Source organism: Helianthus annuus, chromosome 10, assembly GCF_002127325.2.
Source record: "Helianthus annuus cultivar XRQ/B chromosome 10, HanXRQr2.0-SUNRISE, whole genome shotgun sequence".
NCBI lineage: Eukaryota > Viridiplantae > Streptophyta > Magnoliopsida > Asterales > Asteraceae > Helianthus > Helianthus annuus.
In genome coordinates this window covers 12,677,676-12,749,764 of record NC_035442.2, presented here as the reverse complement: position 1 = coordinate 12,749,764, position 72,089 = coordinate 12,677,676, and the positions used below count along the sequence as shown (strand labels likewise).

Sequence of the window (72,089 nt, the reverse complement as noted above, 5' to 3'; positions counted from 1 at the left end):
TATCAAACTTAAAGTTATTTTTTCTGTTTTTTTTTTAAACTTTTTTGTTCAAGATACAATACACTTTTTCATTATAAATCTACTATACTTTTTAATAACATTTGGTGGAAAATGGGCTGTATTGGGTAGGTAGTCAAACATGGTTTTTAGGGTCAAAACAGCTGTGTTGGGTTGACTCGGGACACTTTTATGGAAAACTTGATGTTTCTGACGTTAATAAACCATTTTTGTAGATGACCAATGTATATCTCTACTTGAGGAATTCTCCAAAGATCCAGAGCCGATTGTTTCACAGAGCTGTGAAGTTGCTCTAAGCATGCTGGATTTTGAACGATCCGGCAAATCATTCGAGGTACTTGGAAGATTAAGTTTCGCTCATTGTATACGAAAACTGTATCGTGTTAAGAGCGATTGGTTTAATCTATGTTGTTTTCTGCAGTACCTCTTTATGCAGGCACCTCAATTGCAGGAGGCAGCATGATGGTTTCACTTTGTTGTGTGTTTTGTTACCATTGAGTTTTGAAGGATGTAGTCAACAGTTCACTTACAAGATGGTGGGTCAGGTGATGAATTCCTAGATTATGACAATAACAGTAAGTTAATAACTTATTGAATACAACATTTGTCTCTTGCTTTTGTATAAACTCACTTCTATTAAAAATGATAAGTTCTATATGAAAGTATAATTTATACAAAGAAAATTAATAAATTTTATAACTTATAAAATATTAAACTTTATATGCAAATGACTTCGAATTGGCTTATCCATAAAACGCAACGACGAATAAAGAAACGTTAAAGTGAAAACCACTTTTACAAATTCATTGCATTTTGCAGATTTACGTAAACAAAGAAACATAAAGGTCGAAAACCACTATTGAGTTTTACAAAATTGTGTTTTATAATAAGTCGTCTCTTCTTTTCCATGTCAACATGTAACGACTTCGTTCACATTCCGTTCACTATCATAAGAAAACAACTCACAATTGTTACCTTCATTATATCCTTCAATGATTGACGACATTAATCTGGTTGTTCGGAGGTGGTACCGGTGCCGGCGCTTGTAGGACATCGACGGAGATGACGTATTCGCTAGTTTTCTTCGTCATGGCAGCCGGAACGGTGTCGTTTAGTTGATCTAATCTAATTGGAATTATGTGGAATTCTGGCGTACACCGCACTGGAAATGTTCACTGGTGTTGCTGGAAGTGGTAGTGTTGGTATCATCTGGGTTTTTTCTAGATCTAAGGTTATGAGTTAAATGAGACTAATTAGTGTTTGACTAAAATGTCCCTTCTTTCCTGTATATTTTTATCTTTGCCATGTGTCAATTTATTATTGCTTTCGACCATTCTCACCCAAAACAAACGTCCTATTTGATAATTTATAAATGATAATGATACGGTCGGCTTGGTTTACAGAGCCGGTTCTAATTTCCAAACTAGACTAAACAGTTAAACCTACAAAATATTAAAACCAAACCATTGTATATAAATCGATCAAACCAGTTGATTCTCTTCACTTTGGACTGTTTAATCAGTTTCAAGATTTATGAACATCCGAGGTTAAGGCCAACCTGGGGCACTCCACGGGTAAGCCTTTGTGGGTTCGAACCCGGGCCAGCACACCGTCGCCACCCCTGTGGGTTAGGCGTGCGAGTATGCGAAGCTAGCACTGGTACCCGCTCTAGATTGTTGATTTTGATGATTGGTGTTGACCTCCAACGGTCTTATGACCGTTTACTTAAAAAAATTGTTTTATTTATTTTTTAAACCTTATAAATAATCACATCTTTCTCAAACCATTTTCACTCTAAACCATCTGATCCTCACTAAACCCTTACTCATTTTCATTCTCATCATCTTTTTCTCAATGGCTAATCATTCATACGAAAAAATGAGTATTTACTTACCGCCAAATGATTACGAAGATGACTTTTCAACCGATAGTAGCTTACTTTATTTCGTAGAGAAGCTTGAGGAACTCGAAGCGGAAGACACGGCAATGTCGTCGGTCGTTCCAAAAAAAATCGTCAAGCGTGATCGTGTACAAGGTAACGAAAATTTTATGAACGATAATTTTGTTGATGAACCAAAGTATGACAATGAAACATTCTGTTACCGTTTTCGTATATTTCTACAATTATTCCTAAGAATTGTTGGTGATATTGAAGCCCAATATCCTTGGTTTCAAGAGGGATATGATAGACAATACAAAAAGAGTTTTACGGCAATACAAAAAGTTACATCCGCAATTAAACAACTCGTGACCGATAATACTCCCAACGAGAACGACGAGTATTTACAAATGGCCGAAAGGACTTCGCGAGAGTGCCTATAATTTTTTTGCAACACCGTTAACCAATTGTACGACGATGAGTACATGCGTAGGCCGACAAGCACCGACGTAGCGAATTTATACAAAAACCATGATGAAAAACACCACATTCCAGGGATGCTAGGTAACATTGATTGTACGCATCTTGTGTGGAGGATGTGTCCCACAACATTACGAGGCTAGTATATGAGAGATGATTACCAGTACCCAACGGTCATGGTCGAAGTGCTCGCGTCACAAGGTTTACGGTTTTGGCATGCGCATTGTAGATCTCCCAATTCACTAAAAGATATCGATGTTCTCTAACAGTCTCCAATATACCTCGCTGAACAGTTTGGAACTGCGCCTAAGTGTCCATTTCAAGTGAATGGATATCCAGACAAACGTGGATACTATTTAACCGACGGGATCTACCCTACTTGGTCAACATTTGTGAAAACGTTTCCATATTTTGTCGATCCGAATGAAAACAAGTTCAAGAAATTGCAAGAAGGGGCAAGAAAAGATGTAGAGCGGGCTTTTGGTGTCCTAAAAGGAAAATGGGGGCATACTTAGGAGACCCATGTAGAGCGGGCTTTTGGTGTCCTAAAAGATTATTAGCGTGACATATACGTGCATGATACTTCACAATATGATCTTAAAGGACCAGGGGCATGCGTTCTCACCTGTCCACATTAGGGATCCAGTCGTCGAACCCGTTTTTTACGACGCAATGCTTGTGGAATTGATTGATAGTGATACACATTATCGACTTAAAAATGATCTTCTCGTCCATCTTGCAGCTCAAGATCTACCGTACCTCAAGGAGGAAGACGATGAGCAGTATGGTTTTTTTTAGTTTTTTTTTATTTTATTTTTATTAGTTTGCTTTGAATTATGTATTTTTATTTTTATTCAATGAAGTTTACTTTTTATCTAACATTTGACTATTTTTAATTAAAAAAAAATGTTTTTTGGCATGGGTAGACGTCGCCACTACTTACTAGCTAATGGTTACTTTGCACTAAATTTGACGTGACGTGTGATTGTTGGTCGAGGCTATGATACATTGATACTTACCCTTGAGTGTCTCTTCCTCCCTAATAGACAGTTAGGAGAGGAGCTCCCTTCACCCCAGTCCAGAAAGATCATAGGATTCATATGGTACCATTGGCATAGACGCTCTAACCATAATTGCACCTATATGTACTTATGTAACGGGTGGCAATGAACCATTATGGTTTCTTTCAGGGCTGGAGCGAAGGAGAGCTCCAATCATAACCATTCAGTGTAACCCTCATTTCTCCTAACTTAACCCTAAATATGGAATACAAAACTTAAGGTTTTCTGTTGATGTTCATGGATGTAGAAGCCAAATGCCCGAATGCTTTATATAGGCAACAGGAATCGTGCCTATAAGGATCTCAACCATTTCAAAAGATATAAAATATTAATTTCAAGATTTATTTATTCAAAGCTTATCTCTGAAAAGTGATGATACTAAAACATTGCTTTCATTTACATACTTATTGAGATTTTGATTTAAAGTATCATTTTCATTAATTATTAAATAAATATATAAAGAGAAAGTTATTGCACGCATGTAATTAACTTATTAGCCCATTAATTTGGATAAAAGGGAAATTAAATTCACTATTTTTAAAATAAAGACATGATCGTCTATTTCTGCATGGACACATATATACTATCATCAAACTTTTTGAATATAAAAATTCTAATAAAGTATTATTAGAGAGGAGGGGGCGCTCATCGATGATACTTCCTACCAACCAATCCAACAACGTCACCTCAACTACCACATACCACAACCCAGAGACCACTCTACCGGCGTCGGTGCTCCCGCCTAGAAGAAGACAATTTTGCAGGTCTCTCTCTTCTACACACATTTACCTCTCCTCTCCACACACACTACCCTAATTGGTGACTAATACCCATGGTCACAAGCCGCACACCCTACCCGAATGAAAGGTGTTCGTGTACCCGTCACGGTTAAGTACCCAAAGGGGTACCTGAATGGTGCCCCCTCCTCCCTTAGTCGGCTAGTTGCATCAATATATTTCTGGGTGGAGTATTGTCATTAGCACATGAAATTTCTAGGGTTTTTTATGGTCCGGTTTAATTGGTTTTGATAAAGAATTTGGGCTAAACCGATAATTTGGGTTTCAGAGAACAACAAACCAAACCGGCCATGTTGAGTCGGTTGGTCGGATTGACCGATCTTACCGGATTGACGGTTTGCATGTTCATTTTTGATGGAATAACCAATAAAGATGGTTCACGGTTGAAATTCATATACATAACTACGTACCCTAAAAATGAAAAAGAATATATGTGAATAATAAGAGTTATACAATCTATTTGGTTTACGTAGTTGGTTCCAGGTTCTAACACCAGGCAATGCCATTAAACCAACAAAGTATTTGTTCAACACTAGCCAGTACCATTAAACCGGCAAAGTATTTGAATATCAATCCAGCTGACTTGTCTTGTTTTAGATGGTTCAATTTCAACGATTTATAAAACACTCTAAGGTTCTTCACGCTATATATATTTATTATACATGCTATATGTTTATTATTATTATTGTTGATATGTCATATAGTAAGTGAGAATTTGGTCATCAAAATGGATTTGTATTAATGGCTTGCAATTGGTAAAATAACCTATAACAACATGATTTATTGGTTATAACTTCATTTTATTTGCCTTTATTGGAAATATATTGATGATCTTTAGTAAAAGAATGGGATCCTAGTGAGAACTCTCAGAACACCATAACCATTTGGTTTTGTGAATCAAAAATATATATATTCACTTTACTTTAAACTAAAATAATTAATTAATAGGTCAACTTTTGACCACTCTAATCGAGTTTAAATCGAGTGACGTGAATTAAACCAGGTTAGTTTCCCCAACTTATTTTAGTTTAAAAATCCTTTTTGGATCGTATTTTATAATTATACTTACTAGGTTAGTTCCCCGTGTGTTACACGGGTTGAACAATTTAAACTTTATAATAAATATTTCTTGTAAACGCAAATCCAAGACGAAGACATTTATATACCAAATTGACATAAATGAGTTAATATAAAGATGATTTATGTTGGTACTATAAAATTCATCAAAAAAAAAACATGTAATCAAACTGTCGTTTAAATAATACAAAAATAAATATATTAGATAATACTCATTATTATATTTACGTATTACATTACACTTATGTAATGAGAAATAAAAGGTTACAATTATAACTCGCACATTACCGAAAGTAATTTGAATCCAAAAAATATTCACATAATTTATAAGTATCTATATATTTATTTGTACACAACATTAAATCTTTTATTCATAACTTTACCATCTCTATCTAGAATTAGTAGTTTTACCCCGTCTCTACTTTTAATTATTAATAACTTTACCATCTCTATATATTTCGATTTTTTTCTTTTCTAGATAACCTCAACGATTGTCATGTGTCTCAAATTGATTTACTTATATGTATAGATAGATTATAGTACATTTTTAATTCTCAAAAAAAAAAAAATCGAAATATATAACTTAGTAAATCAACTAAATAAAACCCAATATGAATTGAAACTTTAACTTAGTAAACAATGTATAATTTTTCCGTAACATGTTATCATGATTAACAATATATCATCGTAATTGATTTTGAAAATTAAAATTTGAATAAAAATATTAAGTAGGGATTAAATTATTTTTTCGAAGATTTAAGGATTAATTGTTTTTTAATTTAGGATTAACTAATGAAACTAAAAGGATTATGTTTAAGGCGGGAAAATAGAATTCTAGATAGCCTTAATGATTGCCATGTGTCTCAAATTGGTTTACTTTATTATATGTATAGATTTATAGATGTGAGAACATAAGTAATTCATATCCATACCAAAAGCTGGTCTATCCAAAATATGAAGTCGCCTATTCGATAATTCGTTATGTTTTAAAAGATGTTTCTAACGTGCTTAAAATAACCCCATATTTTTATATTATTTAATATATGTTTTCTTTCATAAAAAATACGAAACTATATTATAATCTAATTTTTATATTACATATTTTCATAAATCAACTGATTACAAATTAAATAAAAGTAATATATATTCTTTCTAACTCTGCTGCAAGTTATAGCAATAATAATTATACAATAATTACAATGATAATAACAAAACAATTAATAATAACTTCAATTCCATATATGTTTAATACTTAATATTGTATACTTGCATGTACATCATTTCACTTGGAGAAATATGTCCTAAAGCAAGTTGTAGCTGTGCTAAATGTAAACGGGACTAGGAACTGCATCCATGATTGTTTCTGTAACGTTTTCAACTTAAACTTAATTTACATACATGTGTCGAGATACGTAACAATCAAAAGAACAACTTAATATATAAGACTTCGGCTTTTCGGGGCAGGAATGATATAAAGCTATCGCGCTAACAACACGTGGATGATTCGTTAAGTTGAAAAACTAAACCATGTGATCGAATTTTTGATTGTGCATGATATGTAGATATTGAAAGAAAACATACAACTTTGTTGGGTTTAGATTTAACTATTTAAGATTAGGTTCCATTTGCAAGATGCTTCATATTGAGATGTGGAAATTATGAACAATTGACAAAGAGGCAACACGAAATCACAAAGTTGCAAAATGATATGATTTTAGATGCCTTTGATGGATTAGATGCTTTTATTCTTCATGCAATTGGGGTTGACTCTATCCTTAGTAGTTATCTAGAGCCAATTTCTAGGTAACTTAAGGATCTTTCGTACTTGTATTGATTGATTAAGGTCCTACCAACATCTCGTGTCTGATTTTCGCGTGTATAAATAAGGGTTAGCCCTTCGTTGGGTTAGAACATATGAGTAGCGTATGATACATGAAAAGCAATTGTTTGCTTTAGCATGTTTTTGCGACTATGAAATTTACAAGAGAAGAATATTAAGCAAGTGGCGATTGAGGGGTGCGTACATGAAGATACTATCAAGAAAACTTTTTTGTCTTCTCTCCCTCAGAGACTCCCAACATTTTGAATTGTCAGATGTTCGATGTCTCTGGAGAGAGAAGACCAAAAATTGTCTTGGTCTTTAAGATTAACAATTAAGATGAATCTCAAACTCTTGTAAAAATCTTTTGGTTATTTAGCTTTTCTTTATAGTTTGTTTAATCAAGAAACAGGAGCTGATTTCATATTTTCTTAATCACAAAAATTATAATAGTTTTATTAAACATATAGGGTTAAGTTCACGTACAAAGTGCCTTATCGTACAAAAGACATGAAAAAGCCAAAAAAAACTCGGTGGCATTTTCGTAATTATTTGCTCGTATGGTAATTATCAAAATTACTCTAAAAATGATCTTGTAGAGTAATTTTAATCTTGTAGGGTAACTATCAAAATTACTCTACAAGTATATCCTGTAGAGTAATTTTGATCTTGTATAGTAATTATCAAAGTTATTCTACAAGTGTATCAAAATTACTCTGCATCAAAATTACTCTACAAATGTATCAAAATTACTATAAGTGTATCAAAATTACTATACAAGTGTATCAAATAATATGCAATTCAAAATTACTCTACAAAATCATTTGTAGAGTAATTATGATACTCTACAAAATTACCTTACAAGATCAAAATTACCATACAAGATCATTTGTATAGTAATTATGATACTTTACAAAATTAATCTACAAGATCAAAATTACCCTAAAAGAACATTTTACAAAATTACTCTTTAAGATCAAAATTACCTTACAAGATCATTTGTAGAGTAATTTTGATAATTACTCTACGAGTAAATAATTACGAAAATGCTATCGCGTTTTCTTTTTACATTTTCACCCTATTCGTAGGTTTTATATGATAAAGGTATTTGTATTTGATCTTTTATCTAAACATATATTGCCTTAAATATCAATTTCTTATTTCTTTGGTAATGAAGGTTTTCTAATATTTATTTGATAATACAATGATTTTATAAAATAAATGACTATTAAAGTAAATAAAAATATTTGTATGCATTTGATAAACGATATCCATATTCTTTGATATAAAGTTTCAAACAAATTATACAAATTACCAATGTTGATGTTTCTTTTATTCTCTTCAGTTTCATTTAAAAGGTATGACTAAAAGAAGGAGAAATATATTATGTGCTCTTCTTGATATCTAATTATGTTAAGTCCCATACCTATTAGTTCATCTTTCCTTAATTTTTTCACCCAAATCTGTTGATAGTTTTTATGTGTGTATGCATGTTTATATCTTTATATATATCTTTATTAGAGTAATGAATAATACACTGCATCTGCATGCTACTATATTATTGAAGCATGCTTATGCGTTGACACCGAGCTTCTAAAAGGTCCTTAGAACAACTTTTCGATATGTGTTCTCCTTAACAAGAGATTCGCGCGCAATGACCTAATAGATGTCCTAAAGCAAGCTAAAGTGAAGTAGACATCATTGCTAAAGTAGGTTGTTTGAAATGAAACTTGAAAGAAGGAAATGAGTGAAAAATCTTCCACATATGTGGGTGAATAAACCTTAAAAGAGTTATAAGTAAGGAACTAAGATGTTTGGGAGGGGGATTCGTCCCTTGGTTTTTACTCTCATTCCAACGCACACACAAGGGGTGCAAATTTCGGTCTAAATGGGTTAGACGATTCAAACTCGAGCATGTTTGTGTCATTGCGCGACAGCTAAATTGCTTTTTAAAATTCTTTTAGTTGCAACTAAAAACATCTATGAGGAGTTTTGCTTCACTTGGTGTATGAGTATAGAGGATACCTCTAAGCTCTCTTGTTTGATAACTAAACATCTACAATAATCGTGTTCTATTTCAAGTCCCAATCGAATAATCAAACACAAGAACAAGAACAAATGGAATAACTCTCCAAGAACTTTTATTATAACCAAGAAAATATAACTCAAAAAACTTGATTACAATAACTCATAAACTATAACTCGGTTTATCTCTTCTCTTGTCTCTTCTCTCTTATCTTAATAATGTCTAACCCTAGCTTGGTTTATATAGACTAACCCTAACTTGGTCACCAAGACATTACCAAATATAATTATAACATAATTAGGAAACTTAACAAACTATGACCAACTCGTCAACATTGATCCCTCAAGTTCACCGACTTGTGACTTAAACTCCTTTGTCACCCTTTTACATCACCGACTTGTGATGAGTCAGAAATTACCGCCAACACTATTTTGTAAAGAAAAACATATAATCTTAATGGTATCTTTTACTAGTTGATTTCATTTTTGACAACATAACCACTGCTTTGGTTGTTGTATCTTGAGAGACAAATGTGAATAGTCCTGGAATCGGTTTTAAGGGAACCGTGATATTTTAAAATTATTTGGTATGTATTTGTATATTTTTTTTTGTAATTTATTTTCTACAAACAATATTGTATTGTTTATTGTTTCCCACAAAATTAAGATTTTATTTATTTTCTTATAAATGAAATTTGTTGCCTAGATGTAGTTGATTGTAAAGGTTAAAATATAAACTTCAATTGGATTTTAGTTGTAAAAAATTAAATTACATTGTGATAATTTAGTGTTACAAGTAATGGAAAATTGGAAATGACTTCCAAAAAGTGTGAAATTTGAGGTTCTTTTTTTGTGCAAATTACAGCATATAAATCCTTAATCCATAGATACTTGAGATGTTGAGTGCTTGGATTAATCTACCATCTCTAATGTATCATGTATCATCTCTTTATGCATGCACTTGAGGCAGCATGATGGTTTCACTTCATTCTGCTTTTCTGCCCTTGATGTTTGATGCACTTGTGGGCTTGACTTGATCATTGTTGATGTCTTCATTCTTTAAAAGCAAATATAAAGTCGATATCCGACTGCATATGCTGACCGCGTTGCATCATGAACATATACTTTTATAAAAGTCGGGCTCTCGAGGCTATAATAACATATTAGGCTGTAAGGCCCTACCGATTACTTACAAATCTTTTATAGCAAATGTTTAAATGGGAAGAAATGAGAGATATTACAAATAGTTTTGCAAGTAATATCGAACATACCAAATATGAATGATTCGATATGAATACTAACCACATTGTTTCAACTTTCATCTGTTTAATCACTCACTAAAGATTCTGATCAACACGAATCTTTATTTTGTTTGGCTAAAACCTCTCGGTTATCCGTTGGTTGTATTGTAATTGTAGGTTGATCACTGCCGCGAATCATCCCTTGCTTTTGTATATACGCCCACTTATCTTGAAATAGATACAATAATCCAATGCACACAATTTCTGCGGTGAAAAAAATAACCCAAGGCGTTATACTCCTTGATGATCTCTTCTGGTATGCGTGTAACCCTGTGTACACGTTGATGATCCCAAGTAGTGAAACCGTAGTTCCTAGCATCCAATGTGTAAAAAACCATGTACTTCGATTCTTGCCATCTCTGTAACAAGTAGAGGTGTCAGTTTTGGCCCATTTACTTGCATGTAGGTCGTTATATGTTATTGTTTATCTTTAACAGGTCAAACGGGTTAACTTAAGGATTTACCTTAAAAGGATGGATTCAAACTCATCAAATGAGTCGAAAACCACTCAAAGCTTATTCAAATGCATAATACCACATTAATCATTTTAAGACAAATGTAATATGATAGTAATGAACTTTTGCCGGTGTTCTTTTTTGGTAATTATAGCCTTTTTGATACGTTATAGCAACCCTACCCAGAACCATTGGCATAGCTTTCAAGGGGCCGGGAGGGGCGCCCGACCCCCCGAACTTTTCGCTCAGTAGTGTTTTATGTATGTACGTTTCTTGTAGAATTTTTGGGTATATACGTTTTCGACCCCCCGGTTTTATAAAAATAAGTTTTACTTATATAGAATTTTTAGGTTCGGTGACTTCCGACCCCCCGGTGCAAATTTTCAAGTTTCGCCACTGCCCAGAACGTTTGCACCCGTATTAAAAAGTATGCATTTTGACCCGTTACCCAACCCAACCCATTTGACCCGTTACCCAGTCCAACCTGTTGGCCCGCTTACCCAATCCAGCCAGTTTGACCCGTTACCTTATCCAGCCCATTTGACCCGTTAGCCAACCCATTCGATCCCTTAGCCAACCCATTTGACCCGTTACCCAACCAAGCCAACCCATTTAACCTGTTACCCAACCCAGCCCGTTGACCTGTTACCCAACCCAGCCCGTTGGCCCACTTACTCAATCCAGCCCGTTGGCCCGCATACCCAATCCAGCCCGTTTGAACCGTTACCCTATCCAGCCCGTTAGCCAACCCATTTGACCCGTTACCCAATCCAACCCATTTGACCCGTTACCCAATCCAACCCATTTAACCTGTTACCCAACCCTACCCATTGACCCGTATCCCAACCCAGCCCATTGACCCGTTACCCAATCCAGCCCATTTGGCCCATTACCTAACCCAGCCCATATGACTGCCTTTTAAGCCAAATCTAGCTTCAAGAAACTTTTATCTGTGTAAATGAGTATCACCTGGACGGACGTAGAAGCCCGCTAATTGCTTGCAACAGTACAAGCCCATAAAGAACTACCCCTAATCTCCTATGCATGTTGTTGAAAGTGTTGCTAAAATTCTTTACAGAAAGTACTGCTCCTGCTGCTACAAGAATCACTGACAGGATCTGCAATAAATAAATCAAAATCTTTTATCATGAAATAGTGAAATAAATACCCTTAAAATACAAAAAAAAAAAAAAAAATAGAGCCAAAGCATATTAAAAAAACCAATACTCTTAAAGTATATAGACAATCATTACAGGCAACTATAATTGCTCAATAAACAAACTTTATTCATTATTAAAGTAAAAAAAAAAAAGTTGGATTATAATGTAATTAATCACGTTAATGACTCGACGTAAATGATTAAAAATGCGCAAATGAACCTGACTACCTGAGTAACAGCATGTATAAAGAACATGATCCTTAGCCTTCTTCCTTGCACTTCTCGGTTCGACAATCTGATGGTTAAAATCCCAATGGGAATCAAGAAGCCCATAGAAGCCCATAGGAGAAACGCGTGGATAACGATCTGCGACGATAATCGACGATCGTTTAACATTTTGCTGTCCTTTTCTTTATGTTCTTGAGAGGAAGTAACTACATATGGAAGTAGAAGAACAAGAAGAATGATGATAAAGTTTGTAGCTTTAATGAAATATTCCATTGTTGTTTTGTGGCTAAAAAGTATGTGGTATGTGTGTGTTGTGTATCCCTTATTAGAAGCATATAAGTAGGCTGGTGGGAAAATCTTGAATGTTGATCAGTGGATTAATCAAGATTTATACTTGTGATTGAACAAAGTAAAGTTGAAAGAGATGTGATTTGAGATTAAATATAAAGTAGATGAATAATGAATTTGCATGGAGAATGATGGTTTTTTGAAGGGTTTTAGAGTTGGTGTAACAAATAGAAATAATGGTCCTAAAGTAAGATTAGATTATTACACAATGGGTCACTTTTTTAGTTGAAAGAAAATGGTGCAATTTAAAAAGTAAGAAAGAAAAACTCATATATTTTTTAAGGAATAAAATTGTCACATTGTCAAATTTTGCAAATTTCAAAAAGGTCAGGCTGTACTATACATACCACTATTGATTTTATGTTATATGGTTGTTTAAAAGGCGAAACCCGATAGTTAAACTTTTGTTTGACTGTCTGTTTACATGTTTACATACCTGTACGGTAGTTGAATTGCCTGTTTACATATCTATACGTTCGTTTAAGTGGAATTGTCAAAAGTAAATGCCAGTTTAAAAGTTAAAACGGCTAACGTGACAAGTACCAGGTGTATGCATATATGAAACACCCTTAAAAATGACAGTCTCATTTTTAAATTAACTAAATAAACGCGTAAACTAATAAATTTAAAGATTCATGTTTTTTTACAATCAAAATGGAATATGTACGACTAACAACTAAATAAACACATAAATTAATAAATATAAAGATTCACGTTTTTTACAATCAAAATGGAATATGTACAACTAACAACTAATTAAACACATAAATTAATAAATTTAAAGATTCACGTGTTTTTACAATCAAAATGAAATATGTATTAGGAAAAAACCTATCAAAGTTAAAATCAGCTTGAGACGTGAGAATTTGGGCCCAAGAGTCGGACAAACGGTCTATTAACTTGTTTCTGTACATATATATTATTGTCACGTAACTCAAGACAGATCATAACTTATAACTTAAAAGATATGTCTGTTTTAAGTTGGACCCTTTTTTAACACGCTTGTTTATCTTAATTTGCTAAGTATATGGATATGTTATGAGAACTCTTAAGTGTAACAAAATAGACAAATGGTCCCAAAAGAAGATTAGATTATATCACATGAGGGGTCACCTTTTTGGCTGAAAGAAAGTGGTGGAATTACAGAGCAAAGTGGTCAGGATAAAATCAATATGTTTGAAAACAAAAAGATAATGTCAAAGTGGATCTGCGAAATCCATCTTTTTTCAGCTCACCCCACTAGTTGGTGCTCCAAACTTTGTCACATGAGCTGGTTGTACAGTACAACCCATCAAATGCAGTGTTTGATTTTAACTACCAGCTGATGATTCCTATGTACCTAGAAGATAAACCTGTCCAATATGTCGTAAAGCTTGTATGGATAAATACGGAGAGCAAGCAGTGCATTGTAAAGAGCTCCCTGGGTTCAAATATCGGCATGACTGGGTGCGGAATGTTTTATGGGACATCCTGAGAAGAGCTGGGATTCCGGCTAAGAAAGAGGCTCCTGTGAATTTCCTTACAGACCCTATGGAAGGGATATCTACTTTGCAACCAACGGATCTGTTCATCTTTGGTTGGGCTAGGGGGAAACATGTTTGTGTAGACCTCACGGGGGTTTCCCCACTAGTTGGTTTAAGGGAAAACGGGTTTGTAGCTGGATAAACAGTAAGAAAGGCAGAATCGAAGAAAGTTGATAAGCACGCTAAAGCCTGTGCAGAGAACCAACATGTTTTTGTCCGTTTTGCCTTTGACACATTTGCCTCCCTAGCGTCAGAAGCTATCCAACTCCTGACCAGGGTCCAACGGATCATCCACAACAATTGTTCAAGCCCAGAGGGCAGGGTTTTGTCTTTGGTAGATTAAGGTTTGCAATTCAGAAAGAGTGGCGGTGCAGCTTATTGTCCGTCTAACTTTTGTTTTGATGTAACTTGACAAGTATGAATGAAAATTAAATTTAAAGGTAAATTTTAACTAGAATAACAGAAAATAATATACAAATGGGAAAGATGGGTGATATATAATCTTGTGCAACTTTGGGGTTCTGAAATCTACTGGTGATTGCATAAAAGTCATATGTGGACCTTGCTCACCAATAGAGCCACTTATTTATGTTCAAACAAATTATTACTTTGAGACTTTATGTTAATTCTATGATTCCTTTACATGTGTTTTTAATAATAAAAGTTACAAGTCGTTAAGCTGTTTATATCGAAGAAAACTAGATACTTAACTTAAACAAAAGGGTAAATTCATGTTGTACGTGGGTCGATCCGGAAGGGTTGAATGGGATGAGTAATATGTCAAAATAGATAATTTTTTTTAGAACTTGTTATTCGAGTTGTTGGTTTATGTTAGGTACATTATTGTCATGATATACTTTCTATCCAAAAAAAAAAGTTTATTTAAATAATCAAATTGTAACATATGGTCATAATAACTTATTCAACAACCTATGATTACAACAATAGATTATTTTATGTAATTTTGTGCATCTTGCTAATCTTAGGGTCTATTTGGTATGGGGTTGAAGGGGTATGGTACCAATTTCAAAAAAAAATTGTGTGTTTTAAATTTTTTTAGGTATTTTTGGTTGTGTTCACATTGGTTCTCGCAATAAAGGATGGTTCCTAACGGATCATTCTTTATATATATATATATATATATATATATATATATATATATGGTAGGGTTCATGTGAGAACCACCTTTATTGCGAGAACCGCGAGAACCAATGTGAACAAGGGGCATTACTGTAAATACATAATAAAATTTAAATCAAGTGCCTCCTCATCCTCCTGGACTTCAAACATCAGTATAAACCATCCTTTATATTCAGTTCACGTCCAGATCCAGATCTACACAATTCATCATCTCAGTTCACGTCACACTCCAAATCCACCAAAATTCGTCATCTCGATCTTATAATTCATCATGTATTCATCATATATTCAAATTAGGGCTATAAGAAAAGAATCCTCCATCGTATTTCCGAAATTAGGGCAATAATAACAGAATCATTGAAGATTGCGGCACAAACAGGGAGAAACTGAAGAACAAACGTCCAATGGATTCATCGTAACATGATGCTACACAGTTCTGTGAACTTGTAAGTTATACAATGTGTTTTTACACTTTCATATGTTAACATGATGCTTAATTTTCGATTCAGATATTTTATATGTTAATATGACGATTAAATCATAGTTTCATATTTGCATTAGCGAAAATCGTTTGATGTATATGATGTTTAAGGGATTCGGGGTAATTGCTGTGATACACCGACTTGTAATGTGGTAGGTATGTGTGTTCTTTTGTATGTAGGTTTTGTTACTGAATAATTTTCAATATATTTGGTGGTAATACAGAATTTGAGTTGGCAATGGTTAGGTTATTCTATTGAAGCAAACATTACCTGTTGATATTGACAGTCATGTTAATTCACATGTGCACATAGTTATGCACATGTGCATAGTTCATATGGTGATGATAAAGTTGATGTATAGATTGTTAACAAGGTCATTTATGTTGATGCACATGTGCATATTTAATATAGTGATGATAAAGTTGATGCATATGTTGTTAATAAGGTTGTTTATGTTTATGCACATGTGCATATTGTATACGGTGATGATAAAGTTAACGTTAATGCACATATTTATTGATAATTTATGTTTATTGATCTTATTTTTTATTATTTTATTTTTTTTTTTGTTTTGTATATTATTGTAGATCAACAATAGGAAAAAATCGAAGAAATTAACTTTTGTTTTGAAGTCAATGGACGAAGGGTCAAAAAAATGTAGGATGCAATGGAAGATGATTATGCGACATGCAATGGAAGATGATTACGCGACAGTTAAACAAAGAGGTAAAAATCGAAAAAATAACTTTTGTTTTGTCTATTATTTTTTATCGAAGCAAACCTGTTAATAAGCTCAATCATGTTAATGCACATGTGCATAGTTATGCACAAATGCATATTTTGCCAGATTATTTCAATTAGGTCAGTCATATGGATGCAAACGTGCAGTTAGGCACATCTGCATAATTTGCCAGAATATGTTAATAAGGTCATTCATGTTGTTGTACATGTGCATAGTTATGCACATGTGCATAGTTTACCAGAATTTGGCCAGAATATGTTAACAATGTAGTTTATGTTGATGCATATATGCATAGTGTATATAGTAATGATAAAGTTAATGTTAATGCACATATTCATTGAGATTGTATGTTTGTTAACCCTATGTTTTTTTTGTTTTGTTTATTATCGTAGATCACGATAACGGAAAAAAATCAAAGAAGGTAACTTACGTTTTGAAATCAAGGGACAAAGGGTCAAAAAATGCCCGGATGCAATGGAAGATGATTACGTAATGGTTAAACAAAGAGGTAAAAAGGTTGATTAATATTCAATGATGCAGTTGGGAGTTTATGCACATGTGCATCCCTTTATTACTTTCATGTTAAATGACATCATTTATGTAAACACATTAAATATATCACATGTAGGTGCACAAGAAGAAAAAAAAAGCATAAGGAGGAGGACAAGTGAGCGAAATCACGATGAAAAAATTGAACAAGTAAACGAAATCCCTTTATTACTTCACAGTTTGCGAGGTGTTCGCTATGCGACATACGGAAATGTATAAAGGGAGTGGTGAGAAGTTTGATTGCATATTCTGCAAAGATAAAGAAATTCAAGACTTGCAACTTAAGAACATGAGGGTGAAGATAGCAACAAAATTGCCATTATCAGAGGCGAATGATCATGTTTGTTAATATATGATGTATTATGTTGTTTGGTAGAGGGAATGTTGGCATTGCACATGTGCATAGTTTGAAATAGCATACATATTGGTATTGTATAATGCAATACAGATGGTTATATTTGTTAATTTAGGATGTAATATGTTGTTTGGTATAGTGTATGTTGGTGGTGCATATGTGCAATAATGATTGTTGATCGGATTATGTGATTCTTATGATGAGGGTGTTATAATGTAAGTGTCAACATAATGCACACGAGCATTATCATTTTATATACAACGACATTTTTTTTAACATAACAAGATGCCATATATTCAAACCATAACTCTAGCCAGGAACTAGAGAAGTGCGCTTACTACAAACATACAAACTCTTAATTTTCTATTACATTCACACCACTGGTGTACCACTCTTCAGCCACTAAATTCTACATCAAATACTCCATTTTGGCTATGACTTTCATCCACAACGTAGTACACTCATTCAGTTGTTCCAATATCATATCATTTGAAAACTGCAAGGCTTTGAATAACTTCTCATTTCTGCTCGACCATATGATCCATAATGTAGCCATCACTATGCAGTTAACTGCCTTTTTCTTCTTCTTAGAAATATCCATCTTCCAGGCAAAAGAAAGAATATATGCCACTGTTGAGCAAGAATGTAAATCTTTTACTCCCAGCCATGATCCGACCATCCACCATAGCGTTTTCGACATCAAACACATAATGAGGATGTGTTCAACACTTTCTTGCTCGTATCCGCAACCCGGGTACAATGTGTTGCTGATATGAATTCCCCTTTTTTCCAGCTCCATCTTTGTTAGTAACCTACCTTCGACACCTTTCCATGCTAGCATATTGGCTTTAGGTGTAGCCCAGCCGTTCCAGGTCATTACAAAGCCACTCGACGGGTCCTCGCTTGTGACACACAAGTCCTCTCTAACAGTTTTAACATTGAAAGTCGACTTATTTTTCCGAGTTCCAACCCCACCCATCTTGACCCGTCTTGATTCTGGTGTATCTTAGCAGCGCCAAAAGATGCATAAAATCCACCCATGTCTCCCCGGTTATCGGCTTGTTCTTCCATTACCAATCCCACAGAGTCACCTCCCCTATTTTTTGTAGTTGTCCGCCACCCAAGACCCTTTGTTTGCTGCCATTCTATACATAATTGGATAGTCATACATAAGGCAATTGTTCAGAATCCATACATCAACGACATAGTCTAATTATCAACATTTCATTATGGTGTATCTCATCAGCGCCAAAAGATGCATAAACTCCACCCATGTCTCCCTGGTTGTCGGCTTGTTCTTCCATTGCCAATCCCACACAGTCACCTCCCCTGCTTTTTATAGTTGTCCGTCACCCAAGACCCTTTGTTTGCTGCCATTATGTACATCATTGGATAGTCATACATAAGGAAATTGTTCAGAATCCATACATCAACGACATAATCTAATTTTCAACATAATGCACATGTGCATATAATTTAATACAATATCATTTACATTCAACATAATGCACATGTGCATATAATTTAATACAACATCATTTAGAGTAAATATAATGCACATGTGCATATCATTTAATTATAATATCATTTACAAAGTATATACATCATTTACAGTCAACATAATACCTTTAGTCATAAATCAGATGAACTGCAACTCTTGATGTTCTGTATTTGTAGGTGTATTGCGACTGTCAATTGTTTTATCAGCAGATGGACCAACAATGTCACCAACAATGTCACCAACAGATGTATGAGGAGGATTATCAGAGAATGTATGAGGAGGAACATCAGATGTAAATGGTGATGTAGAGGATGTCGTAAACACCGTTTCCGGCTGCCGCCGCCGTGAAATCCGATGATTTACGTGATCGCCGTCGTCGATGTATACAAAATATGCTCCGATGAATGAAACCCTAAGAATTAAAAGATGTAAAAATATTCTCTGATGAAGGAAACCCTAAGAATGAAAAAAGGTAGATTGTGAACAGATGAATGAAAGCGTAAGATTGAAAAAATGTAGATTGTGAACAGATGAATGAAACCCTAAGAATGAAAAGATGTAGATTGTGAATAGGTGCGCGTGTTTTATAGTAAACGTCACATAATTACAATTTTGCCATGTGTTCACACTGGTTCTCGCGGTTCTCGCAATAAAGGGTGGTTCCTGACGGATCTTTATCCTATATATATATATATATATATATATATATATATATATATATATATATAGGGAGGGGCTCATGCGAGAACCGCCCTTATTGTGAGAACTTTGAGAACCAATGTAAACACAACCTAAAATAGCTAAAAAAAACCTAACCCCCCCCCAAAAAAAAAAAAACTAACCCCCCCAAGCTAAATGCTAAAAAAAAACCTAACCCCCCCCCCCCAAACTAAAATGCTAAAAACTAAACCCCCAAAAAACCTAAAAAAATCTTTAAAAAATCTAAAAAAAATCTAAAAATTTTTTTTTTGAATTTTTTAATATTTTTCATGTTAAAATCGCTACTTATAGAAGCCAAAAAAAATTTTTTTTTTTTTTTGGCTTCGAAAAGTAGCGATTTTTTTATAAAAAATATTAAAAAATTCAAAAAAAAAATTTGTGTGATTTTTAGCTATTTTTAGGCATTTTTGGTGTGTTCACATTGGTTCTCGCATGATCTTCTCCCTATATATATATATATATATACAGGGTCGGGCTTAGCATTCTAGGCGAATGCTTAAGGCCACATAAAATAGGGGCCTCCAATTTTTTTTATTTTTTTCCTATAGTAGATGTCCAAATGAACAAACATATAATGACCCAAAACTTAGAAGGATTATTGGCCAAATCCCTTTTTTCTTGAATTCATAAGTTATCAGATCCCTTTTTTCTTAAACACAGTTATGCATCCTCTACCGATGGGGGAGAAAGTGTGGATAGCTGATTGCTACCGATGTTGCGATTTGCGATTGATCAGTAACCATAAAAAACAATTTTTTGATTTGATATTTGAGATTTTACAACTTGATATTGCAATTTGCTATTGTCATTTGATATTTTTTTAGGTTCAAGTCTAACAAGGGCTCTGACTTTGTACTTCGCTTTAAGGAGGGAAAAGAAAATAAAGTAAAAGTGAGAAAGGAAAGGAAGAGAAAGGAAAAAAAATATGTATTTTCCCCATTTCCTTCCAAATCGGAAGAATAGAAAAACTAAAGAATTTAGCCTAGTTTTCCTTTCATTTCCTTTCTTTTTCCTTCCTTAAATGAAACTCGGGAACACGACATTTTTATTTTCCTTTCTTTTCCTTCCTTAAATGAAACTCTGGAACACAAAATGTTTTTACTTTCTTTTTGTTTATTTTCTTTTCCTTCTATTAGTAAACTCTGGAACACAATGTTAAGGCCTCTAAAAATGTTGGACCGCCTTTGTGTATATATATATATAGAGAGAGAGAGAGAGAGTTAGGTTAACGTACAAGAGCCCTTATCCTACATTACGTACGCGATCATCTCAGCCGTCAGATCTTCATCCCACATTGAATTCGCATGTTGGTTTTTTGTAACAATTTCGCATGTTGGTTTTTTAACATGCGATTTCATCAAATTACCACATGCGAAATTGTTACAAAAAACCAACATGCAATTTCATCAAAATTATCACATGCGAAATTGTTTGTTGGGATTGAACCCTAACAGAGGAACAGATAATGTAAAGCCAAAACCGGATCCCATCAGTGGACACTTAATAAGCAGCAGTTTATTCTAATCTCTCCCCTTGACAGTGGTTATCTAACAGTTGATGGATCTCAAGTGCTGCTTAACTACAACAACTAATAAACCAAACTCTGATGATTTACTATCAACTGCTGAAGACAAACTCTGTTGCTCTATCTACTGCTGTATCCTAAGTGCTGCTGAAGAATCAAGCACTGCCCTCTCAAAGACTGATCACCTTTGAAGAAAGCATTGAAGACTCAACATCTGTGCTAAGGCTACAACAGTGGAACGTGAAGCAGTAGTTTCCTTTTTGTTTTGTCTTTTAGTAATTATCAGATGTTACATAACAGTAGTTTGTATAGAACAGTATTTGTAGTTTGTTAGGTCGTTAGATGTCACTATCATGGTGACGTCAGCTGAAGCATATCAGTAGTCTGGTTTGCCTATAAGTATGACAGTACTCTGTACTGTTACACTTGATCGTTTTGAGTGAGTTTTTCTCCTCAATTCATCCTTTCATCTTGTGCAACCAACTCTGGTGTATCAGGCTGAGGGGGAGTTTAGATTGTAAGCTTGCTGTAATCATTTGCTTTCTATTGTAAATCTTTTGACTCAATGAAAAGCAATTATTTATCAATCTACATTTTCCTTTGCTTGTGTTTACAAAGTTTGCTACTCATTTCCGCTGCACTTATTCGTTTTATGCAAACAAACACAATCACAGACAGCCTTAGATCCTAACAATTGGTATCAGAGCTTGGACAGTCAAATTCGATCTTACAATCAATTTGACGTAACAGTTCAGCTCATAAATTCATTGATACTGAGAGTTGGTTGTATTCAGTTGAAAAACAGAGTAACGAGTAAATCATGATCAAAATGGTTATTCAGAAACTCTATATATCAACCAAGATGTCATATAACATACAAATCTCAAACAACAAGTGTTATCATGCATATGTAGCTCATAGTTGTCAGATCTGAAAAATATCTGGAAAATTATGGGTTCGTTCGCTATTTCTAAAATTGATTTCAATTGTTGTTTTGATATTTGTGATGTTTAGTCAAAATCTCTCATGTGTTCAAAGGCAAATTGAGTACCTTCAAAAGGACCAAATCAACTTTGTCTAAAACACATTGAGAAAATAAGGTATAAAATCAGTCCAAATCATAAGTAATGTGAGATTTGTAATAAAACATGATCAAACATGGTCAGATCTCTCAAAACATTGCTTCAAAGTGAGTAATGGACAAAGCATGTTCAAAATATAATCTCCTAGTGAGTATTTCTGAGCATATGAATAAACAGGGTAAAAAGGGAAAAGGAAAATAAGCAAATCTCAAAGTGTAGCTATCTCAAAACTTTTGAAATCAAAAGAAAAGAGTATAAGCATAAAACACTCTTGAGATTGAAATCAGATCATCAGTGGTCATTATACAACTATGTGCATTCATAAATACAGGGATTGTTCTAGTAAAAATGGCATCTCCAGTGATTGTACTTAAAATAAATTTCAATCAATTGACAAGAAAATGACCCAAACAATGGTCAAAATAACTTGAGAATAATATGATCATGAATTCACTGAAAACTGTCAGATCCTTTTGATTATTTTCAAAACTTCCTTTAATTTTTGTTAAGGTATTGTTTCTCTGAAATAAAGACCAGATATATTTTTAAAAAAAATATATATATTTTGTTCTCTTACTCATTTTTTATAGTAAAAGTTCATCTCTGGTCTGGATATAATTACCTTGTTTTTTTTTGTGTAATTACTATCCCTAAAACTGGTCAAAAGGAAATGATATACATACCAAGGTCATGTTAAGCTCAAGTTAGGTTTTCACTGATCATAAATTGATTGAAAATTGACTTAGACTACTGAGATACTCATGTTCTAATTCCAGTAATTAGACACAAAATGAGCAGCTCTAGTAGAAATGCCTTCATCATCTGGGATGCTGAACCATTGTCTAAACAATAGACATTTGGCAAAACCTTGAACAAAATTCCCTGTAGATAACTGCTGGTAATTTAGTCTTGATAATTTACATCTAAAATGCATTTTGTCAAGAATAGCATTTCTGGTACTAAACAGATGATAGATTCCTACATCTGAACAAACAGATGCTAAAATTATCAGTCGGTGGTCAAAACACTGCTGCGCAACCAGTTGTTATACATATTGTCCTTATCCACTGTTGTATCTAAAATACTGTTGTGCCTTAACATCTGCTCACTAAAGTCTGTCCACTGCTAAAGTGTCAACCTCTGTTCTTCAAAACACTGATGTTTAAAATCATTGTTCCATCCACTGCTACATCCACTGTTTCATTCATTACCGTTGTAACTACTGATACTTGATTCATCAGTAGTTATCAAAACAACTGTCCTCCATTATTTACCATTCCATCAGATGTTTGACACGTGGTCAGTTTTTAGCCTTCAGATCAAAATAACCATTGCCACATCAGCAATCACCTTTTCCTGAATAAAACCCTGATTAAATCCAAACAGAGGATTACACTGTCGAATTGAATTCCAAACATTCTCTTCACAAAACAGTTTCCCTCTCATAACTCCAAAAATCTTTTTCGATCTTCTTTATCCAAAATGACGAAACCAAAATCGAAAACAAAATCAAAACCATCATCTCCTTCCACAACAGCAGAAGCCACTCAAATGGCCGCTGAAACACCGGAGATTCGTTACAAATCTCCACACAACTATGTAGGTATACTCACAAAACCTACCGATAATCACACATTCGACTCCATTCTTGACCTCCTATCTGCTTCAAAGTACAAAACTTTGATAACAGCAGATGCTCCCATTTACTTTGATACCCATAGAGAGTTCTGGAAAAACGCCACCCTTGAAAAACAAGGAGATATCATCGCCGCCATCAACTCCTCAACACAGGGTAAGAAGGTAAACATCTCACCAAAATCCATCTCTGAAATCTTTAAACTCGATGATTTAAATGGAAAAACATCATTTTCAAAAGACGAGTTGAAAAAGGATTTCACAAACAGGGGCTATGCAGAAGAGCCTAAAAAGGATACCCTACAAAAGGGCTACTTCCCTTCTGCACCCAGATTTTTATTCCACACACTGCTCATGTGTGTTTCAAATAAAACAACGTCCTTCAATGAGATACCAACGAAAATCCAATGTCTGGGGTATGCAATTTTGAATGATAAAAACTATAACTACACCCAGGTAATATTTGATGACTTGGTAAAGAACGTTGATAATAAAGCATTTCTGCTCTTTCCAAGATTTCTAAGTTACTATTTTGAACAAAAATTCATAGAGAAAGATGCAGATCTGCCCAAACAAGGTGTCTCATTCAAAATAAACTGTTTAACAATAGAAACCTTTTCAAGAATGATGGCACCAATAAAATTAAAAACAAAAGAGGCAGAGCAGGTTTTAGAAACTGCTACTGACCCTCAAGTAACCACTGCTGAGCCCACTGCTCCAGGTGATCAGAGTAGCACACCCACTGCTCTGAAACCCACACCTGCCACCACCAAAAAGACCAAAAGAAAACCATCCAGAAAACCCACCAAACCCAAAACAAAGGCAACTCTGGAAGATGAGATCCCAGAGAAACTGCCAGTGACAGCACAAAAGTCACTTGAAACCACTGCTGCTACTTCCTCACAGCAGTTCGAAGAAAGATCTCAACCCCAGCCTAAAACTCCTCCTGCATCCTCACAAAAGGATCAGGTTGTAAGCACAGGGACACCAAGTTATGAAGCTCTAGGTCCACTCGGATCTATCTTCCACAGTCCTGATCCCAAGGACATGTCTCTTTCAACACCCATACCCTCACCAATCATATTACCACAATCAATAATACCCCTGTTGCATGCAGTTGTTATTGCACAGACACAAACCAGTTCCTCTCAATCACCCATTACTGAGAGCATACCTCCACAAGAGACTGGGTCTGATGTTAATACCTCTGTTATCCAAGCAACAGTTGAGGAGGTTACACCCCCTGAGTTACAAGTAACTCTCGGTGGTAGTTCAAGTGGAGCAGCAACTACAACTGGTGGATCAACAGATCTTCAGTTGGACAGTTGTTTCATTAGTAAGACTCCCTTGAAGGCAATTTCTTCCATAGCACCAATGAAAGCCACCAGTGAGTATGTTTTACCTACTGGTACTCTCCAAAGGCTAACAAGTGCTGAAGAAAGAAGTCCCCAGTACCAAGAACAAGGGGCATCATTGGATGACTTTTGGGACTCGTTTCCTAAGTCACACATTGATACAACCACCACTGGTGGGGATTCAGATGATCCTGTTAATTCAGGTGATAATTCAATATACAATGAATTGACGGCTCGAGTTGAAAATCTGGAATCTACAGTTGCCGAAATAAAAGATATGGTGCAGCAACTGTTAGAAGCTCAAAAAGCCCAATCTTCTGCTCCTACTGCTCAAGCACCTGCTCCACAAGCATTTGCTGCAAATGAGCTATGGAATATTCTCCAACCACTGCTTGAACATCAGCAACAATTGGCTGCTAAACAGCACGCAAATCAAGTACAAATGCTGACCAACATGGTGGAGTCTCGGTTCAAAGACACTCAAGCAGACATCAAGGCTATAAAGGCCAGCATACAACAGAATGCTCAAAGGGAGAAAGGCCCATCTACCATTTTCTTCATGGACACACCCCTGGCAGATAATGCCAACAAGGGGGAGAAAACCAGGTTGAAAAAGAAAGGTATAGAAGATGGGGTGTACTTTGAACCAGAGAAACCCAAAACCTCACAAACTTCAACTTCAACTTCAACAGCTGATACAACAGTAGTTACAAAAACTACTGTCAGTAGCCAAACAACTGCCATCTCATCAACACACACACCTTCAACACACACCACCACAACTACTGTTCCACCTCCATCATCATCTGTGTCTATAACACAAAAACCACCACTGCCTCATGCCATAAAGCAGAAGACAACATATGTTATAACATCTGTTGTAATGACAACAGTGGTTGAAACACCAGTTGTTTCAACTACTGTCTGTCAGTCACAATCACAAACCACTGATCCACCCAAAACATCATCAGCCTCTCCTCCACTAAAAAGGAGAAGGGTTTTCATTCCTGATGATGAGTCACCACCACCATCACCACCATCACATCCTTCATTCCCTGCTCAAAAGCAGAAGACATCTGCTGACATATCAGCAGTTGTAATGACAACAGCAGTTGAGACACCAGTTGTTTCAACAGTTGTTAGTCAACCATCCACCATTGCTTTATCTCTTCCTATATCTCAACCATCTACCACTGCTCTATCTTTCCCTGTATCTCAACCAAGGCTCTTTAGCAGAAAAAGAAAGCCAATTACTGCTGATGAAGGGATACATGACCCAAATGCTGAAAAGTATCCACTAGAGCTTGATGCCATCAAAAATGAGATGAGACAGTTTTATACAGAAGCAGATCCATCAAAAAGAAAGTTCTCCTCTATCATAGGCTATATAGCTCCAGAAGATATAACCGATTATCTCAGTATAAAGGCAAGGCAAGCTAAGGTTAAAGCCAAGGTTGAAAGTGAAAATGAAAGGCTAAGCAAAGAAGGCATTGCTAAAAGGCTGGAGTTCTACCTTGCAAAGGTTAAGCAGATGGAAGAATATGCACAAGAGCTAGAAAAGGAAAAGGCTAATCAAAAGAAGCAGTTAAGAGAAAAATTTCTAGCCTTTATCATAAAAGAAAAGTTCTACCCTGCTGAAGAATCTCAGTTTAAAGAATGGCCTTTGGTTGCTTTAAAGCATGAGGCAAAAAGGATCCAAAAAATAAAGAATGATCCTTCAAAGAAGAAAACTGCTCCAAACTGGAATAAGTTCAAAAGGCTCATTGCTGACCTCACTGCTGAATACAAGGGAAAGAAAAGGGAGTTAGTGGATGCTGAGGTGGACACTGCTGAAGCCATATCAAAATGGTCTAGGCAGCAAACCGATGAAGCATATGAGAGGCTGAAGAAAAAGAAAAGGAGAGAACAAATGGTGAAGATGGAAAAACAAATTGAAAGCCTCAAAACAATGCTAAAATCAGCATACAAACCTATTCTTGAGTCAAACCAAGAAGAAGGAAAACAGCTGACTGAGGAAGAGGTTAAAGAGAAGGAAGCAGAGTTCTTCAAAGACACCATCATGAAAATGGGTCTGAAAGAAGATAGCTCGTCAAAGCTTCAAAGCCTTTTCAAGAAGGTATTAAATAGCCCCGCATCCCCAAACACTGCAACAGGCATGATAGACAATGAAAAATAAGAGCTCTCTGGACAAGAAATTGCAGAAGACATAGCTGCAGCAAACAAAGTCATATAAGAAGCTTTCAAAAGAATGTCTGAAAGTTTGCATGTGTTTTCAAGGCCATCATCCTTCAACTCATCTGATAATAAATCTCTCCCAAGAAAGCCATTGGATTCAAAAATACTAAAGGGGAAGTCTGATCAAAAGACCCACGTATTGACTTTGCTCAGATCCAATGGTGAGGTGAAGCATATATCAAGGAAAGAAGCACTAGGCCTCAGTATTCAAGATTTGCAGGATCTCCTTGAGCTTACACTGTGCAGGGATGTAGATGACTTAAGTGCCAAAGATTTTGAAGCTGAATTCAAGGAACAAGCTAAGGCACTTTTGATGAGTAATAAAGGTCCTGAATAAGGAAGGGTTTTGGCATTATCTGTTCCAGGGGGAGATTGTTGGGATTGAACCCTAACAGAGGAACAGATAATGTAAAGCCAAAACCGGATCCCATCAGTGGACGCTTAATAAGCAGCAGTTTACTCTAATCTCTCCCCTTGACAGTGGTTATCTAACAGTTGATGGATCTCAAGTGCTGCTTAACTACAACAACTAATAAACCAAACTCTGATGATTTACTATCAACTGCTGAAGACAAACTCTGTTGCTCTATCTACTGCTGTATCCTAAGTGTTGCTGAAGAATCAAGCACTGCCCTCTCAAAGACTGATCACCTTTGAAGAAAGCATTGAAGACTCAACATCTGTGCTAAGGCTACAACAGTGGAACGTGAAGCAGTAGTTTCCTTTTTGTTTTGTCTTTTAGTAATTATCAGATGTTACATAACAGTAGTTTGTATAGAACAGTATTTGTAGTTTGTTAGGTCGTTAGATGTCACTATCATGGTGACGTCAGCTGAAGCATATCAGTAGTTTGGTTTGCCTATAAGTATGACAGTACTCTGTACTGTTACACTTGATCGTTTTGAGTGAGTTTTTCTCCTCAATTCATCATTTCATCTTGTGCAACCAACTCTGGTGTATCAGGCTGAGGGGGAGTTTAGATTGTAAGCTTGCTGTAATCATTTGCTTTCTATTGTAAATCTTTTGACTCAATGAAAAGCAATTATTTATCAATCTACATTTTCCTTTGCTTGTGTTTACAAAGTTTGCTACTCATTTCCGCTGCACTTATTCGTTTTATGTAAACAAACACAATCACAGACAGCCTTAGATCCTAACATTGTTACAAAAACCAACATGCGATTTTATCAAAATTATCACATACGATTTCATCAAAATTATCACATACGATTTTATCCATGTTATTTTATAACATGCGATTTCACATCGCGTACGTAGCGTACGTTAAGTCATTTTGTACAGTACACCTTTTCTATATATATATATATATACCTCAATTACATGTATTTCTAAACAAAAATTTTAGCCAATGTTTGGTTTGATTATTAACCGAATAAATCGAACCGATTAACCGATAACTTCGATTACGATTACGAATAATGCTAATAACCGAACCGTACACAACCTATCGTAAGTTTATGTTTGTCGCTTCCCCTCCCCTTTCCAAAGCTAAGTTTCCCCTCTTCCACCTTCCAAAGCTAAGTTTCCCCATTCCACCTTCCGTAACAATCAAACAAATCATAAATTAATTCAATAAGATATGGATTTCCATGACTATTAAGATAAAGGGTGTGAGGTCATGGTTGGGACATGATTCGCTACGTAGTAATATAAATAGAAGGCTATACACCTATACCACCCCTTCCCTAATCCACCATGGTTTGCATGGATTAAACCATTGCAATCATGGTCCTCCTTTCCATTTTTTCAAGTAATTATTTCATTTTTCTTTAAACATAGAAAAACTAAAATAAATAAGGGGATGGTGGTTTGGGTCATGTGACCACACCCTTGGGTAGTTGTTTTGGATTGTGTATTAGCGATGGGTGATATGTAGGGGTGGCAACAAAAACCCAACCATGATATTTTGGGTTACTTTGGGCCTTTTTAAAAAAGGAAATAAGTCTGAATGGGCTGGGGATTTAGTTAAGATGGGTTAGGATGGGTTTTAAAATACCCATCTAAATTTTAACATAGGTCAGGATGGGCTTTTACTATCTAACCCTAAAACGCATAACTGTCGAACAATCAACAACCATATCCTCATCGAAAACCTTCTTCTTCTTCTAACTACGAACTAGGGTTTAGCCCCACTCGATCCAATCGCCAATCATGTCATCTCAATCGCCATCATCTTCCACCGACGACTCCACCACCACATCGCCGCTCCTCACCACCACCGACGGCGAATCCCGCACCGCCACTTCGTCAGATCCACTCCCTCCCTCCGTGGCACCGCCATGTTCCTCCACCACGCCAGCAGCCGCCGGATGCTCCGTGAACCTTCGATGTGTGTGAGAGAATCAGCCGTTGAACAAATTGAAGAACGCCAGACCGATTGGGCGTATTCACGTCCGCTTGTGATTCTAGACCTGATCTGGAACCTTCGATGTGTGTGAGAGAATCAGCCGTTGAACAATACCTTCCCTCTATTCTTAATATTATTATTCATAGGTCTCCGTTTTCATTTAATAATGGTGAACCCAATTTTCATTCTTTTCAGTTCCCATAACTTTGATTTGTCTTTTTTAAATCATTTTCTAAAATCTCTTTGAATTGTGAGTGTTTAGAAATCTTGAATCTACTTGGGAGAATCAGTAATTTAAATCAGTAATTTATAATCTTCGATGCGTGAGCCGCTGAACAAATCGAAGAACGCCAGACCGATTGGGCGTATTCATGTCCGATTGAGAATCACAAGCGGACGTGAATACGCCTAATCGGTCTGGCGTTCTTCAATTTGTTCAACGGCTGATTCTCTTACACACATCGAAGGTTCACGGAGCATCCGGCGGCTGCTGGCGCGGTGGAGGAACATGGCGGTGCCACGGAGGGAGGGAGTGGATCTGACGAAGTGGCGGGTGCGGGATTCGCCGTCGGTGGTGGTGAGGAGCGGCGATGTGGTGGTGGAGTCGTCGGTGGAAGATGATGGCGATTGAGATGACATGATTGGCGATTGGATCGAGTGGGGCTAAACCCTAGTTCGTAGTTAGAAGAAGAAGAAGGTTATCGATGAGGACATGGTTGTTGATTGTTTGACAGTTATGCGTTTTAGGGTTAGATAGTAAAAGCCCATCCTGACCTATGTTAAAATTTAGATGGGTATTTTAAAACCCATCCTAACCCATCTTAACTAAATCCCCAGCCCATTCAGACTTATTTCCTTTTTTAAAAAGGCCCAAAGTAACCCAAAATATCATGGTTGAGTTTTTGTTGCCACCCCTATTATGAGGTTATGACCACACCCTATCGCCTTGAAAAAGTTGTGAATAATTAATCTTTGAAACCGAGTTAGTGATAATAATGAAGGAATAATTAAAATGTTGAAAGAGTTCCTGTCGTTTACACCCGGGATTTGCGGCTCCATCTCTGGCCACGCTGCTGCTTCCGGTCAGATATTAACTCCGGCGACCACCATCTGCCTCACAACTGTTTCTATCATTTCTGGCAAAAGATCTCTCGTTTATGCATGTCACTAACTGATGTAAATGTATTGTCAATTTGGATATAAAACTTTCGGAGATTCATAGTAAACAAGATAATAGGGCAAATTCTTGATTTCCAATTTTGTTTGTTTCTTGGCCATGTGTTGCCGACTTTATGTAACTAACTAGTGTTTAACGCCCGGAGTTGTAGGCGTGGGGTCCTTTTTTTTCGTGCTAAGTAGTAAGCAAAATCAAAACCAGGATAAATTGTAAAACAAAAATAAAATGCATAAACAATAATAAAAAAAAGTAAATTATTGTTTTGGCCTGTGTGGTTTAGCGAGTTTAACCATTCTAGTTTAAAAAGGAATCTTTTGATATATCAGACCCGAGGTTGAAGCCAGTTTAACCATTTTAGTTTAAAAAGGAATCTTTTGATATATCAGACCCGAGGTTGAATTTTATAACGGTTTTGGCCTCTGACACTAACATTGTTATATTTTTGCAGTTAAGTATAAGAGTAATTAGGTCATTATATACCTTAGCGACTGTTTTTGATAATTATAAAGTTCTTTTAATATTTAAGAGATTATTAATGCAATTGCCCAAGTTTTTTTATTATTTTCGTTATTTTCATGATTATTATTTAACAAAATGTGTTTTAAATATACAAATAAATATGTATTTTCATCAACCGTTTGTTTTTTACAAACGTCATTTTTAGTCATTTGTTTTTTAACCTTTTTTAAACAATCTGTTGTTTTTAAAATTGTTCCTATTTAAACCGTTTGTTTATTAAAATCGTTCTTTTTAAAGTCGTTTGTCTATTAAAGTTCTTTTAAACCATTTTATACCGTTCTTATTTAAAATCGTTTTTTTAACCTTTTTAAACAAATCGTTTTTTAAGTCGTTGATTTCTAAAAGTGTGTCTTTTTAAACCGTTTTTGAAACTTTGTATTCAATTTAATTCTTGTCGTTAGGGAAAAATAACTTAAAAAATGAATGATTTCAAAAAACAAAGGAATTAAAAACGATCGATTTTAAACGAATAAGTGGTTTAAAAAACAAAAATTAAAAAAAAAGACGTTTATAAAAAAAACCTTAAAAATTAAGTAAACAAGTGTAAGGTTTTAAAAAAACGCACGAATTATTAAACGAAATGTTAAAAAATAACGAATTTTGAACAAACAAACTGTTCAAAGAAATGAAACATTTGAAAAAAGATAAATCATTCTAAAAAAAGTTTGAAAAATGAAAGATCTTTTCCAAACTTTTTATTAGAATGGTTTTCTTTTCAAATCTTCATTTCTTTTGTTTTTTATACACGTCGTTTTGTAAAATTTTAATATGAATGACTTAAGAAGTGAATTCTTAAAAATGTTTAAAAAACAAACGATTTTAAAAAGATGGTATAAAATGAAGTGTTTAAAAAAACTTTAAAAGACTAACAACTTTAAAAAGAACGATTTAAAAAATCAAACGGTTTAAAAAGGAACAATTTTAAAAATGATATACAGTTTATAAAAAAGTTTTAAAAAAATTAAAACGACGTTTATAAAAACAACCAGTTAATGAACATACATATTTATTTATATATTTAAAACGTATTTATTTAAATGATAATCCTGAAAATAATGAAACAATAATAAAAAAACTTGAGTAATTTCGTTAATAACCACTTAAATATTAAAAGAACTTTGTAATTATAAAAAAAACAACCCCTAAGGTATATAATGACCTAATTACCATTACACTTAACTGCAAATAAGTAACAAAGTTAGTGTTAGGGGTCAAAATCGTTATAAAATGCAATATTGTGGGTTAAAAGGGTTAAACTGACTGAATCACAAAGGCCAAAATAGTAATTTACTCAAAAAAAATCATCACAAGAAAAAAAAACTAAATGGTATCAATTTGGTGGGTTACCAATTTAATTTGCATTATTTCGAAAGAATAGACAAACATGTGGTCTTTCATGAAAGTTGGTTTCGTCAAAGACCACATGTTTAAGTTATTAAGCAATTAAATGAGCCGAGGATATCCAAGACATGATGGCACTAACCCCCAATGTTTAAGTTACTAACCAATACGCATTAAAACAGGTTATTTGGATTCTTGAACACATAGGTTATTGATTCCATACCCGACCAAGCGGTAATAATTTACCGTATCCCAAGCTCGTATATGGAAAATAAGTTAAGAGTCTTTACCTGACTTAAATCTTTACAATCCAAAGATAATTACAAGCATAGCCGATAAAATAAAACAACTAGCAAGGTTGCAATTTACTGGACACCCTTAGTCTGAAATGAATGGAATTATTATCCATTAGAATATTAACGGGTCTTATTCAAGTCATATGACTTGGACCGGTTAACTATAATATAATGAAAATGGTACGGTTCGGTAGATTAAGTGGTGACCGGATAGAATGTGGTTTGAACCCTCACAAGTACTATGACTTGAATAATATGGGCCAACCATATTACATTCTGGATTTTAAAAGAACTTGAAGGATTTGACCCAATTCGGTTAACTTATATAAACTAAGTTACATAAGTTAACCGTACGCGCATAGGCGGTATCGGGTGATCAGATGAGTCAATGTCAAGTTCATTATGCTAAAACATCTTTATTATGTTGCCAAATCAGTAGGTATTACAAATTATATTTTCATTATAATTTAAAACCAATTTGTGCACAAAAGGGCAAAATCAGTATTTTTATGGCATAATATGAGAACTTGCATAAAACCCGACAACTGATTATGATCAAATGGTATAACCTCATACGGTTATTCCATACTTTAATATGATCATAATGCACTTCAAATCAGTAGGTAACCTAACTAAACGGGTCATAATCGAAAGTCAAAGCAGAAGTCAACTGCTTGACTTTCGGTTGCAAACCGGACTATAAATTGGAAATGACGGGTTGAACATGCTTTAACATGTTCTAATATGTTATACGAACTGATATAATGTCAAAAATATGTGTTTAGATATTTATAAGTTTATTTTATACATTTTCCGTAAAACTGCGTTTTGACTTTCATTTTAATATAACTTTGACCCCTCATTTGACCAACTTAAACTTAACATGATCTTCAGGAGGTGCCCTCATAGGGGATTATCACCTACCTTATTACGATCACGTAGCCATGTTCGATTCGAACATTGGCTTGACCATAATGGTCATAACCGAAAGTCAAAGCAAAAGTCAATTTGCTTGACTTTCGGCTAATAACTTAGCCTACAAAAGGAAAAGAACTATGAAGGAACACTTACAAGTGTTCAAGGAGGAATAAGAACTCAGTGGGAGGCCTCTAAAGAGAAGCAAGCTCAAGAAATGAGTGAATAGGGAGGAAAAATGGAAATGAGCAAAGAAAATGGTTACATAAGGGTGCTATTTATAGTTGCACGTTGATGATATGATCATGCCAAGTGTTAGCCATCATTTCCAGATGTTAACAAGTGTGCTATGAGGTGTTAGAAGAAGGGAGAGGGTGGGAAGTTGCGAGATAGGTGGCAACAATGCAGGCTGCCTTGGGCAACAAGTGTAATCTGCCAGCGTGGTCCCTTATGGACCGGAAGGGTTCACGGCTTACGGTCCGTAAGCCTTATGCGTGCCCATAGTTTTCAAATCCTTACGATCCGTAAGACCCAAAGTCTTGCGGTCCGTAAGACACTGCCAGATACAATGTTAATATTTGCCTTGCGGTCCGTAAAGGTCACTCAGAAGCCAAAAATTGGCATGTTGACATATTTAGTCCCTCCACATTCAATCTTCCACAATTTTACACATTTAGTCCCCCTCGTCCAAATAACTTGACATATTTGAGGGTTGATTGGACACGTGTTTCCATATGATTCCATAAAATCTTCCGAGGTGTTACACGTTCTTTGAAAAGCGCTACATTCTTCATCCCTTGACTCATCTGTTTGTTTAACCGTTAGAACCCTATGAATGGGGCAATAATAGAAGTGTCTAATAAACAACTCATAAACCTCTTAACCCAATTTAGAGAGTTATTGAGAGCAAAAATCCTAAGAGTTTTTTAGGCTATTCGAACCAAAATTTGCTCACATAAAGCTTATTAAGGAAGCAAGAGTAAAACACAACTAAAGAAATATTATATAAAACACAACTAGACTTTCTTTTGTTATAATCAATGCAATATGCCTAAATGTTATCAGACTAACACCATTAGACTTTTTTTTTATGTTAAACAAATGTAGCATGACTTTTCAATTATGCCAAACTAGTATTAAGCACCCCCGCATTGCAGAGGGCCATCAACACTGAACTTGCGGCGTGTTAATGCGAATAACTTAGACCGAAACGTAAAACATAGAAAATAATAACTAAGTTGACCTAGGACTCATGCGTTGCAACGAACCTATCAAACTGGAAAAAATAGACAATGAAAAAATGTTGAACCGCACACACGTTGCGTCGTGTTAACTTGCAGAATTTAAAACGGAACGTAAAACGAAAAATTTGCGCAAGATGGAAAATACAAGGGAGTAAAGTATATAAGGGACGTAAAAATGTTGAACCGCACACACGTTGCGCCGTGTTAACTCGCAGAATTTAAAACGGAACGTAAAACAAAAATTTTGCGCAAGATGAAAAATATAAGGGACTAAAGTTGAAGTAAAAAATTGTGAGGTTAAATTGCGAAAGACGAAAAATTATGGGTTAAACGTAAAAAAATCAAATAGGTTTGGGTTAAAAGTGAAAAATCAAGTTTTTTTTTGGAAAATACCCCTAAGCATTGGATACACCCACTCTATGCATACAATTGTTGAAAATTTATAGTATGGAAATTAGATCATTTATTTCAATTAAGTTTTTAATGATTAAACAATTAAATTACTTATAAAAAACAACAAATATATCCCTTCCCTTCTCATTTCAAAAACAACATTTAAGAATTAACAAAAAGCACATTTATCGATTACCATACGCCCCGCATGCGGTATGCGCATATAATGTATATGTGTGTGGGTGCTCGGGGTGCAAAAGTGAAAGTGCACAATTTTAACGTTATTTTACTAATTTCGTGAAAATAATGTTAAAAGAGAGGGATGGTTAATCATGCATCATGTGGTGGCGTTGATATCCGAAAGACAAGGGAGTACATGCACTAATTGGCCTTTGTCTTAATTGTCGAGTGTTGTGTGCCTTATGTCCAAGGCTTGATACAAAACTACCATCAAGCCGTAGGTCTCACTGGAAGCAGCCTCTTTATTCCTACGGGGTAGAGGTAAGACTGTCTACATCTTACCCTCCTCAAACCCTGCCTTAGCTTTGCTATTGGTAGGATTTAATGAGTATGATGATGATGTATAATGACATTTATCGATTACCACTTTTCTCTTCTCAAACAAGAGTAAGCAAACACAGTGATATAGAAAAAAGGGAAAATGACGACTCCCCTAAAGCCATGAATGGTGGATTTGGCTTGAAATAACTATTTTCTCATTATAGCCTCTTTTTCTCTCAACCTTTAATCAAATTGGAAATGGGATTGAAGAATGAGATGCCTTGGGAGGGATTCTTCCCTCTTAAGGGTTGTTGAGAATAAACCATTTCCCCCTTGGGCCACAAATATACTTTTAACATTGATTTAATACATAACATTTTAAGTATGGGGTGTTACCTTAACATTGATCTAATACATAATCTTTTAAATATGGGGTGTTACTATATCCATTATGGTTTTTAACTGGACTTAAACGCTCTTTGGTATCTCAACTAGGTGGTATGCAGTACCGAGTCCCGGAGTCAGTTTAGTGGCTAAGATTTGGGTTTTGATAACTGCAAATTCGTTATCAATCCCCATGAGAAACTCATACAACCTCTCTTTTTCTTGAAGCTGTTTTCCAACATCACATGTGCACCTGTTGCAGGTACATCGTGGGATAGGAGATGCCGACTGAATTTCATCCCAAAGAGACCGAAGCCTCATGTAATAGGCTAATAGGCTGAAACAGTGGTCCTGTCCTGGTGTGTAGCACCAATCTTGTTCTTTAGTTCGTAAGCTCTCGGTGCGCTTCCTTCCCAAACCTTTCTTGTAGATCTTTCCACATCTCTGCATCGTTGTTGGCATACATAACATTACATCTTATTTATTTCTCCATGGCGGTGGCAAGCCACCCTTTAATCATTGCGTCTACTCTCATCCATGGCATGTAGTCCTTGGATGTCTTTTCAGGTTTCTCAATCGAGCCGTCGATGAAGCCAACCTTATTCTTAGCAAACAGGAAGTTCTCCATCTCCTGCACTCAATCCACATATTTTTCTTCTAACAATGCATCATTAACTTGCATTTGTCTAGGGTAATCAGAAGGGTGAAGATAATATGGTGATGTCACACCCCAACCGATGGCGGAAACATCGGGATGAGACGAAGTGTGTAGATTGCTCAAAACGTCATAACACTATGTGACAATATTTAATTAAATTCAAATTGCATTTAAAAACTAAATGTCATACAAATTCAAAAGGAGATAACAACATTGTTTCAACAAATAACCTAACAACAAAAGATAGATAAATTTAGGTGTGTATCTAGCCACCCTAAACTTGTTTCATCAATCATCCATACTTCAATAATCAACCTGCAACATGTATTAAAATAGAGTTTCAATGCAAAAGCAAAGAGCGAGTATACAAGTTTGTTTACATAGCATAATAGAATAAAAACTCATATCCAACATGAACATAATAAAATAGTTTCAGCCATGCTAGTTTACGCAGTCTAAGTGATAGCCCAAGTTTCCAATGCGTTAAAGTACCTAACCCAAAGTTTCACGGGAGGTTAATATGTCTCCTCCTAACAATACCCCAAAGACTAACGGGGAGGTGCGTTACCCCTATAGCGCTACCAATGTTAAGGCGGAACTACACACAGGGATTAAACGTTCACATAGCACAAAATAGTCTCAAGAATCACAAGTTTCATGTTTCATGTTTAAATGGATAGAGTAAGTTTCAAATAAGTTTCAAGTGTCACGTGCGTTTAATATAGAATACATGTTGCACCCAAAGTGTTTAAAAGTAAAAATGGGTTCGAGTATACTCACGGTTTACAAGTCTTGACTTGGAAGATCCGAGAGTAAGTTTGGTGGATGATTTAGCTTGGAGCACCTAGTCCTTCTACACGAGGAAACGTAGGTGTGTGAGTTTGGCGTTTACGGAAGATTAAGAATATGGAAATAACTTAGTATAACGAAAGTATATGTGTATGTAAAAATAATCATCTTTTAGACTTTATAACTATCATATGACACTAGGTAACCAATATGGTTATTTAATGTTTTTCATGGGTAGTGAACCCATTAGAATCATATTAAGGTTTAGGTCTTGGATGATATTCTACTTCTTTAACATGTAAACACAAGTTTAACATCAAAGGTTCGAATGAGTATATGCTTATACTTAGGCTAAATATTACATATTATTTAGGTCCAATATTTCAAGTAGGAGGTAGAAGATTAAATCTCCATTTAGGCACCTCTTAGTTACAAGGATGTCATATATGGGGTAGGAAGACTAAGCTTCCATTTAGGCACCCCTTTGAAGTTCACCACTTCTCTTGATGTAAAGACAACCAAGGAGGGTCACGAACTAGGGTTTATACGAGTATGTAAGATAAGCTAACTAATAGAAATCATCAAATCATGTGAGGATTGTATGTTTGGACAACCCAAGTTGTTCCATAATCACTCATGTATCAAAGTCTAAGTTTGACATGACTCGTGGGTTAATACCCTAATCAAAACACCAAGTTTATGAGGTTTAATCCTCTGATTTTAAGTGTCTCAACCATGTTTTTAAGCTTACCCAACCATAAGAGAGGTTATAAGCATTAGGACATTGGTGTGAGATGTGTTAGACACAAGTTGGATAAGAAATAACAAGTCGTTGAATAATAATAAACAAAACAGAAAGTTTTAGTTCATTTTAGGGCAATTCCAAGCATGATTCTTCCAAGTAAAAACCAAGGATTCAAACCCAAGAACATAACAAAGCATTAGAAAGAAGAACCAAGTGGTTTGGTTAAGAAATGAGACTGTTACACTCACTTTTGTGAAGATACAATAATCTGTCCAAAACTCAGATTTACTGCAGATTGAGAGTGAATTTGTGAAGATTAGAGAGTTGTGAAAGTCTAAAATGGGTTGGAGAAGGTGAGTATTTATAATGGAAGAGTTAGAAGGTGATTGGAGGTGATTAGAGGTGGATTAAAGGTGATTGGGTGAGTTTGGAGAATTGGATTTCGTGCAACCAGCTCAAGAAACACACATTCTGCCGAAACAAGGGCGTAGCGTGACGCGAGGGGGGCTAGGCGTCACGCGGCGCCCTAGTTCCAACAAGTTTGGTTTTGTTACATTTTGGCCCCTGAAGTTTATGTTTGATTCTTTTAGATGCATTTTTGATAGTTTAGGAACTTGTTTTGATATAAAAGCATAGCATAAGGTGTAGTTAAGCATGATGATCATAACCAAAGTATGTTTAAGCGTATAAATGTCATAACCAAGTATCGTTCTCGTTCAAAACACGTTCAATGCATAAGTTTAGATTAATTACAAGTTTCGCACATAGTTTCCAAGAATAACGATTAAAGATCGATTGATTCACCAAATCGAACATACGAGCATACATAGAATGCGTATAACATAAACGTAACAAAATACAAGCTTTATTAATGATCCAACTCTCGGTTTGATAATGATTACAAAGAAAGGAACGACCACAAGGATACAAGGTTTCCAAAAATAGAAATTCAAGCAATGGTTTCTAAATAGGGAAATTATGAAAACGCAGGGCGTTACAGGTGAGTTGTAGTCAACGACGTTGCTGCCGTTGTCCTTCGTCGCCGATGTATCGTCGCCTGCCATGAATGTCGTCGAAGCAGCATGATCACTGCTCTGATACCATTATAAATTTCAAGGTATCGAAGTTTTATTGATTCTGAATATTTTCCGATACAACTCAAAGAGGGAACAATCCTCTATATAAACACATAAAAGGAAAGTGTAAATAAAGAATGTCTTAAACCTGGGGCATAATATTAGGAGGAAAAACATAAAAGATATGGACCAATTAATAAGAGATACGAACCAAAAATAATGAAAACCAATAAAACAACTCATAAACCTCTTAACCTAATTTAGAGAGCTATTGAGAGCAAAAATGCTAAGAATTTTTTAGGTTATTAGAACCAAAATTTACTCCCATAAAGCTTGTGAAGGAAGTAAGAAAGTAAGAGTAAAACACAACTAAAGAAATATTATATAAAACACAACTAGACTTTCTTTTTGTTATAATCAATTTGAACCAAAATTTGCTCCCATAAAGATTGTGAAAGAATCAAGAGTAAAACACAACTAAAGAAATATTATATAAAACACAACTAGACTTTCTTTTTATTATAATCAATGCAAGATGTTATCAAACTAACACAATTAGACATTTTTTTATGTTAAACAAATGTAGTATGACTTTTCAGTTATGCCAAATTAGATTATTTGTTTCAATTAAGTTTTCAATGATTAAATCAATTCAATTATTTATAAACAAAAATAACAAATGTAACCCTTCCCTTCTTATTCCAAAAACAACATTCAAAAATTAACAAAAAGCACATTTATCGATTACCACTTTTCTCTTCTCAAACAAGAGTAAGCAAACACAGTGATATAGAAAAGAGGGAGAATGGCGATTCCCCTAAAGCCATGAATGGTGGATTTGGCTTGAAATGACTATTTTCTCACTATAGCCTCTTTCTCTCTCAACACCTTTGATCAAATTGGAAATGGGACTGATGAATGAGATGCCTTAGGAGGGAATGAGGGATTCTTCCGGGTTGTTGAGAATTTACCATTTCCCCTTTGGGCCACAAATATACTTTTAACATTGATCTAATACTTAACCTTTTAAATATGGGGTGTCATCATATCCATTATGGTTTTTAACTGCACTTAAACGCTCTTTGATATCTTATTAAATTGATTAATAACGGTCAAAGCATCCACATTTACATTAACTACACACATTACAACACTAGGTTAACACGAAACCCAATAGAACCGCAACAAGATAGCACGACTCCGCGTCAACAACTTCACGTGTGTAAGAATAGAAGTCTCCTATAAATAACTCATAAATCTCTTAACCCAAATTAAAAAGCTACCAAAAGCAAAAAACCTAAGAGTTTTAAGATATTCGAACTATTATCTGCTCACATAAAGCTTGCGAAGGAAGCAAAAGTAAAACACAACATAAAAAATATTTCCTTACAAAATATAAAACACAAGTAGACTTTCTTTTTATCATAATCAATCCAAGATATTCGAATATTGCCAACATCACTAGACTTTCTTTCTCTATGAAACAAATGTATTCAACCAATCGATCCCAAATTACTTTATTTGTTTGAATTAAGATTTTAATGGTTTAATAATAAATTCAATTATTATAAACACAACATATATAAATATTAACATTCCAGAAACAATAATATTCAAGAATCGACGAAAAGCACATTTATTGATTACCCCTTTTCTCTTCTCAAACAAGAGTAAGCAACACAGTGACATCGAAAGAGGGAAAATGGCGACTCCTCCAAAGCCATGGAAGGCTGAATATGCAAAATCCGGAAGATCTTCGTGTAGAACATGCAAGACCCCTATCGACAAAGAAATCTTGCGTCTTGGCAAGATGGTTCAGTCCCAACAATTCGACGGTTTCATGCCTGTAATCCCACTTACGTTTCTTCCTTAAATTTATATGCATTTTAGGGTTCTTGATCTTTAATTGTTAGTTACAGTCTCATGGTAAACGGGTTTGTTTCAGTTTGTTATTTGATGATTGAATTGTATTAGGGTTTTTGTTCTTTTTCAAATATTAGTTGTTATATGGGTGTAGTTGTAAAGTTAACATCAACGTTGTTTCCTAAAGATGTAACTCTTTTGATATATGAAGTTAAATTGATAGTGTACTACTTATATGAGTCTAGTTTTAAAATTAACATCAACATTGTTCCCTAAAGATATATATGTGATTATTGTGATATTCGTAATCGAAAACAGCCTGAGCCAGCCGGATAATCAGTTGATAACTTGATATATTTGTGCATTTTTACAAATTATTTTTTTTAACTTCCATTTTCGAGAGTATAACGGATATAAATGTATAATGGATTCTTGAACAGATGTGGAATCATGCTCGGTGCATACTGAAGAAGGCGAAACAGATAAAATCGTATGGATTCTGTTACTTTTGTAGTTTTGTTGTTATGATGCTTCCTCTTTAAGAGATATATATTTCTTATTTATTTATTTATTTATTTATTTATTTATTTATTTATTTATGTTGTTGTTGTTGTTGTTGTGTTTTTTAGCTGTGACGATGTGGAAGGCATTGAAACACTTCGTTGGGAAGATCAGCAGAAAATAAGAGAATATGTTGAAAGTGGAGGAGCCGGGTCCTCGAGTACGCCTACAAGTACACCTGCTCGTTCTGCTGCTAGTAAATGTGCAATTGAAGTTTCGAAAACGGCTCGTGCTACTTGTAAGATCTGCAGTGAAAAGATTTTGACAGGACAGGTGTGTAATTGTTTTTAGTGGTGGCAAGACGTTTTTCGGGTGCGTAAGGGGTCAAAACGGGTAATTTTGTGGGGGTTCAGTTGACTCGAAACATTTTATATCCAAAATATAATTTTCTTTAAACAATTTTTACGTTTAGGTTCGTATATCTAGTAAGCCGGAGGGTCAAGGTGCTAGAGGTTTAGCATGGCATCATGCTACATGTTTCATGGATTCTTCTCCAACTACTCAACTTGAAACGTTGGACGGGTGGGAAAATCTGCCGGATTCAGATAAGTCAACTATCGGTTCAATGGTTAAAAAGCTTTCAACAACCAAAAAAGGTAGTTTCAAATTTAGTAAATAGCAACCAACGTACTTTTAGTTCAAATTTATGTGACCATTTTGCTTGTTCTTTATGGAAAAGATGAAGTGAAGGAGGAAAAGGAGACTCTAAATGGAAGCTCTAAGCGTAAAGGAGCAGTTGACCGTGACCACAAGTCAAAGATGCCTAAGATTGAAGACTCTCCTTCGAATGCAAAAACATCAGTGGACGGTGAATTGGACCCGTCTAAATTGCGTAGTCTATTAGAGGCCCAAACAAAAGAATTATGGGCTCTGAAAGATGATCTCAAAAAACATGTATCAACATCAGAGTTACGGGAAATGTTGGAAGCTAATAACCAAGATTCATCAGGATCGGAACTCGACCTGCGTGACCGTTGGTAAATTTCCTTTTTTTTTTAACTCTTACTAGCTATAAATAAAAAAGTCTCAAACTTTCTTTTGTTACATGGATCTTTATTGATTAAAAATCGTCTGAAAAAAACCTTATTTATATTTCTAATGATTAGAAGACAAATTGTATCGTTCATGATGTCTGTCAATAGGGTGCAAATGAACCGAATGTTCATCGAACAATTGAACTGTTCGGTGGGAAATTCGTTTATCATCATTCGTTTGATAAATGAACGAACACGAACTAGAAATTTCGTTCGTTTAGTTAAATGACGGACATGAACATAGGCCGCATTCGTTCATTTACGTTCGTGAACGTTCGGTAACGTGTTCGTTTTTGTTCATTTGTGTTTGATAGTTCCTTAGGGTTTTTAATTTTTATATTTTATTTTATTAAGTTTGTGAGATATTATTTATGTTAATTATGTTTATCATATGATTATGTCAAGTATGTTTGGATAATCAGGTTAGTATATTTTGGTGGATCTACATACTGTTTGTGATGAAAGATGATAATTTTATTCGAAATTTAATATATTTGTGTTCGTTTATGTTCATGAACACTTTCACTTGTGTTCATAAACATTCGTTTGTGTTCATTTGCATTCGTTACCTAAAATTAACTAACGAACACGAACACGTTCATTTCCTTAATGAACAAACACGGACATAAAATCTCGTCGGTAAGTGCTCATGAACACATTTATTTTCTTAACGAACAAACACGAACAAGACCTTGTTCATGTTCGTTTGGTTCGTTTACTAGGGAATGCTGTATGATAACAATCTTTTTTATGTGCATACACGGTCATTAGCATATCATGAAGACGGTTTTTACGTGTTTCCAAATTTTCTTGAATCAGTGCTGATGGGATGCTATTTGGAGCACTTAAACCATGTGAACTTTGTTCCGGGCCTCTTCACTATTCTGGCGGTACGTATAAATGCAAAGGGTTTCTAAACGAATGGAGCAAGTGCGCGTTTTCCACTACCGAACCTGAACGCGTAAAAGGAAAATGGAACATTCCGGAAGAAACTAAAAACCAATATCTGAACAAGGTATTTTGGTAAATTTACACTCAACGTCGATATATCGGTGGCGTTTGATTATTTTCTAATTAATTGTTTTTAATTAACAATCATCAGTGGTTCAAGACACAAAAGACGAAAAAGCCTGTTAGGATAATGCCTCCACCTTCATCTAGCACTCCTGGAAAGCAAGCTAGTACTGTAACGACTCAGTCATCTCACAGTGAAATATTGGGAGATCTGAAAGTGTCGGTTATCGGTTTCTCATCTAAAGCTATGGTACCATTTCCAGTAGATTTGCTTTATCGTGTTTTCTTAAATCATACAGCTTTTTGATAATAGTGTCGTGCAGGATGAATGGAAGAACAAAATTCTGAGCGAGGGAGCTCAGTTTCATCCGAAAATTAAGAAAGGTATGTATTCTTTAGTCTTTACTTGAGACGTGAATCGGAATCTATTCATTTACTTACGGGCCGGTTGATTTGGGTTATGTTGACCTATGCAGTTAATAGTAGTGATATATCGGTTTTCGGTCCCCATGTATAATATCGGTCAGAATATCGGTACCGATATTATTGGCGATATTGACCGATATAACCGACATATCACTGATATTTGACCGATATAACCGATATATCACTGAATTTTTAGTGTTTAATTGCTATATACATATATAAATTCTGCATGATATTAAAATTACCGATATCCGACCGCCGCACCGCGATACCCTGTATCTCAAATATCGGTCCTTGACCGATACCCGATATTTTACCGCATTAACTGCATAGATGTTGACCGAGACTATTTTCAATGCATACTGCCTCATAAACCTCGGTTTTCTATATTTGAAATACGTTTTACCGCATCAACTGCGTAGATGTTGACATAAAGATTATTCTCAATGCATACTGCCTCATAAACCACAGTTTTCTATATTTGAAATACGTGATTATTGCCTTGGTATTTTGTATGAAGATTTAAAATGTGTGAAACTAATATGATGCTGTTTTTATGTCAATATGGCAGACACAAACTGCTTAGTTGTAAGTGGAGTCCCAGATAATCTGAATGCTGAGATGAAGAAGGCAAGGTAGTCCATTTTTTAACGTGACCCATTTTACATAATACGGTTTTTTATGTAAAGTTGGCAACTTTCTTTACTTTTCATTTCAACTCAAACAGATGAATCAAAAACGAAAAGTTGCGTTTTCTTTTGCTTACTCCATGATGACCTAAATCTTTAATACATAGGACCTGACCCATGAACTAGTTGCACGTAAATGACTCCTGAAAACAAGTTAAACATGACCCGTGATTTTGACCCGCTCCTTTATTACTTTAAAACAATAACAAACTAAATAAATGCGACATAAATAAACAACTGTTGGGTGTTGACCCATCCAAACGATCCACATAGGGCTACAAACGAACCGAACGTTCAGCAAACAGTTCGGGAACCGTTCGGCGGGAAGTTCGTTTGTGCTCGTACATTTAATAAATGAATGGACACGAACAAGATATTTCGTACGTTTAGTTAAATAAGCGGAAGATGAACAGAGGCTGCGTTCGTTCATTTATGTTGGTGAACGTGTTCATTTGTGTTTGATACTTCATTATTTTTTCCAAATTTTATATTTTATTTAAATACTTTAAAATTTCAACAAATAAAATATTTAATAAGTATTAGTGTATTATATTGTGTTCGTAAACGCTTGTTTGTATTCATTTGTGTTCATTACCTAAACTTAATAAACAAACACAAACGAACAAGGACACGTTCATTTCCCTAACGAACATGAACAGAAAATCTCGTTCGGTAAGTGTTCATGAACAGTTCGGTAACACATATGGAAGTATTAATATAATAAAGTATTATAATGGGTTATATTCTTGAAAATTGTGCTAACTTGATCATGACAGGAGGATGAAAATACCTATTGTGAGGGAGGATTATCTGGTCGACTGCTTTGAAAGAAAGAAAAAACTCCGTTTTGATTTGTATAAACTCGAAACCAACGAAGAGGCTAACAAAAGCATGGTCACCGTAAAAGTCAAAGGGCGGAGCGCGGTGCATGAAGCATCTGGTTTGCAAGATACGGGTCATATTTTAGAGCACGGAAAAAGCATCTATAATACAACTCTTAGCTTATCGGATCTATCCACTGGTATTAACAGGTGGTTCTTTCAAATATTTTAAATATTTCCATTATTTTTTTAAAGAGTAAAATGCCATTTTCGTCCCTGAGGTTTGGCTACTTTTGCGACTTTTGTCCAAAGGTTTGTTTTTCCGTATATGGATCCAAAAGGTTTGAAATCTTTGCCATTTCCATCCAACTCGTTAACTCCATCCTTTTTTTGACGTTAAGTCAGCGGTATTTTCGTCTTTTTAGACATTTTTGTGATGATTAAAGGGTTTGGGTGGGGGAGAAAGTCAACAGAGGTGGATCTTTATTTCTTATAGTGTTTTTTAATTGAATAAAAAATTGTCTAAAAAGACGGAAATGCCCCTCATTTAACGGAGAAAAATGGATGGAGTTAACATGTTGGATGAAAATGGCAAGATTTCAAACCTTTTGGATCCAGACGCGAAAAAACAAACCTTTGGACAAAAGTCGCAAAAGTGGTCAAACCTCAGGGACGAAAATGGCATTTTACTCTTTTTAATATTTCCCTTTTCACTTTTGTGTTTATACATGTTACGTGTTTTTTTTTTGCATGAAGTTATTATATCCTTCAGATTATCGAAGATGATAAAGGCTCAGGCTGCCATGTATTCCGAAAGTGGGGTCGTGTTGGCAATGAAAAAATCGGTGGGACCAAGTTGGAAGAGATGTGTAAAGAAGACGCAATTCACGAATTCAAACGGTTATTCCTTGAAAAAACCGGGAATTCATGGGAGTCTTGGGAAAAAAAGACGCTTCAAAAACAACCCGGACGATTTTACCCCTTGGAAATTGTATTGTTTATCTTACCTATATACTTTTGTATAGGAGTGGGTATGTGGCAAGATGGGTGGGTTGGGTAACCTGTCAAAATAGGTTTGGGTCAACACAAGTAAAGTTTACAATTCCGGTCGTGTCAGTTGGACCCAACAACACCGTTTTGTCCATTTTATCGAGTTTTGTAACTATTCAACGAATCGAATAACGAATTTTCGACTTAATTGAATCGAATTGAAAATTATAAATTCGTATTCGATTACTTAACTCAAATTTGAATCGAATCGAACTTGAATATTTGAAAACCGAACTCGAAGCTTGATAATCGAATTCGAATCGAGTCAAATTTTGAATTTTTCGAATCTGAATCGAATATTGAACACCCCTACGTTGGAGATAAATACAACCTAAATCGATCTGTATTCCGTAAACGGGGGTGAAATTGCCAACATTTCTTTCCCGAGTCACATTTCATTAGCTTCCGCTAACGCGTCGAATGCTTGATCTTGCAGGATTACGGTGTGAGCAAAGATTCGATTCAGAGAAACAAACTTAAAGATGCTAAAAGTCAACTTGCTCCCCCGTTAGCAGAGTTGATGAAGATGTTGTTTAACGTGGAAACATACCGGTAAATACAATTTATAATAATTTATATATGTACTTATATTCTTAAAGGAGGAATCTTTTTATATATATTCAAACTTTGCAGGGCTGCAATGATGGAATTTGAAATAAATATGGCGGAAATGCCCCTTGGGAAGCTTAGCAAAAGCAATATTCAGAAAGGTAATTAAGTTTGTTAATATTTTATCGGAATATTATTATCTTTTCGTTATTATAAAGTTTGGTTTTCTTGATTTTTTTTCCTTTAGGTTTTGAAGTATTGACTGAGCTTCAGGATCTATTAAACAAGTCAACTGACAACCCTGCAGTCAAAGAAAGCATGATTGTTGCCGCCAGCAACCGGTTTTTTACAGTTATTCCTTCGGTTCATCCACATGTAATCAAAGATGAAGATGACTTTAAATTGAAGGTAACGGCGGTATTAATATTTTATTTTAGTTAACTTTAATAGTTTTTTTTTTTAAATAAAGATACCGAAGTTTTGCGATGTTGGTTGGTTGTTATTAATATTTTATTTGTAGGTTAAAATGTTGGAAGCGCTTCAAGATATCGAAATAGCTTCAAGGCTAGTAGGGTTTGATGTCGACAACGATGATTCCCTTGATGATAAATACAAAAAGCTTCAATGTGACATGGTCCCACTTCCTCACGACTCTGAAGATTATCGGTTAGTTGAGAAATATCTCCAGACAACACATGCCCCTACACATACGGTGCGTCTAATTCTCTCTCTATATCTCTTAAACATAGTTGTTAATAGCGACCATAGCGGTCGCTATAGCGCGCTTTATGGTGATGCGACTATGTGTCGCTATGTTGGTTATGGCGATGAATAGCGAGCTTAGCGACAGTTTGGTTTTTTTTTTTTTTTTTTTTTTTTTTTTTTTAATATCAATTAGATATAGCTATAAAATAGCTGGATTTATAGGTTTTTGTTAAATATACATTTAAAATATCATATATACAAGGGTATTTTGATGTAATATACATAAAAAAATTTTCAAAATTCTTTTTCTAGTGTAATCGCTATTTATAAAATAGCCGTCGCTATTTGTCACTATTCGCTACGTAGCCTATAGGTGCCTTGTCGCTATTCGCCATCGACAACTATGCTCTTAAATGGTTTGAAATGTTTCACGGGCATTTTGGTCTTTTGACATAATAACACCTGTTCTGAAATTTTGATCCTTTTTTTCAGGATTGGGCACTTGAACTTGAAGAAGTTTTTACAGTTGAACGACGAGGGGAGTTTGATAAGTTTTCTCCATATAAAAATAAACTCAAGAACAAGATGCTCCTTTGGCACGGTAGGTTTAATTAAACCCCTTTGACACGTTTGTTTTCACGCTACATTTTTTTAATTTTTCCCCTTTTACCCATTTCGTTGATAGGTTCTCGGTTGACAAACTTTGTTGGTATCTTAAGCCAAGGATTGCGAATAGCCCCTCCTGAAGCTCCTGCAACGGGTTATATGGTTCGCTCTCTCTTAACACATACACACACTTATACATATATATAGAGGCCGGTTAACATACAAGACCACCTTATCGTGCGATGCGTACACGAGCAACTCAACTGCACATCTGATCTAATCTCGGCCTTCAATTGAACGCGGTGGCACAATAGTAATTAACCTTGCATAATTACACACGTTATAATACATGATTACGCACGTTATTTGCGTACGCATGGGTTGGGCTTAACCCTAATTACTCACGTTATTTGCATAATTATGCATGGGTTGGGCTTAACCCTAATTACTCACGTTATTTGCATAATTATGCATGGGTTGGGTTAACCCTATTTACGCACGTTATATTGGTGGTCGCATACCGTTACACGTTAAAGAGCCTTTTGTATTTGAACCTTTCACTATATATATATATATGTGCAGTTGTAATAATCTTTTTTGATGTGTAGTTTGGCAAAGGGATTTATTTTGCCGACTTGGTGAGTAAAAGTGCTCAATATTGTTTTACCGACAAGAAAAACCCGGTGGGTTTGATGCTACTAAGTGAAGTCGCTTTAGGGGAGATGTACGAGCTAAAGAAGGCCAAGGTCATTTTTTTACAATTACATTTTTTTTATAAAATTGTTTTTGTTATGTGTAATTAATATGTTTTCATGGCCGTGAAACTTTTTTTTTATTTGTTATTTTAGTACATCGACAAACCTCCAAAAGGGAAGCACTCGACTAAAGGGCTTGGCAAGAACATACCTAATGCGTCGGAACACCTTAACTGGAAAGATGATGTCATCGTGCCATGTGGCAAACCCGTACCGTCAAATGTTAAGGCGACTGAATTGATGTATAATGAATACATCGTCTACAACACTGATCAAGTAAGTTCTTTAATATTTTTTTATTCGTAACTATTATTGAAGTATATATCAATTTAAAATATTTCTTTATTGAGATTATATATTAATATTCTTTTAACAGGTTAAGCTGCAGTTCTTGCTGAAGGTGCGGTTTCATCACAAGAGGTAAGACGGAAAAACGCAAGAACTGTACAAATATGGTAATGTTTTGTTTTTCGAAGTTTAGCAGCTAATTGCTTAATGATCTCGTTTTGTGGTTTGTTTGGAGATCTCAAGCAAAACTTATTAGTTATTAGTATTGTACTTGCAAATACTTTTGAAACCGTAGTGACTTCTAAGCTGCCTATTTTTGTTCAAATTCCGTGAAAACGGGCCAGCTTTTGCGTGTTGTCGCCTTGTCGGGAAAGGTGGTAAGATGGGTTTGGTAACGGGCTGGAGTTCTGAAATGGGTCGTTTGAGATAAAACAGAACATATACCATATCGACCTATTCAAAGTAAATGAGATGAAGTTCCGTCTCTAGTTGTCTGGTTTGTTTTATGAATTTTAGTATTGTTTATAGCCATCGCCTATCGCGTATGGACACATTGATGAGTGTCGGTTTTGCGTGGCGTTTTCTCAGAGCCGGCCTTGAAGGAGGGTGGGGAGGACAACCGAACAGGGCCTGTGATTTCGTAGGGCACGCAATTTTTAAAAAAATCCGATATTATATATGTAAAAAAAATTTTTAATAGGGTATAACCAAAAAAATATTAACATAGGCCCACTTAAAAAAATCATATTGTTTAAACTATTTAGCCCATTAGGTTAATGAGCCCAATACCCAAATATTTTCAAAAAACTAATAAAAAAAAGAATTTTGGGCGGCCCTAAGAGCACGTTTTTCAAGCTCGAACAGGGTACATGAATTTTCAGGGCCGGGCCTGCGTTTTCTTGTTTCAAGGTGACGAATGTTAGATACACTCGCATGATTTGCCCGTTGTGTTTTTCTCAGTTCGTTATGTTGGTTTTCCAAAGATGATATATTTCACGGATTTTCCGGACTGGTTCGCATGTTCTTCGTTGAATGCAACAGATTTTGACAAATGCGGAAATATGGTTGATGTCGTATATTATATGATATGATGGTTAACAGTTTAGGTTGGAAATTGATGGGAATTTTAACATGACATCATGATACATATTTTTGGGGTGAGAAATATTTATAAAGTAGTCAAACTTTAATAAGGTTATGTTATGTAGCTATAAATTTTGGTGTGCGAATGTTTTTTTTATTATACGGCAGGTTAGAACCTCGTGTATTACACGAGTTGAATAAATGTAATTTTATGTACTAAATAATAAAACATGGGTTAAAGATTATATATTTAAAAACCTCGTTTATTACACGGGTTAAATGAATGTAATTTTATATATTAAATATTAAAAGATTACATCTTTAACTTGTGTTATACATCAATTTCCTTTATTATATAGTATATAGATATATATTCTTATGTATTTTTATTCAAAGTGCAAAGGATTTTCATTCTTCATATATGATGATTATTAGAGGTGCACAAAAAACTCGTATCCAGAACCAGACATGAGAAAAAAACCCGGAACTAGTATTTTTATACCCAGGTATTTTATACTTGAAATCAAACCCGACCCTACCCGTAAGTAAAGTAAGGTAAGGACATGGTATACGTTTTGAGCGCAATGCCAAGGCCTGAAACCGTGCTCGGTTTATACTGTAAATACCCAGAACCGGTCATACAGTCATACCCTATACTTGAGCCCGGTTATACTCTATACCTGATATCGTTTTTTTAAACCTGATAGAATACTTGAATTTTTAAAGTATTTTTATGTTTACAACTTTTATATTTAAGTTTTTTTAAAAATGCATATTATAAAGCATATAATTTTGTTTTTTTTAATGGCAAATTTGGATCACTGACGGATCACTGGAGTATTATCGTGCCACCAGCAGAACCACCCGATCATATCCATCTCCACTAGGCAATAATGCCTATACACAAATTCAGGAGTAAACCCAATAAATTTGGAAAAAACCCCCTTTGTGAGAATCGAACCCATGACCTAATGGTCATATAAGCCTTATCCCCACCCCCCAAGATACCACTAGGCTATAATACCATGGGTAAGCATATAATTTGTACTTGAGTAAATATATGCTATTGTAATTGATTTTTGTAAATTACAAACCAAATTTATTTTTTAAATGAAGTTATTTGTGTAAAATAATTAAAAGAAATATTTTTTTAAAACTGAGTATTAAACCCGGACTCATACTCGGTTATATCCGAACCCGATCATACCCTATTCAGGTACACATAGTATGGTTTTTCTTCTCAGTACCTGTAACCGAACTTTACATGGTTTCTCTGAATACCTGATCTTGTCCGGAACTAGGTAATATAAAACCTGATTTGTGCACCTCTAATGATTATGCTAGTAATTGATGCTAATCATATTCATGGTTGGTTTATTTGAAGAAGTTTTGGGATTTTGGTGCTTGAAAACCATGTTGGAAATAATTGGATAACAAACGCAGTAACACAACTATTTTTAAGAATTTCTCATAACTCCTTTTTTGTTTGTTAATAAAGAACGAAACACAACACATGCAAAACACTTGTTGGCTCTTTAGGTTAGTATATATATATTAGCAAAATTTTAAACCTTTTGGACTAAACTAACAAAATAACTCAAACCACGGGGGACTAAAATGACATTTAACTCTTGTTTTTATCTTCTTATTTTATTCTTATTAAATCCAAGAAAACATCCTTTTGATAAATGTATAAGGGTGAAGGGAGTGGTTACCTATTTGGAATAGGTAAACTCTCCATTCACCCAATCTGACAGCGACACGCCAATTCACCTAAATTGTTTACCCAATGCTCAAAAACGTTGGCGGTGGTTTACCTAATGGGGTTTAGGTAAACTATTTAAAAAAATGAAAAATGTGTGATTGGTTGAGAAGTAATGAACCCCACCACACACCCATCTCTTTCCCCATTCCTTCCCTCTCACCGACTCGGTGACCACTCACCGATTTCGCACCCCATTTCGGTAACATCCCGGCGGTAAAAAGGTTGGTGGTGGATGGGGGTTCGGTACCGAGTGGGTTTACCGCCTCACTCCGCTCACTTTAACACATTTAATTTTTTATTGATGTATGAATCATAAACTTTCACTTAGATTTAGAAACCTAACGATATTAGTGGTGTCTTATAAATTAAATACAAACAAGAATGCGATAAAGTTGGCTGCACAATGACGTTATCTTTTATATTTATTTATCACATTGTTTAACGAAGCATTGTGAGACCAAAATCTATCAATGTCAAGCTTTCCAAAAGCAATGCTTTTAGTTTCTCTTCTATGTTAACAAACAAATAGACACATGTAATAATTTCTTAAAAAAATGGACTATTTTGAGAGTCATATAAACACATATATTTTTCTTTAAATGCAACACATATAAATTTATAGTAACCGAAAACAAATCAAATTCGAATTATATTGAATCAAACCCAAATTTTCGATCGATTCATTGTTTACTCTTTGACATGGAGATTTCCAAACCAAACACGATCAAGTTCATAATTTAGCCTGATCGGACCAAATCAAAACTAATCTGAGCTTATAGTTTTGTTTCGAATATCCAAACCGTGCTCATAGCTATCACTATTCACTAATCTTGGAAGTAAGGTTATAAACGAAATTTTTATTTATTTATTGAATATATGATAATACGAACATAAACAAGATTTTAGTTAGTTTACTTAGATGAATAAACAAGAACAAAACTTGTTCGCTCTTTTATGTTAGTGATAGTTTAAAGAGTAAAATGCACGGATAGTCCCTGTAGTTTGGTGAAATTTCACCTTTAGTCCCCAACTTTTTAGAATTACACTCTTAGTCCCTGTGGTTTGACAAGTTATTACTCGGATAGTCCCTAAAGCGGATGAAGATTACACAGATAGTCCCTGTGGTTTGACAGCTTGTTACTCGGATAGTCCCTATAGTTTGACAAGTTGTTACTCGGATAGTCCTTGTCATTTCACACCCACTTAACCAGAAAAACTAACCTCCATCGGCTTTGGGGACTATCCGAGTAACAACTTGTCAAACCACAGGGACTAAGAGTGTAATTTTGAAAAGTTGGGGACTAAAGGTGAAATTTCATCAAACCACAGGGACTATCCGTGCATTTTACTCTAGTTTAAAAAAACTATGTATACGTTGGCATTCGTTGTTTTTAAGGAACAATAGTACAATGCTTACATTTGTTTATATTACGATGATTCGATGAAGATAAAATAAACTTAAACTTTATTTTCTTAAACAATCAAACATCAACCTATTAATTTGCATAGATTATGAATTTTATATATATATTTGTAATTTGAGTTTCACCCACTATACTTAAAAGAATATATGTTTTTTTAACCTAATCGTTTATTTAATTTATCTTTTCCTTAATAACTTATGTTCATTAATTTTAATTTTAATATAATTCTCTTAAAAAAATAATAGGTAGATGTGTTTAATTTTTTTTACCTTTACATTCCGGTAAAATTTTTGTTGAAAACAAAGTTTTTTTCCAAATAAAATATTTTTCAGGATCATTAGCTACAATCATTGTTTATAGTCTTGAACCGAACGTTGAAGACAAAGTTTTATCCAAATAAAATATTTTTCAGAATCATTAGCTACAATCATTGCCTATATCGTCTTGAACCGAACCAATAATCCAGTTGCGACACCGGTATCGGTACCAACATCAGTATTATCAGAAACTGTACCGATATTCGTTTTATGATTTTCAGTCAATAGAAAACACATGTTGATATCCTTTTAGCCATATCACGATTTTATTTATTTGGTTATCTCTTTCAGTTGTTATACCGATTCGGCATCGTAAACCATATCAAATACTAGTATCGTAACAAATCAAACCAAAATTGATCGAAACTGAATTTCCGGATTGTGCACCGAATCTTACTAGGTATAATCTTAACTTAAAATCTTATACCTAAGTCTATAAATAGTATATATTTTTCGAACTCCAAAAAGAATATATCTTTTCTTCTTTGAGTTTTCAAAGTCAAACAAACGACTTGACCATTTTCTTTTTGTTGATAATCATAATCCCTAATATGAGGAAATACCAGTGAAAAGGGTCCCCTACTTTTGAGTTTAGTTGTTCCAAAGGTGTTAGGCAAGGAGATCCGTTGTCTCCGTTTTTGTTCCTTTTGGTTATGGAAGCTCTATCCAGTATTTTTTGTAAAGCTGGGGTTGAAGGATTATTTAAAGGAATTCAAACCCCTAATAATGGGCCGAAAATCTCGCATATGTTTTACGCGGATGATGCTCTTGTGATGGGGGAGTGGGATAGGGCTAATGTGTTAAATGTAACCAGATGTTTGAGAATTTTTTATATGTGTTCGGGTTTAAAGATTAACCTTCATAAATCTAACTTATACGGGTTGGGAGTGGAAGATGGTGAGATAAGGGATATGGCTAAAGTGGTGGGGTGTAATTCTGATAAAATTCCGCTCACTTATTTGGGGATTACTGTGGGAGCTAACATGAACAGAATTAATAATTGGACTCCAATTATTGAGGTTTTCGATAAAAGATTGTCGGTGTGGAAAGCTAAAACTATTTCGATTGGGGGGAGACTCACTCTGATTAATTCTGTGTTGGAAAGTCTCCCTATTTATTACTTCTCGTTATACAAGGTTCCAGTAGGAATTGTAAAAATTCTTGAAGCGAAAATGAGAAATTTTTTTTGGGCGGGATCAAATGAAAATAAAAAAATGAACTGGGTGGCTTGGGATTGGATCACGTGGCCTAAATCAAAAGGGGGGTTGGGCATAAACAGACTTAAAGAGATCAATTTGGCTCTTCTTTTTAAATGGGGGTGGAGGTATAGAGTCGAAAATCAAAATTTATGGAGAAAGGTGGTGGAAGCTTGTCATGGTAATAACAATCAAAGGAGCTTCCTTCCACTTAATGGAAAAATTTCGGGATGTTGGAAAAATATTGTGAATGCGATTTCTAACCTGAAAATTAACGGGAAGGGTTTAAACAGCCTGATTTTGGGTAAGGTGGGGAACGGGGAGGAGATTCGTTTCTGGCTGGATACTTGGTTGGGTGATAAGCCTTTTGTGGAAAGATGGCCACACTTGTTCGGTTTGGAATTGTCTAAAATGTGCAGGGTTGCTGACAAAAGGGATGGGATCCAAGGTTATAGCGGTTTTGTGTGGAATTGGTATAGACAACCAGAGACAGATGTTGAGCTTAAGGAATGGCAGGAATGTCAGGAGGTTCTCAGCAGGGCATCATTTTCAAATAATGAGGATTTATGGTTGTGGAACGATGAAAATCAGGAAGGATTCTCGGTGAAGGCAGTAAAAATGGCTCTTATTAAGGATAGAGGAGTTAGTCACCCCCCTAACTTTGAATGGTGTAAATGGGTTCCGATCAAATGCAATATCATGGCGTGGAGAGGTAATCTGGATAGATTAGCTACGAGAGTTAACTTAAGAAGAAGGAATGTGAATATTTCTTCAGTTATGTGCCCTTTTTGCGATGAATTTGAGGAAACGGTGGAGCACCTTTTTACTGCTTGTTCGGTGGTGGAGAGAGTTTGGTCGGCTTTCAGTGCTTGGTGTAAATTGCCTCAGATATATGCTTTCGACTTCAAAGACATTATGGAGATTCACAATTTCACGTGTCTCAGTAAGAAAGCAAAGAGTATCATTCAAGGTCTGGTGATGATTTCGTGTTGGTGTATCTGGAAAGGAAGAAATGATTTGGTGTTCAAGCAGTTTAGACGAAGTCCACAAGATATTTTAGGGGAGGTTAAATCGAAGGGTTATGGGTGGGCTAGAAATAGAACTCCTTGTAATTATATTAGTTGCGTAGATTGGTGTAAATATCCGTTGTATATGTTGTAATTGTCGGCCTTTTGCCCGTTTGGGTCGGGGGTGTTGTTTTGTTGTTTGGCCTTTTGCCCGTTTGGGTCGAAGGTGTGTTTTAATGAAGTTTTCTTTTCAAAAAAAAAAAAAACCAGTGAAAAGGGTCGGGTTCCACCAAATCTAAAAAATGGGTCAAATTTGTAAGTTAGTGTTATGTTAATTAACGTCATAATCAGCTGCTAATCAAATAAGTTGGCAACACGACAACAAGCACCGGTTCCCAGGTGCGGCGTCGTTCGGCGGAAAAGTATTTCTTTAAAACCCCTTTTAAATTAATCAATTTACACATGGACCCTATTCTTTTTCCTTTCCTAGTCGCTCATAAAAGTTGACTTTAATAGTTAGTTGCATTATTATATAGATTACTTATTAGTAAGCTTTTATGATCTTTAATGTATTTTAGAAAATAATGTGTATTATTTTATGTGTTAAGTGACGTTCTTTCACTAACGTTGAGTTCCATGTAAGCCAAATGAGGCTTGGGAGTATATTAGACTTTAACGCCCTAAAACACTGATTCAGATGCGTAGGGTCGGCCTAAGGGTAAGCGCTTGGGCATTGGGCCACCAAAACTATAGGGCCTCCACAATTTAATGAAACCACAGTCCATTTATAAAAGATTTAGGATGTGAGTTATTAACAGATTGATGGTTGGTAGTGTAGTGGTTTTGTGTAAGTATGGATGTTGGTGAGACCCGGGTTTGAATCCCTGTTTTTGCAATTTTTTCCTTGTTTTTAAATTTTTAACACAATCTTTCAAATAATTACATTTGGGCCCTTCAAGTTTAACTTTCAATTACATACATTTTTTTTTGGGAAAAAGGCCACAAGATTTTACTTCGCCTTAGGCCACCAAAATGGTTGAGCCGGCCCTGCAGGTGCGTTAAAGGGGGCACCACCAGAGGGGACGTGAGAATGTTTATGGGAACGAGAGGGAGAAAGAGGTGAGGGCCACCCCAATGCACCAATCGATTTTCTTTTATTTAATTATCAGTTAAATTACAACGTGACAGATAAAGGGTGAGCTAGTTAAAGTCTATAATCTACGTGATAGTGACGTGGTGGACATTATGCTAAACCGCAATGCATAGTGCTAGAATGGAGGGTATCCATCAACATTCTCCAAATGACACATAAGCGCCACATAAACTTTTTCCCCAACTCACCAACTTGGAGGGTGTGTGTGAATGAATTCGAGAAAAACTCCCCATTCTTGAAGATTGAAATTGGCCTCGAATTGGAGGAAGTAGTGTTCCTGCATGGCCTTGAGCATCTTGTTTTCTTTTCCTGAGCTCTATACCATATACTCTTAGAAGTATGTTAGATGAGTGTATAATCTTAGAAGTATGTTATAGGATGTTTAGATGAGTGTATAGGATGTTTTAACATGATGTAATAATCTCATATTGATTTTAGTAATGATGATAAATAACTTGGCTTCTTTAATTGGTTTATATAATGGTGTTGCTAAATAGACACCACTTCCATTTCATTAGTGTAAACTAGACCATATCTATCACATCATACAAGATTTACGAGTCATACACCCTTTTATGACATGGCGGAAAAGGTCATATAGGCTATATGAGTTTATCCATGGTCACATCAATTATTTTTTGCTAGTCAAAACATCATACGGGTTATTTGATTTGGCCATCATACAACTCATCAGGGGCGTACCCACATTATGCTAAGGGTGGGCGGGCGTACCCCATGAAAATATATTTTTTAGTGTTATTTTTCGCCATAAATCCCGACCGCACCTCTTGGAATTTTTTACCCGCACCCCTTGAAAATTTTCAACCGCCCCACTTAGAAAAAAAATAATTATTAACCACTTATTCACTTAATTATTTAATCCAATCTACAATCAATTTTTATTAACACAAGCCCAAACCCAACTTAAAGAAATTTGAACTAAATAAAATAACCCAAACCCATCCATCCATTCCATTTCCAAATCCCGTCCCCAAAAAAACTCGCAGCGACTTGACGCCACTGCTCATGACTTGGTGGCTTTTTTTACCAGAAAAAACAAAATTCCGGTTGGACCGACCCATATTACGTCAGAATTCCAATATATAACTAGTATGGTTTATTTATTTATTTATTTATTTATTTTGTTTTATGTGATGATTAGGAGAAAATATAGATGTGTAAGGGTTTAATCTTTTTATATTTTTTTTTGATTTTTTTTGTTGTTCTAGACTTGTAGTTAAATGACTTTGTTGTTTTATCTATAGGTTTGTTTGTTTAAATGATTAGTTACAAGTAATCAACATTTAATATTAGGGCTTGAATGTTTAAAAATATAATTGAAAGTTATGGGCTATGGTTGAACATGATTGTTTATTTTGTTTAAGTGTTTAGTGTTGTTGTATGAACTAATGGAGCAAATTATATGTGTTAGGAACAATGAGTAAGAATGTAATAAACTTATGACGTATTTACTATCTTTAGATGATATCTTGGATATATATCAAAAAAAAAAATGTCGGGCACAATTTTAAATACGATTGTAATTTGTAACAACGTTTGACATGTTTTTGATGATTTGTAAATTTTAGTTTGATGTTCTTTTGTCTTACATGATCTGACCCGACCCGCTATGAACCGATATTTTTATACAGCTAGGGGTCTAAAATCTTTGAAAATATTCCGCATCCCCAGGAAAAAATTCCTGAGTCCGCCACTCCAATTCATTTAAATTTTTTCCATGTCATATGACCCATATGATTTGTTTAAGGTCATGTGACCCATATGAACCATAGCACACATATGACACATCAATAGTGTGTTAATAGTGTATTAGTTATGTTTCTTTAGCTGTCCCCTTATACAATACGATGAAATTGAAAATCATTTCATATTGATTAAAAGAAATGGAACTAGAATTGGATCAGAAATGATATGTTCTCTTAGAACATACGTAGGTGATTAACAACTTGTTGTTTTATTTTATTGGTATGTGTAGGAAAACGTTACATATCTACGTCACCTTATCTATTATATTATCTTCGTCCTATAAAGAATGTTATATTACAGTTGTAGCAGTGAAAATTTTGAAACGTATATTTGTTTCAAGAAATACTTGCAAGTTATTATTTTGGAAGAGCTATAGAACTCTACATTTAGTCATTAGACCATGCGTAGTCTCCTATAAATTATAAGGGTTATGTAACATTGCCATCAATGTATTCTTTCAAGATTAAGCCTCTCAATTTTTTTACTGGCGTTTTCACAATCACGCCAACATCAATTTTCTGAAGATTACGCCCAGGGGATGGTGTATGGGGCATTATTGGGCGTATCTTTGCCACTTCACCCCAATCACATTATCCACTACACATGATCTTAGGGGGCAAGGGTCACTTACCCTTTCTGTTGGATCAGTTCTGTTAAACATAAGGGAAAACATGTAAATAATACCTGTTACAGCAGAGAATCCAGTCAGAGATGCAACCATTGAGTTAGACATACTTGTCAGGATGATCTGGTTCCTTCTTAGAGTGTAAAGTTATGATGGTGATGAAACCGAGACTAGGGAAGAATCGGTTGGGAGAGAGAGCCGAAATAGATGTTATGAGGGTTGTGTGAATTGTATAATTGTCTAACCCTTAAACTCTCTAATAATCTCCTTATATATACACCCAAGAGTAAACCTAATTAGTTAATAAGGGTAATATGGTCCATCAACAATTACCAACTAATTATTAATAGGTTATTCTTATATTTTGATCTAATATAATATAAATGATTATAATGGCTAAAAGATTAAATATTATATTAATAATATATTTAATCTCACATTCTCCCACTTAGCCGAGTAATTATTTATCATGAGTATTAGATGAGCCTGGCCAGGAGTTAACACTCATTTTAGCCTTAAACCAAGAACTATAGCAGAGAAATACAGCCGTTGAATCATCATTCGACTCAGGACCCCCATTAATCATACTATAGCCTCAATTCAAAACCTAATAGTTATGATCAAAATATGTATAAGCCCTTTAGCGTCTGATTTGTATTTATATTTGTCTATATGTCATTACACCGGCAGAACATATGTTAGAGACATACAAAATCAAATTGAGGAAATTTTATTAATTAAAACATAAGCTAGTACAATATGCCATTAAATAAGGTCTTTAGTAAGTCCCATATTCGATACATGTTCCTCGAAAACTTTAGGTGGGAGACCTTTAGTCATCGGATCCGCAAGCATATCTTTAGTACTAATATACTCAATACAAAGATTATTTTCCTCAACTCGTTCACGTACGAACAAATATTTTGTATCGAGATATAAACCAGCTCCAGTCGAACTGTTACTGTTCGAGAAACTAACGGCAGCTGAGTTATCACAGTAAAGCTTCAATGGTCTAGAAATGGAATTAATGATTTTGAGTCCAGTGATCAGATTTCTAAGCAACATTCCATGACAGGTTGCGTTATAAACAGCAATGTATTCTGCCATCATTGTGGAAGTTGTAGTTAACTGTTGTTTATGACTCTTCCATGAGATAGGTCCGCCTGCTAACATAAAGATGTAGCCCGAAGTGGATTTCTTGTCATTTTTGCATTTGGCAAAGTCAGAATCAGAATAACCTACCACTTCTAAGTGATCACTTCTTCTATAAGTCAGTTTATAGTCTTTCGTCCCTTGCAGATATATAAGGACCTTCTTAGCTGCTTTCCAGTGATCTAGGCCAGGATTAGTCTGATAACGGCCTAGCATTCCAGCAATATAAGCGATATCTGGGCGAGTACAGACTTGAGCATACATCAGGCTCCCGACTACTGGCGCGTAAGGTATCTGGCTCATTTGCTCCTTTTCAACCTCTGTTGTCGGACACTGGAATGAACCGAAAACATCTCCCTTAACTGCTGGAGCGACGGAGGGTTTGCACTGTTGCATGTTGTAACGTGTAAGGACACGATCTATGTACGCCTTTTGAGACAATCCTAAGATCCCTTTGTGTCTATCTCGGTGAATTTCGATGCCAATGACGTAAGAAGCATCTCCGAGATCCTTCATGTCGAAGTTATGCAAGAGTAACCGCTTCGACCCATGCAACATGTCTAAACTATTACTTGCCAATAGAATATCATCTACGTAAAGGACAAGTATAGTAAAGTTACTCCCACTCATCTTGAGGTAGGTGCATTGATCCACTTGATTCTTCATAAAACCTTGCCTCTTCATGACTTCATCAAACTTGAGGTACCATTGACGTGATGCTTGTTTTAACCCATAAATGGATTTCTTCAACTTACAGACTAGATGCTCCTGACCTTCAGGTTTAAAGCCTTCAGGTTGTTTCATGTAAACATCTTCGTCTAAGTCTCCGTTAAGGAAAGCAGTTTTGACGTCCATCTGATGCAACTCTAAATCAAAATGAGCTACTAGGGCCATAACGATCCTTAATGAATCTTTACGAGAGACAGGTGAAAACGTCTCTTGATAGTCAATTCCCTCTTTCTGAGTGTAGCCCTTTGCAACCAATCTCGCTTTGTAGCGTTCAACGTTCCCATTCGGATCCAGTTTTGTTTTGAACACCCATTTATAACCTACAGGTTTGACACCATTGGGTAATTCTACCAAATCCCAAACGTCATTTTTCTTCATGGATTCAAGCTCATCAATCATTGCTTTGTTCCATTCAGAAGACTGATCACTGCTAATGGCTTCATTATAAGAGATAGGATCATTGAGCTTTCCAGCATCCATTTCAGTCAGGTAGGTAACATAATCATCCCAATTAGTAGGCCTTCTTTGCCTAGATGACCTCCTGAGTTGATTATCGGGTTCAGCGTTGTCTTGGTTTTGAGCGTTTGATGTGCCTTCGTTATGAGGTATAATGGCATCTGATTGTGGAGATGGAGTTTGTGCAGTAGCTTCAGGTGCAGTTGCATGGGGTACAAGAGGAGTAAACGGAGTAATGGTAAGCGACAAGCCTCTCCCCCCCCCCGCGTCTTGTACTTCTTGCAATTCTTCGTAAGGGTTGGTACTGCTCCCACTGACCTTGAAATCCTCCAGGAACGTAGCACGCTTGGTTTCAACAATACGGGTGACATGGGAAGGACAATAGAAACGATAACCCTTCGAATGATCAGGATACCCGATAAAGAAACAGGTAACTGTTTTAGGGTCAAGTTTCCTTAGGAAAGGATTATAGAGTTTTGCTTCAACAATGCAGCCCCATACTTTCATATATTTAAGACTCGGTTTCCTTCCTGTCCAAAGTTCATAAGGAGTTTTAGGGATAAACTTAGAAGGAACTCTATTGAGTATATGAACAGCTGTTTTAACGCTTCAGTCCAGAGGAATAATGGTAAATTAGTGTTGGCTAACATACTGCGCACCATGTTCATAAAGGTACGATTTCTTCGTTCAGCGACACCATTCTGCTGAGGTGTACCAGGCATGGTGTATTGGTTCACAATCCCCTGGCCCTTACAAAACTCATAAAATGGACCAGGAGCTTGACCCACATAAGTATGTCTTCCATAATATTCACCGCCTCTGTCTGATCTCATAACTTTAATCTGACGATCTAATTGCTTTTCAACTTCAGCTTTATAATCTTTAAAAGTTGTAAGAGATTCAGACTTTTCCTTAATAAGATACAAGTACATGTAACGAGAATAATCATCAATGAAAGTGATAAATGAAGTATGTCCTGTGATGCCAGCGATTTGATAGGGACCACTAATGTCAGTGTGAATGAGTTCTAATAAATTAGAGCTCCTAGTGGCACCTTTCTTATTCGCTGATGTCATTTTGCCTTTAAGAAATTTGACACATGTTCCAAAATCAGTGAAATCGAGAGGAGGTAAGACTTCATCCTTTACGAGACGATTTAATCGTTCTCTTGAGATGTGTCCTAAACGTTGATGCCACAACATAGATGAAGTCTCTAAGTCTCGAATATGTTTCATCTTTGTGAGTGATTCATTAATATTATATGACAACAAAGATTTGGAAAAATTATCATCTAGTTCTAATCTATAGAGACCACTATCCAGAATGCCAGTACCATAAACAACGGAATCATAGAGAATAGGGAGTTTGCGATGACCATGAGAAACGACAAAACCGTCCATGTCTAACTTTGGTCCTGATACAAGGTTCCGAGTTACCTCAGGAACATATAAGGTATCATAAAGTTTAATACATAAACCAGTTTTCAAAAATAATTGTAATGTTCCTATGGCCTTCACTTCTAATTCCCGATCATCCCCAACTTTAAGTGTTCTTTGGTTTCTTCCCAGCTTCCGGATTGAAAGGAATCCCTGAGTAGAGTTAGTTACATGAACCATAGAACCAGAATCAAACCACCAAGAATTAGCAGGAACATTTAAATTAAAGGACTCAAGTATCATGAAAAAATCGTTACCTTTCTTAGCCAGCCACTCCTTGAAGTCAGGGCATTCCTTTTGCTTATGTCCTGTTTTCTTACAGAACTTGCAATATGGTTTGCCTAAGGAGCTCTTAGAGTTGGAAGGTGCACTTGCATTAGGATTGGGCTTTTGGACTTTGGAAGCATCCTTTCTTTGATGATTGTGCTTCCTCTTCTTAGAGTTGGAGGTTGTGAAGTTAGCAACATCAGTAGTGCGATCCATCTTCATACGCTCTTCCTCCTGTACGCACATAGCGACCAGCTCACTCATCGTCCATTTCTCCTTCTGAGTGTTGTAATTGATCTTGAATGCTTCATAGGACGAAGGAAGCGAAGTGATGATGAAGTGAACAAGAAAACCATCACTGATTTCCATCTCTAGCCCTTTCAGCTTATTGGCCATGTCATGCATCATCATGATGTGTTCGCGAATGCCGCTCCTCCCATCATACTTAGTCGTCACCAGCTTGAGGATAAGAGTGCTAGCGTGTGCTTTTGATGTTCTTTGAATTGAGTCTCTACAGAAGCCAAGTAGGTTTAGCATCTTCAGAATTAGGAATGGCGCCTCTAATAGCATTGTGAATGGATTGCTTCATGAACAGGAGAGACATGCGGTTACATCTAGTCCATTTTTCATGAACTATCTGATCAGCAGCAGTACTTTGAGTAGTAAGATCTGCTGGCTTATTCTCTCTAAGAGCATAATCGAAGTCTAGCAATCCTAGTGTAAGCATGAGGGCATCCTTCCATTCAGCAAAGTTATCACCGGTCAAAGGTGGAATCCCGCAATTGGGTGCTGATAGTGGAAATAAGATGAGCAAGTTATGATACTAAGAAAGAAGTCCTAATGTGATCTAAGGGCATGTTATACTAAGGCAGGCATAAATAATGACCATTTTAATTATGAAGCTGTGATATTGTCTATTACTAACATCAAAATAATAGACTTAGTAAAATTCTACTTAAACGAAGACAAATCAGCTTTGGCCAGAGGTGTAATCATTTAAGTATGTGTGCAAAGTAATCGTGACAAATCAGCTTTGGCCAGAAATGAGACAATCACTTTAGTTATGCACTTGTCAAGCATGCTAAACATAAATGAATTAAATCAGCTTTGGCCAGAATTAAGACATTTCACGTTTGTAATGCATACTCAACATAGCTTTTATAATACTTGAACAATAAATAGATGTATTAAATCAGCTTTGGCCAGGATTAATACATCAGAAGCTCATTCAAGTTAAGCTATTTTGGTTTTGTAAAAATTATCTGATTCTGATTTAGTTAATTAAGTGTTAACAAAACCAAGTATTTAATAGCAAACCACCTGTTAGCGCGGATCGAGTGAGGTCTCGAGTTAGGTCTCGACTGAGTTTTGAGATCTCGAGTTAGGTATGAGGTCTCGAGTCGTAACCTTTGTCTCGAGTCGGAACCATGGTCTCGACTACTGTATTTTATGAGATCTCGAGTCGTAATGAGGTCTCGAGTCGCAACCACGGTCTCGAGTTGTGAAGATTATGGTCTCGAGTTGCAACCTTTTGGTCTCGAGTCGAGACCTTTGTCTCGAGTTATAAAGATTTAAGCCCTTATGATTTCGAGTCGAGACCTCGTGGTCTCGAGTCGAGATCTGTTGGTCTCGAGTTGTGAAGATTTAAGGACCTGATGATTTCGAGTCGAGACCTTATGGTCCCGAGTCGAGACTGATGATCTTGAGTCGTAATCTGATGGTCTCGAGACCACTGTTAACAACTGTTTTGTGATAGTAACTGGAAACTCGAAATTTTAGGATTGTGGGATAATGTTTCCTGTTTTAATGCTGATCTAAATTATCAAAAGATTTCGAAAATAATAACTGATTATTTCTTTAACAGTTTTCGAAAATTTTAGTAGATAAAATTCAGATCAAAATCAGTAAAAACACCCACTAATCCAAATTATATTCCAAAACTTAATGAATTTTTCGAGTTTTCTTAGAACAATATGATGAACCCTAAAAATACAAACATAATTCTGAAAATCCGAAACCTGAATTTTAATGGTTTTGTAATGAATTTCGTAACAACAAGTTTAACCCTTTATGATTTCGAGTCAAATATTTAAACATTCTTCCGAAAAACAGTGACTTCGGCACATGGTACTCGAAATCAGCCGAGACATTTAAAAGCTTTAAAATTTCCGTTTTTCCAGATTTTTTGATCCCAGAATAATGGATACGAAAACAGAACTGATTTATCAACATATGCTCTAATACCACATGTTGGATCAGTTCTGTTAAACATAAGGGAAAACATGTAAATAATACCTGTTACAGCAGACAGGCCAGCAGAGAATCCAGTCAGAGATGCAGCCATTGAGTTAGACATACTTGTCAGGATGATCTGATTCCTCCTTAGGGTGTAAAGTTATGATGGTGATGAAACCGAGACTAGGGAAGAATCGGTTGGGAGAGAGAGCCGAAATAGATGTTATGAGGGTTGTGTGAATTGTATAATTGTCTAACCCTTAAACTCTCTAATAATCTCCTTATATATACACCCAAGAGGAAACCTAATTAGTTAATAAGGGTAATATGGTCCATCAACAATTACCAACTAATTATTAATAGGTTATTATTATATTTTGATCTAATATAATATAAATGATTATAATGGCTAAAAGATTAAATATTATATTAATAATATATTTAATCTCACACTTTCTACCCTAAAGTCTTCCAATCCCATCTCGCCACGTACTAGGTTCATCCACTACCCTAAACCACCTGATTTGGTGGCACAACTATACTAAACTACCTGATTCGGTGGACCCCACTAGTTTACCTCACTCTCTCTCTCTCCATACCCACAACTCTGTCTATCTCTCTCCTATCCTCACACTAACACCATGCGGCCCAACTCTACCCGTCGGGAACCACCCACATGACTGGCGGCGGTGTGACCTGAGCTGGTATAGGGTACCCGCTACCCTAAAACATGGACCTCACTATTTTACCTCACTCTCTCTCCATACACACAACTCTCTCTATCTCTCTCCTATCCTACCCTCACACTAACACCATCCACATAGCACGGCCGACCCGTTAGGCTTACCAATCTATGCACGGGCCTAGGACCATCAAAAATCAAGGGCCTCGAATTTTTAGTAAAGTTTTATATATTGTATATGTATTAGGCTCAAATAAAAAGCAAAACTAAACCATGTTTTTTTTTATAAAGTTACACAGATAAAAATTGTTCAGGAAAAAAAGGCCCATATTCAAGACACAGTTTCGAAACTAAACCACAGACACAATTGCAGTCTGTAGCAACCATCTACCACTCAACCTCATCCGAATTCCGTGAATTAACGCCAAAAATCCCTAAAAATTTTGCCATCGTTCCTACCTCCTATCGCAACCTGCTTTTTCGAATTTCTAAGTTATTGGCTATCACTAACGGTAATCACTCATGGCGCCGGGTCTGTCGAGATTGGAGGAGAATTTATGGGCAAAATTAGGGCTAATTACTAATCATAGGTTAACTTTAGCAGCTAATTTTTCGATTAATCTCTATGGGTCTGTTTGGTATGAGGTAATGGAATGGACGAAGGAATGGAATGAACGAGGTAATGGAATGGACGAGTGAATGCAATAGATCATTACCATTCCATGTCTTGTTTGGTTACCATGTGTGAATGGAATGAGTTATTATTGTGTATTGTTCGGTAGGCAAGAAAAAACGGAGTAATAAAATCAGCGGTGAGTGATGGTGGTCGGTGGTAGTGATTATGGGTGGTTATAGGTGGCGGTGGTGGGTGTCGGCGGCGACGATGGGTGGTGGTGGTGGCGGCGAGTGACGGTGCGGCGACGACGACGAGTGGTGGTGGTGGCAAGGTGGCCGTTGGTGGTGGGTGGCAGCAGAGGTGGCGGCGGCGACGGGTGGCAGTGGTGGTGGCGTCGACGATGGTGGTGGTGGGCGGCGGCGAGTGTCGTTGGCAGTTGGTCGCAGCTGTGGGTGATAACGGTGGCGAGTGGGTGGCGGCGACGGCGGTGGCTGTCGGAGTGAGGTGGTGGCGGGTGGCAGCGGTGGCGTTGGTGGTGGGTGGTGGTGGTGGTGGGTTGTGCCGAAGGTGGTGGGTGGTGGGTTGTGGCGAAGGTGGTGGGTTGTGGTGTTTTGATGAATGGTGCAAGAGGGGTTCAAAAAAAAGGGTGGGATGGAATGGAAAAAAAACATGGGGGATGGAAGGAATGATTTTGAGGGAATGGAATGCATTTTGGAATGGATGATTTCATTCTATTGACCAACCAAACACCCTTTTCTTCATTCCCTCGTAATCATCCATTCCATTCCACCTCTCATTCCTGCATACCAAACACTACCTATATGTTTTGCAAAAGAGCTCCCACTTCGTAATCCGCTTAGGGTATACAAAAACGTCAGAACGGCCCTGCCACATAGACCCAACCCTACCCACCACCACACGCATGGCTAGCAGCGGTGTGTCCCGAGTGGCCCCATAAAATGGGAAGTATTTAGTGAGTTATACTAGGTATACATTATGTAATTGACAGTGATAAGACTTGGAGTAAGTCAAGTTGTATACATGCTAATGGTTTATATTGACGATGCATCACCTAAATGTGGGTGGTGGTGATCTCAATGGGTTTAATTAGTTATATATTTTATAGAATGATTGGTTTTACAAAAAGTTTGTACACATGGTGGGTTTTTGAAATATATTTTAACAGTGGTGGGATCGTTGCGAAATCAAGCTTCTAGAATTTGGCTCAAGTTGAATATATTTTAACTAGGGGAATTGGTTTGTAATAGTTCCATCTAGACTTTATTGGCCATTAATAATCATACCTTAGAATATTTCCCCTACCAGTTTCACCTTTCACCTATTTTTCCTACAATGGTCCACCGTTAAAAAAACTTAACGGAGTTCAGTTTTTTTCCAAATTACAAACAGATTTTTAGGGCTTTTGATCAGAACGAGGATACGAGTCCATTGATGAAAAACTTACTTCGAAATGGTGCTCCAAGTGACTTGATTTTGGTTAATTGGAAATTTAAACACCCGAATTAAAGCGTCGTTTTCATCGTTTAGAGCACCGTTTCGAGGCAAGTTTTACATTAATGGACTCGCATCGTGGTTCTAATCAAAAGCCCTAAAAAATCTGTTTGTAATTTGGAAAAAAGCTTAACTTCGTTAAGTTTTTTTAACAGGGGACCATTGTAGGAAAAATATGTGAAAGGTGGGACTGGTGGGAGGAATACTGTGAGGTGGAATTATTAAGGGACAATAAGATTTAGAAGGAATTATTACAGGTCATTTTCCCTTTTAATTACTACACTTTCTTTTGTTAACTTATAAAATTAGGAATGAGATCAAATACAAACACTTAAGTTTATAAGAACCATAAGAACCAATACATAATTGACAAGTGTCCATCAATAAAAAATTAGTTTAGGGGTAATTTAGACTTTTTGACCATATTTATTTATAACTAATTAAAAATAATTACAAAAAATATAATCAGCACAACACTATATAATTAGCACAACATCATTAATCGTTCTTCATTATCAGCACATCGTCCTCGAATCGTTCTCCATTATCAACATAAACGACATTAGCACAACATCTTCAATCGTTCTCCATTATCAGCACACCAGATGTGCTGATTATATCTACTTTTGGTGTTTGTTTGTATTATTTTGTAATTAACACATAATCAGCACCTTATTAGCACAAATATAAAACACCTTTTGTTAACTTTTTTTAAAAAACACTTTTATAAATACAAAAAAGGTATAGCAATATGGTACTCATATTAAAGATAAAAAAATACTTGATTTTATGGTATATATTTTTAAAAAAAATAATGAAGTATATAAAAGTTATTTTAGTTTAAAAAACCTTGGTGGAATTTGTATTTAATAGAAAATGGTCAAATGACTAGCAATTTTACAAAATTACCCCTAATTTGTTAGTAGTAATTTTTAATTATAAGAGTTTTATTTATAATCAATATCAACCCTTGATTTAAATTAACAATGGTTCAGATCTGTTCTTACGGTTCTTATAATTAGCACTGTTTGTACAGGATCTCAACCCTATAAAATTAGAGACAAAATTGACGACGATTAACTAGTACAACAAGCTTTATAGCATAAAACCGTCTAATTTATTTACAATCACAAAAACTATTAATAATTTTAAAAATTTACCATTTTTAATTTAATTTTATTCTCAGCTTAAAATTACGGTTTCATCCTTTGTTTAAAATTATGTTTTTACCCCTAATTCAAAATAAAATTATATTTTTGGCCTGGCTCAAAATTTACGATTTTGCCTTCAGTTCAAAAACCCATTTCTAATTCTACTCCCAGTTTAAATTTACGGTTTCTACCTCTGTCTAAAATTACGCTTTTGCCCGCCCTGCAAAATAAAAATATGCTCTTGCCCCTAGCTAAAAATTACGATTTTGCCCCCAACTCAAAATTACGTTTTTGCCCACAGTTCAATATAAAATTATGTTTTTCCCCATAGCTCAAAATTATTATTTTGCCCTCAGTTTAAAATTATGATTTCACCACCAGTTCAAGATATTTTTACGATTTTTCCCTCTGTTCAAAATTATGATTTTGCTCCCATTTCAAAAATTACGATTTCTCCCAGTTAAAAATTATGATCTTGCCATCGTTTTACTTTTTTTTTTTTTTTGCAAAACTACAGTACTGTTTTATTATGCTTGGTTGACTCAGTGTAACTTTTATTGTGTCAAGTAGTTGTCTAACACTCGCTCATTGGTCCTGACAAATTAGTATTTTACCCCCAGCTCAAAATTACAGACCTGTTGTTGTTTTAATTTTTTTAGCAAAACTATGGTAGTGTTTTCGTTTAATTGGTTTTCCCGATGTATTTTTTTAGATCGTGTTATAAGTAGTATGTACAAGTAACCTAAATACATGGATACATGTTATGAAACTAAGAAATATTTGATTTAACGCCCTGCAACGCGGGCGGGCATAGGTGTAATTTTTATTCGTCCAGGCATGCCTGGTCTATGCTCATTTGTCCTGAAAAATTACAATTTTGCTCTCAGTTTAAAATTACAGTCTTTCCATCGTTTTAGTTTTTTTAGTAAAAGTATGGTAGTGTTTTTGTTTTAATTGGTTGACTCGATGTATTTTTTTTTTGAGATCGTGTCATGAGTAGCATGTACAAGTAACCGAAACATAGACATACATATTATGAGAGAGAAATATTCGGCTTATTGCCCCACAACACAGACGAGGCAAAAACTAGTTGTCTATATCTATTAATTCATAACAAACTCAGGAATAGTAACATTTTCTATTTTATTTGGTTTTGTCTTTTATTGTTTTATTATTATTATTATTATTTAACTTTAAGATTTTATATATTTGGGGTAAAGTTCTTGTACAAATAATCTTAACATACTAAACATACAAA

General features: G+C 35.5%; 5 protein-coding genes across 5 annotated transcripts in view; 3 read left to right on the top strand and 2 right to left on the bottom strand.

The window, feature by feature from the left end:
• The window catches only part of LOC110884015 (deoxyhypusine hydroxylase), a 3,564-nt gene extending 2,881 nt beyond the window's left edge, over positions 1-683 (top strand). Inside the window, exons 6-7 of the mRNA XM_022131692.2 lie at positions 234-352; positions 440-683. Coding sequence (XP_021987384.1) covers positions 234-352; positions 440-481 — 161 coding nt within the window. The 3' untranslated portion in view covers positions 482-683. The remainder of the gene's footprint in view (positions 1-233; positions 353-439) is intronic.
• Positions 684-1,872: 1,189 nt separating this feature from the next.
• Positions 1,873-2,340, top strand: LOC110880573. The gene has a single exon (XM_022129070.1). The coding sequence runs from the start codon at positions 1,873-1,875 to the stop codon at positions 2,338-2,340; it is 468 nt and encodes a 155-aa protein (XP_021984762.1).
• An 8,001-nt stretch (positions 2,341-10,341) lies between these two features.
• On the bottom strand, positions 10,342-12,737 carry LOC110884016 (cytochrome b561 domain-containing protein At2g30890). Its single transcript, XM_022131693.2, has 3 exons — positions 12,300-12,737; positions 11,882-12,030; positions 10,342-10,816 (listed from the first exon to the last, which is right to left on the bottom strand). The coding sequence occupies exons 1-3, from the start codon at positions 12,570-12,572 to the stop codon at positions 10,507-10,509; spliced, it is 732 nt and encodes a 243-aa protein (XP_021987385.1). The 5' UTR covers positions 12,573-12,737; the 3' UTR covers positions 10,342-10,506.
• Positions 12,738-17,847: 5,110 nt separating this feature from the next.
• Positions 17,848-18,417, bottom strand: LOC110880574. The gene has a single exon (XM_022129071.1). The coding sequence runs from the start codon at positions 18,415-18,417 to the stop codon at positions 17,848-17,850; it is 570 nt and encodes a 189-aa protein (XP_021984763.1).
• A 23,088-nt stretch (positions 18,418-41,505) lies between these two features.
• Positions 41,506-50,601, top strand: LOC110884018 (poly [ADP-ribose] polymerase 1). The gene is made up of 20 exons (XM_022131694.2): positions 41,506-41,743; positions 42,201-42,250; positions 42,390-42,594; positions 42,734-42,917; positions 43,001-43,298; positions 44,175-44,370; positions 44,458-44,619; positions 44,693-44,753; positions 45,367-45,430; positions 46,261-46,515; positions 47,062-47,296; positions 47,792-47,907; positions 47,989-48,065; positions 48,152-48,312; positions 48,425-48,616; positions 49,102-49,210; positions 49,295-49,377; positions 49,824-49,961; positions 50,064-50,246; positions 50,347-50,601. Exons 1-20 carry the CDS (start codon positions 41,600-41,602, stop codon positions 50,392-50,394), a joined length of 2,961 nt encoding a protein of 986 aa, XP_021987386.1. The 5' UTR covers positions 41,506-41,599; the 3' UTR covers positions 50,395-50,601.
• Positions 50,602-72,089: the final 21,488 nt, after the last annotated feature.

Coding starts and splice junctions, on each gene's coding strand:
- LOC110880573 (XM_022129070.1), top strand. CDS start 1,873: ATGGCTAATCATTCATACGAAAAAATGAGTATTTACTTACCGCCAAAT.
- LOC110884016 (XM_022131693.2), bottom strand. CDS start 12,572: ATGGAATATTTCATTAAAGCTACAAACTTTATCATCATTCTTCTTGTT. Junction 12,031..12,299: donor TTATACATGCTGTTACTCAG/GTAGTCAGGTTC, acceptor TATTTATTGCAG/ATCCTGTCAGTGATTCTTGT. Junction 10,817..11,881: donor GGGCTTCTACGTCCGTCCAG/GTGATACTCATT, acceptor TACTTGTTACAG/AGATGGCAAGAATCGAAGTA.
- LOC110880574 (XM_022129071.1), bottom strand. CDS start 18,417: ATGGGTGGGGTTGGAACTCGGAAAAATAAGTCGACTTTCAATGTTAAA.
- LOC110884018 (XM_022131694.2), top strand. CDS start 41,600: ATGGCGACTCCTCCAAAGCCATGGAAGGCTGAATATGCAAAATCCGGA. Junction 43,299..44,174: donor CTCGACCTGCGTGACCGTTG/GTAAATTTCCTT, acceptor TTCTTGAATCAG/TGCTGATGGGATGCTATTTG. Junction 44,754..45,366: donor TCATCCGAAAATTAAGAAAG/GTATGTATTCTT, acceptor TCAATATGGCAG/ACACAAACTGCTTAGTTGTA.